This window comes from Branchiostoma belcheri, unplaced genomic scaffold (assembly GCF_001625305.1).
Source record: "Branchiostoma belcheri isolate BF01 breed outbred unplaced genomic scaffold, Haploidv18h27 scaffold39, whole genome shotgun sequence".
Classification (NCBI taxonomy): Eukaryota; Metazoa; Chordata; class Leptocardii; order Amphioxiformes; family Branchiostomatidae; genus Branchiostoma; species Branchiostoma belcheri.
The window spans coordinates 2554051-2618271 of NW_017804009.1; the positions used below are offsets into that span (position 1 = coordinate 2554051).

The window sequence follows — 64221 nt, forward strand, 5'->3', positions numbered from 1 at the left end:
GTGCTTCAAAGTCTTGGGTGTTCTAGACACCCAGTGCACCCAGTGTAGCAGCGATCCTTGCATGCCAACGATGGTACCACAAGCTCTATTCTGCTACAGTAATGCTGTTGAATTCTGGAATAAACGACAGGTGATTGTGATATCGTGTTTAGTGGCCTTAATTCTTGTTCAACAAGGTTTACGATCTTAAAATTCGAAAATGTAGGAATCTTGTTTTTTTGCCCGCCTTGTTATTTTCGTCCCACCGTACTAGCTGTGGAGTATGCGGAAAATGTCAACCATAAACTTAAAAAAAGAACATTTACAAGGAGGGTACGGACAAAAAACATTGCCCAATATGATCTAAACTAGGTCTTCTCCTATTGACCTAACATTATGCTTGGCTTTTACTGAAGAAATGGTAACTAAAATAACTACCAAATGACAAAAACAACTAAATAATAAGAACAAAATTAACAATTGCAAATATTCTGTAACAGATTTTATTAAATATCTCGAGGATCAGGCACAGCATAATCGTATTTGTATTTGAGCTAAACCAAGTACCAATAAAATTAAGTACCAATTACAGGATTTTATAGAAATATTAAAGACATCATCCTTATAAAACTTGGAATCCCAGTCCATTACATTTTTCTTCAAATCATAACCTATTTGCTTTTGTAGCCGTTACCGCTTACAGCTTTACTAGTAGTAGAAGTCAAAGTCTTCTCTTGGATCATCATCGTTTTCCGTCAGATCGTTGCGGTTCGTACCTTCTATTTCTGCCCTGCAGACAGGACATGTTTGAGAAATACGACACCACTCCACGAAGCAGGTTCTGTGACAACAGTGAGAATTGGACGCTGTTGCATTTGGGCAACCTCTCCAAACTTCGACCGATGCGATTAGCTCAAGACAAATCACACAGTTTTCCAATGCGATTGCATCATTATTCCCATTCATAGAGTTGGTAGACATCTGGCTGCCTATTTATGATTTCTATACGTCTTTTCTATATATTCTGCCTTGCCCTGTAATGTTAGAAAGTTTCTCAATTGTTCGGCAAAGTTCGGGGCTTGTAAATGTTTTATGATCTTGTAATGTTAGACGGATTTTGCCTTTCCCTGTAATATTAAAAAGTTTCATTTCTTTTCGGATTTTTCACGATTGCAGATATTGATGTAAATAGCTTACATTTCCTTACATTTACCAGAAATACCGGTCAATTGATCTAAATATGTCGTTACGTTTTTCTAACATCCGATCTACAAAGCAAAAATTACTTAAATGCTCCGTCTGATTATTCTGAAATAATTTTTCACCCTGGGTGTTTTGTATATTTTGAATTTCTTCATTCTCCTGTGTTCTGGTATACAGACTCTACGAGGTCCAACAAATTTGAGGAACAATTCCTCGCATTTGATGACAAGTGCTTCAAAGTCTTGGTTGTTCTAGACACCCAGTGTAGCAGCGATCCTTGCATGCCCACGATGGTACCACAAGCTCTATTCTGCTACAGTAATGCTGTTGAATTCTAGAATAAACGACCTGTTGATTGTGATATCGTGTTTTGTGGCCTTAATTCTTGTTCAACAAGGTTTACGATCTTAAAATTCGAAAATGTAGGAATCTTGTTTTTTTTGCCCGCCTTGTTTTTTTTTCGTCCCACCGTACTAGATGTGGAGTATGCGGAAAATGTCAACCATAAACGTAAAAAAAAGGAACATTGACAAGAAGCGTACGGACGAAAAACATTGCCCAATATGATCTAAACTAGGTCTTCTCCTATTAAATTAACATTATGCTTGGCTTTTACTGAAGAAATGGTAACTAAAATAACTACCAAATGACAAAAACAACCAAATAATAAGAACAAAATTAACAATTGCAAACATTCTGTTACAGATTTTATTGAATATCTCAAGGATCAGGCACAGCATAATCGTATTTGTATTTGAGCTAAACCAAGTACCAATAAAATTAAGTACCAATTACAGGATTTTATAGAAATATTAAAGACATCATCCTTATAAAACTTGGAATCCCAGTCCATTACATTTTTCTTCAAATCATAACATATTTGCTTTTGTAGCCGTTACCGCTTACAGCTTTACTAGTAGTAGAAGTCAAAGTCTTCTCTTGGATCATCATCGTTTTCCGGCAGATCGTTGCGGTTCGTACCTTCTATTTCTGCCCTGCAGACAGGACATGTTTGAGAAATACGACACCACTTCACGAAGCAGGTTCTGTGACAACAGTGAGAATTGGACGCTGTTGCATTTGGGCAACCTCTCCAAACTTCGACCGATGTGATTAGCTCAAAACAAATCACACAGTTTTCCAATGCGATTGCATCATTATTCCCATTCATAGAGTTGGTAGACATCTGGCTGCCTATTTATGATTTCTATACGTCTTTTCTATATATTCTGCCTTGCCCTGTAATGTTAGAAAGTTTCTCAATTGTTCGGCAAAGTTCGGGGCTTGTAAATGTTTTATGATCTTGTAATGTTAGACGGATTTTGCCTTTCCCTGTAATATTAAAAAGATTCATTTCTTTTCTGATTTATCACACCATTTCTTTTCGGATTTTTCACGATTGCAGATATTGATGTAAATAGCTTACATTTCCTTACATTTATCAGAAATACCGGTCAATTGATCTAAATATGTCGTTACGTTTTTCTAACATCCTATCTACAAAGGAAAAATTACTTAAAATCTTCGTCTGATTATTCTGAAATAATTTTTCACCCTGGGTGTTTTGTATATTTTGAATTTCTTCATTCTCCTGTGTTACAGTGGTATACAGACTCTACGAGGTCCAACAAATTTGAGGAACAATTCCTCGCATTTGATGACAAGTGCTTCAAAGTCTTGGTTGTTCTAGACACCCAGTGTAGCAGCGATCCTTGCATGCCCACGATGGTACCACAAGCTCTATTCTGCTACAGTAATGCTGTTGAATTCTAGAATAAACGACCTGTTGATTGTGATATCGTGTTTTGTGGCCCTAATTCTTGTTCAACAAGGTTTACGATCTTAAAATTCGAAAATGTAGAAATCTTTTTTTTTGCCCGCCTTGTTTTTTTTTTTTTCGTCCCACCGTACTAGATGTGGAGTATGCTGAAAATGTCAACCATAAACGTAAAAAAAAGGAACATTGACAAGAAGCGTACGGACGAAAAAAATTGCCCAATATGATCTAAACTAGGTCTTCTCCTATTAAATAAACATTATGCTTGGCTTTTACTGAAGAAATGCTAACTAAAATAACTACCAAATGACAAAAACAACCAAATAATAACAAAAAAATTAACAATTGCAAACATTCTGTTACAGATTTTATTGAATATCTCAAGGTTCAGGCACACTCGTATTTGTATTTGAGTTGAACTAAGTACCAATAAAACTAAGTACCAATTACAGGATTTTATAGAAATATTAAAGACATCATCCTTATAAAACTTGGAATCCCAGTCCATTACAATTTTCTTCAAATCATAACCTTTTTGCTTTTGTAGCCGTTACCGCTTACAGCTTTACTAGTAGTAGAAGTCAAAGTCTTCTCTTGGATCATCATCGTTTTCCGTCAGATCGTTGCGGTTCGTACCTTCTATTTCTGCCCTGCAGACAGGACATGTTTGAGAAATACGACACCACTTCACGAAGCAGGTTCTGTGACAACAGTGAGAATTGGACGCTGTTGCATTTGGGCAACCTCTCCAAACTTCGACCGATGTGATTAGCTCAAGACAAATCACACAGTTTTCCAATGCGATTGCATCATTATTCCCATTCATAGAGATGGTAGACATCTGGCTGCCTATTTATGATATCTATACGTCTTTTCTATATATTCTGCCTTGCCTTGTAATGTTAGAAAGTTTCTCAATTGTTCGGCCAAGTTCGGGGCTTGTGAATGTTTTATAATCTTGTAATGTTAGACGGATTTTGCCTTTCCCTGTAATATTAAAAAAGTTTCATTTCTTTTCGGATTTTTCACGATTGCAGATATTGATGTAAATAGCTTACATTTCCAATATTTACCATAAATACCGGTCAATTGATCTAAATATGTCGTTACGTTTTTCTAACATCCGATCTACAAAGCAAAAATTAATTAAATGCTCCGTCTGATTATTCTCAAATAATGTTTCACCCTGGGTGTTTTGTATATTTTGAATTTCTTCATTCTCCTGTGTTCTGGTATGCAGACTCTACGAGGTCCAACAAATTTGAGGAACAATTCCTCGCATTTGATGACAAGTGCTTCAAAGTCTTGGGTGTTCTAGACACCCAGTGTAGCAGCAATCCTTGCATGCCCACGATGGTACCACAAGCTCTATTCTGCTACAGTAATGCTGTTGAATTCTAGAATAAACGACCTGTTGATTGTGATATCGTGCTTTGTGGCCTTAATTCTTGTTCAAAAAGGTTTAGGATTGAAAATGTAGGAATCTTGTTTTTTTTTGGCAAGCCTTGTTTTTCTTCGTCCCACCGGCGTTCTAGATGTGGAATATGCGGAAAATGTCAACCATACAGTTTACTTGCTGTGGCTTAATGTATAAAGAAAACATTATCATCAAAGTACGGAATTTATGCTTGAAGAAATGTGTATATGACAATTCGTTACTTTTGTTTTTGAGTAAACCACTCAGTTACCTAGTACGTTCTTTGTTTCGGAACAAAAGGGTTCGGTTCAAAAGGACGCATAACTATCTCCTCTCATGTGGTGACTTACACCCAAAACCAACAATATGCATAAACATATATATATTATATGCACATACTATCATGCTTATGACAACGACGCCAGCGGAGCCGCCCGGATTGTACGACCCCTCCGACTTAAATATTACTACTTGGCGACCTGCTTACCTATTGGCCATGAGTCTAGCTTTACTAGCTTCCCATTGGCCGGAAGTACAGCTTGCGTAACACACCTGACTAATCAGGGCGCAGCAGGCCAAGCTTTAATTTTCCTGCCTGTCCGCCATTACACGGGTCCTCGCCAACCGAGCATGTTTTTAGAGGTTTTTGCTTGATGATCGACAAAAAGCAGCAAACTCCAGACCGAATTTCACTTTGAAGGATGTAAGGAACAGTTTTTGTTAATTTGGATTTCATGTTAGTTTGGAAAATGTCCGAAAATGGACGAGAAACTCTGCCGGCGTACGCAAGCACTCATATAAACATGGGGAGGGGGGTTCAGATTGCGACATATTGTGACATATCTTGGCTCAAACTTTTCCGATTTAAATTTGGTTTCTACAAAAGATATGTGTACATAACAGTGCGTTTTTCTACTACTTTCATCTTTGAGGTAACCACTCAACCGGCATTCCGCCACGGACTGACCTCTACATTCTTTGTTTCGGTCGAACAAAAAGGTTCCGCTCAAAAGGACCAATAACTGCATAACCATATATTCATCTTCTGTCATGTGGCGACTTACACCCGAACCAACAATATACATATAACGTTACATATATAATATATACACATACTACCATGATTAGGCCACAGCAAGTAATTTTCATTGATGACATCAGCGCGCGCATTAACTTTCGCCTGATTTAGGGGCAAAAAAAGAATTTTTTGCCTTCTGACAGTGGTCAACATGCCAAAAATCGGCAAATATGCCTGTTGCCATGCCGGAAGGTGGATTGCAGATAAATATGAAGAGAGGAGACAAGAAAATGCTCTGATTTAATGTTTGGTTTCTTACTCTGATTGAGTGATATGTGATGTATAAGTGATGTTCTAACTGAATCAAAACAATTTGTACAATGATTAAGTCAAATTTTAAATGTAGGAATCCTGTTTATTTCGGCATGTCTTGTTTTTTTTAAAGCCAACTCGCATTAGATTTGGAGTCTGTGGAGGATGCCATCCATAAAATTTACCTGCTGTGACCTTACATCGGTGACGCTAGCGGAGCCGCCCGGATTTTACGACCTCTCCGACTTACATATTACTACTTGGCGACCAGCTTTCCCATTGGCCGGTAGTCCAGCTTGCGTCATAAACCCGACCAATCAGGGCACAGCGGGCCAAGCTTTAATTTTCCTGCCTCTCCGCCATTACAATTTACACGGGTCCTCGCCAACCGAGCATGTTTTTAAAGTTTATTGCTTGATAATCGTCAAAAAGCAGCAAACTTCAGACCGAATCTTAGTTGCAAGGAAGTAAGGAACAGTTATCTTTAATATGGATGGCATGTTAGTCGGGAAAATGTCAAAAAATGGACGAGAAACTCTGCCGGCGTACGCAAGCACTCATATAAACATGGGGAGGGGGCCGGGCCTCGTCATGTTCAGATTGCGTCATATTGTGACATATCTCTGCTCAAACTTGTCCGATTTGAATTTGGTTTGTACAAAAGATATGTGTACATAACAGTGCGTTTTTCTACTACTTTCATCTTTGAGGTAACCACTCAACCGGCATTCCGCCACGGACTGACCTCTACATTCTTTGTTTCGGTCGAACAAAAAGGTTCCGCTCAAAAGGACCAATAATTGCATAACCATATATTCATCTTCTCTCATGTGGCGACTGACACCCAAACCAACAATATACATATAACGTTACATATATAACATATACACAACATTATCACGATTAGGCCACAGCAAGTAATTTTTATTGATGACATCAGCGCGCGCATTAACTTTCGCCTGATTCGGGGGAAAAAACATTATTTTGCCTCCTGACAGTGGTCAACATGCCAAAAATGTGCAAAGATGCCTGTTGCCATGTCAGAAGGTGAATGGCAGATAAATATGAAGAGAGGAGACAAGAAAATGCTCTGATTTAATGTTTAGTTTCTTACTTTGATTGAGTGATATGTGATGTATTAGTGATGTTCTAACTGAATCAAAACCATTTGTACAATGATTATGTCAAATTTTAAATGTAGGAACCTTGTTTATTTCGTCACGTTTTTTTTTTTAGCCCACTCGCATTAGATTTGGAGTATGCGGTGGATGCCATCCATAAAATTTACCTGCTGTGGCCTTATGACGGTGTCGCTAGCGGAGCCGCCCGGATTTTACGACCCCTCCGACTTACATATCACTACTTCGCGACCAGCTTTCCCATTGGCCGACAGTCCAGCTTGCGTCATAAACCCGACCAATCAGGGCACAGCAGGCCAAGCTTTAATTTCCCTGCCTCTCCGCCATTACAATTTACACGGGTCCTCGCCAACAGAGCATGTTTTTAAAGTTTTTGCTTGATAATCGTCAAAAAGCAGCAAACTTCAGACCGAATCTCAGTTGTAAGGAGGTAAATTTGGTTTCTACAAAAGATATGTGTACATAACAGTGCGTTTTTCTACTACCTTCATCTTTGAGGTAATTAACCACTCAACCGGCATCCCGCCACGGACTGACCTCTACATTCTTTGTTTCGGTCGAACAAAAAGGTTCCGCTCAAAAGGACGAATAATTGCATAACCATATATTCATCTTCTCTCAAGTGGCGACTTACACCCAAACCAACAATATACATATAACGTTACATATATAACATATACACAAAGTATCATGATTAGGCCATACCCATACACATACCCCCTGTACACCACCAAAAAACAAAACAATGGCATTGCTATTAGAGCTCTACCAGGCAGCCAAAACAAGTCTATGAGCGTCAGGTTTTCAACAAAATAGAAAAAAAATAACTCTCAAGCTGGAAAATGGCAGCATTCATCCACAAATACCAAGGAAAAGGCTGTTTTCATTTGGTTTGGATGCACTCACTGGGTGTCAGACTGGGCCTTCTGGGCAGGCGCCAAATAGTGACCTTTGCCCGACGACAGTCAGGATATATATATATACAAAAATGGTACAATTCTACTAGTAACAACGCAAAACTTTCTATTTACACCGCATTAAAGGCAAATTATGGACAAAAACAATACCTCTCAAGTATACACAATCTAGATATCCGAAAAGCGATCTTCAAAATTAAGAATTAGTTGTCATAAATTATTATTATTGATTAAACATAGAAATTGGTCGATACAAGGAAATACCAAATTACCAATTGAAAGTTTCTGTCCATTTTGTCCAAACATGATTGAAAATGAGCACCATTTTAAAATGGGTTGTACACTATACAATGATAAGCGCCTATTGCATGCTGTTCACCTTTCTTTCCGCTTGTTCAACCGATTCAATACATTAGATCCGATAGATAAATTCAACTACATTCTCAGGGATAACCAATACAGTGTTCAAATAGAAAAATACATTAAAGAATGTTTCTATCTTAGAGACCACATGTTAGAGAATAGTTAAACCTTTGTTGTTACCGCATACATATACTCTTACGTAAGATGACGTTATCCCCACATGTATTTAGTTTTGTTAGATCTTTAGTTAAGTCGTAGAAGACCATACAAAAGTCCCTGTTCCTTTTTGTTGTCTCAATAAAGAATCTGTCTGTCACGAAATGTTTAAAAGACGCGCGGGAATGTCGACCTTTCAAATGCATGGTTACATACACCGATTTGAACCGGTCATGCATTGTGCAGTTACCAATCTACATTTTCTATTACACAGTCACTTGGGTGCTTTGGCCATACTAATCTGGTCAGCACGTACATTTCTTTTGAATTTAAATAGAAAGCAAAAAGCTATTCCTATATTAGGGTGAACAAGAGATAAATTCACAACTATGTTGAAAAGTGGAAGTAAATTACAATCGCACAAATATTGGTTTAAATACTTTTTTTCCATTTTTGGCAAAATAAATGTCACATGATGCCCTTTAAGACCGTGGTTTGCCTAGCGCCAATACAGCTACCAGGTTGACTAGCTACATGTGTTATTCTTTCTATAAATAAGTTATCCCTTGTCCTGCTGGCATTCCTGGCACAATATTTTTCAATAATTTCATGTCTTAATTAGATCATAGACCCCCAGATTTTTTTGCCCTGCAGTGGCATAGTTGCTTCTGCATTCGTTGCGTTTCGCGGATGCGTGCACGAGAAATACCCCCAAATCGTACCTATACAGGGTGTTATATAGATGGTACTGTATGTGCAGAGCAGCAATTGTTGTGCTCCGCAGGACAAGGGTTTTAAAAACCTCTATTTTACTCTAAGTGAGTGTGGTGAGTCGTAATATAGGGTCAATGTATGCATTCATATGTGCATGTGTGTGTGCGTGTGTGTGTGTGTGTGTGTGTGTATGTGTGTCTATGTGCATGTGTGTGTGTGTCTATGTGTGTGTGTGTGTGTGTGTGTGCGTGTGTGTGTGCGTGTGTGTTTGCGTGTGTGTGTGTCTATGTGTGTGTGTGTGTGTGTGTGTGTCTATGTGCATGTGTGTGTGTGTGTCTATGTGTGTGTGTGTGTGTGTGTGTGTCTATGTGTGTGTGTGTGTGTGTGTGTGTGTGTGTGTGTGTGTGTGCGTGTGTGTGTCGTGTGTGTGTGTGTGTGTGTGTGTCTGTAAAGCAAAAGGCCCACACGTCTATAATTTGCATTCTGAATACGGGTATTTATTCTTCACATAACAGAGAAGAGACAATGACATCATATAAAATGTTTGTATCCCATACAGTGCACTTGCATACACCATGGACATGTTTCATGTGAAACAGACACAATGTTAGCCTGGAAAACCAGTTCAATATTACTACCTCATCGACTAGCAATTCGCAATCAAGTTTGATCGTCAGTGATTCCTACTTTGGTATGTATGTAAATCTTACGGGGGTTAAAACTACTGGTAAATTCACTTTTATGTCATCCATATAATCAAATAAACATGGCCTAATGTGACTTGAATTACATAAATATGCCACTAATCTTAATTATTTTAACGTCTGATCTACATTTAGTTTTGATTTTTAAGTAAAAATCAATCACGACTTGTAAGCAAGAATGATTTCCTAGGAAGTAATGTAGGTCTAGGAAGTAATGTAAGTCTTCTATAGGCAAGATTACAGTCAATGTACAAATGTAAATTAAAACACATTCCAAACGTATGTACTTAGTAGTCGGATTGTCCAGAAACAGAGCTTGACAACTAGAAATATCTGTGTTTTTTATTTAAAAAAGACCAATAATTAAACTTTTCGGGTATTTCAGTCGCTACCTATGTCATAGGCATGACCATTTTCCAGTCGAGCATTGGCTATATTGACCGGCACCAAACTTTACCTCCACACATGTTCACTACGATGTGATCAACTACAAACTTTGAGTAAAGTACATATCTAGATCCAAGGGCTACCCCTCCCGCTTCTTACATGGATTTCGTGCCCTTATACTATAGTTTATACATCTCTGTAAACAATACCAACACTTTGTATAAAATACGTTCCATATTTTTAAAGGCATCCAATGCAATTTTACTACGGAGTGGCAAAACTGGATTTTCAAAGTCAAGTTCTGGTCATTCTTTTAATGTTACAGTTAGTAAGTTGAATCAATTCTATCCCATAGCATACTGATATGTGAGGCAAACTGCAATGTTGCTGACGGAAAACAGTTGCTTGTTTTGTATGGTAGACTGGTTCTAGCTATTTATGGGCGGTACCAAAAATCAAGAGACGCCCCACGTAGCTCCATTTCAAACGCTTCAATATAATATGATGACGAAAATGTGCTAAGAAATGGCAGTAAATGCTAGCAGACAGACTCTCTTATCCATAATATTTCTTGTTTTGCTGCCCTGAAATTGCATTGGATGACTTTAACGTCAAAATGGTAAAACATCCTCTGCCTGAGAGGTTTAAGTTGTCCAACAATGACTGTTAACAATTTCATTCAGAGCTACATGTACAATAAACTGTATAAATACGGGGATATGCAGTGGATGAAAGGCAGCTTGAACTATTGTTTTTGCATATTGTCACGAATATAACAAACGTTCTTAAATGTAGTCACATTTCCAAAGATTACATCGAAGCTATATCTGTACATTTCTATATATATTCCTACGTCACATTTCCATCGGAAAGTCTTTCGTTTCCCTTTTGAGATTACTTGCAAATATTTTTTCTACCTCTGGATCTAGCCCTGACGAGTTACTTTGTTTTACATTTGAACTTCCAACGGGTGACCGTCTTTCTATGTTCAAGGATGATTTTTCGGGCTCCTTAGTTTTTTCATCCTCTGGCTTCTTTTCGTCTTCCCTGAATTTCTCCACTTCCTTAAACCTATCTGGAATCTTCATGTTTTCTAGAGGTTCTCTGGGAAGTATGGGCGGTACGTAGGGCTTTGGCGGGTTTAGGTCCTTCTTCTTGTCCTTGCCGGTATCCAAGTCTTTCCATGTCACGTGAACATCACGTGGCGTGCACGTGTTGGAGGATTTCAAGAGTCCGTTGTCAGACGAGGGGTTGTCACTGTTTTTCGATTGGATCATGGCACTCAACGGAGGTTTTCCCTGTCCCGGTCCATTCAGGGCTCCTAAATGAAAAGAAAAATACGACCACAAATATACAGCTGAAGTATATATTTGTCACGTGAAATACATCCAGGTAATAAGATACGCCAAAAACAGTTACTCAAGCAACTGGATATGATTTTGGAAACGGTCGGACGTTTCAGGTAGCATCCACCACCTTTCGTCAGTGACACTAGTGAGGTCTCGAAGATAATAGCTTTTGAACAACAGGAGCTATCTTCTGTTGTTGTTCTGACGCAACAAAAGCTATCTTTATATTTACCAAAGGAAAACATATTGTTTTTGCTACGTTCCCTCTTCTTCATCCATTCCAAACACTGACCTCTGACCTGGCCAATGACGTCTCTCAACATGGTAACTGGCGTTGGGTTACATAATGTTGTAATTTTATAGTGGGAGGGATTTATGCTCCTGTCTGACGATATATATGAATGTATTTGAGTAAGAATTAACAGAGCATACGCGAAGGTAAACATTATGCATTTGCTATGAAAATTTCTATTTGTACATCAACCATGTCTTGAATTTGTTTAAGTTTGTCTTTACATCTTTTTGCATATCAATTGATAGTTCGAGTTCAAAATCCGTATTCTTTTAGACCTTTCTAGTCTCAGTCACTGACGAAAGGTAGTGGATGCTACCTGAAACGTCTGACCGTTTCCAAACTTATACCTAGTTGCTTGAGTAACTGTTTTGGGCGCATAAGCATTTGTATTCTTCTAGAGACGAAGAGTCAGTATCATTAGATGATGTTTTTCAAAGAGACCAGAAACTTACCGAAGGATTCAGTTGATGAGAATCATGTAATTTTACGCTCATAAACATAAACATAAACATGTAAATCGGGTACAAGTCTAATCTTTATTTGTATCTTTATTTACCAGAAACGGGCCATGGCAAAATACATACAAACAGACACAATGATTAAATCAAACGTGGTTGAACACAATCCACAACTGGATCAAAATACTAATCCAGCATGGGTAAATAAATAAACAATATATGGACAGAACCAAAACCCAGTAACAGAACATTAACAAAAACCAAGGCAGTAACGATGTGACTAATAGAAACAGTGTCCGTTATAATGACAATGACAATGAACTTTATTGCATGTTCACGCCCTACACGGGCCAAATGCACTTAAGTTAAATAACTTGGTAACAAGAATAGAAGAAGCAATTGTTACATTCGTATGCTATACATCAAGTATAATCATTGAACCATCACAACAACAATCAATCATTTCCATGTGAAAGATTTGATTTGATATGATTTATTGTAATTGCAACAATGCGAGTGATTTTTTTACACGTGGGACACAGGCAGCTGTTGTTGTGTCCCACACAATGCAGACAATACTCATTTTCACTTGAGTTAAGAAGGGAAAGTCGTGTAAAGTGCCTTTCCCAAGGGCACAAGATCAGTGGCATGTCAGGACTCGAACCCGGGACCTCTTGGTTCCGAGTCAAGCACTCTGCCGTTGCGCCACACGACCCCACGCTTGACTGACATTGTAAAAAGACTTTTTGAGAGGTAGCACACGGTTTTCGTTCTTTGTAGACTCTGAGACACTCCCGTAAGACATTTGAGTATCCACGGGTGACTAAAGCCTCTGTCACACATTCACGACCTTTCCCCGACTTTGTTCCCGAACATCAGCCGACAAGGCAGGACATGACGTTCGGGAGCACTCCGACCAAATTTAGGCTACGCCTTTCTATACGAATCGAAACGAATTTGAGTTAAATTTGCGTCAAATTTGACCCATGGACACGCCCCAAACGCTACCGTATGGTTGGCTGGTGTTCTGCCAACTTACAGCCGAACACCAGCCGACTTTGGTCGAACCTCCCGACCAAACCCCGAATGTTTAAGTTATTATGAAACATTCGACTGACGCTGCCGAATAGTAGTTCAATTCCCCCAAACGCCAGCCAACTTTACGCCGACCTAGCTACTCCTACCCATGGTTGGGGAGCGTTCGGCTAGTGCTCGGGAGGCCAAATTCGTGAATGTGTGACTGAGACTTAACGTACCATACGACCACAACACAAGTGATACACTCAGGATTTCTCCATCTATCCACAAACATATTTGTTGCAGGACAAGAAATACCTCAGACCGATGTCTTTAGCGTTTTTCGGATCCGGTTCGGCGATATCTAGAATGGAATTTGAGATGGAAAAAGTGGCCAATGACATGGTGTCAACTTAAGGTGTCAGTATGGACTATACCATTTTGTACGGACTATACCATTTTGAGATCTGTAAGCCATAGCAATACGTGCTTGGCCTTTTGTCACACTTTTGTTGAAAACAACGGTACAGCAACTGGAGGCAATTGTCACATTTAAGCATTTATAGGTCCATATGTTGTTCTTTCCAAGTTTCTACCGTTCTACTTTGGTTCCTGAAAAATAGTCTTAAAAATGGCTATCTTGGGGGAGGGGGGCGATACCGACTTCCGACGAACTTTGACCCAGTGCTTACGTCACACGTGGGGAAAAGTCACGTGTCTACAGCACTCGGGTCAGAAATCTGACGAAGCCCGACTGATTCGGTTGAAAATTCCGGTGAGTCAATTTTTATTGAATTGGAGAACTGTTCAACTTTTATTATGTATTTTACCAACGCAGATGGACTTTCATGCTAATGGCCATCTGGGTTGCCAACATATAAGTCTATAAGGTCGGCAAATCACTCCAGTTGTTACTACCTTTCAGCTACCTGAGGGGTCTGTTAGAGACTAGTCATTTCTGTCGTCTTTGAGTTTATGCCATGCAAAGATATGAGGACCTACCTGCCATATGCCTCTCTTTGGCAAACATGACGGCCGACTTGAAGCTGGGTTTCTGTCGGTTCATAGACCGGACGTTTTTTTCCGGTTGGAACAGGATGATGTAGACTTTGGGAGCGAAGAGACAGCCCAGGGCCACGAAAGCGCTGATGCTGACAGCTATGCACATCGTAGTCGTTTGGATCTGTGGAGAAGTGAGAAGTGATAAAAGTTGTTGAATGATGATACAGTAGTTTTGTTCATAGTCGCAAGAGGGCACTGTCTTACCAGACACATGAATGTAGCATACAGCCCAATGCATATAACTATGCACATCGTAGTCGTTTGGAAATGTAGAGAAGTGATATATCGACAAAAGTTGGTGCAGGACGGATACTGAACCTATTTCAGGGTCGAAAGAGGGCACTGTCTTACCAAACGTATGTATGTATCAAACATCAGTTATCTAACATTTATCCAAAATGCGTATCGGTACATTGACTCCACATTCAACTCACACTGATTTAATTTCATGGATGACGTTCGTACGCGCATTGACGTTCTAAAAAAACACCTCCAAGAAGGCTCTGTGCGCGTAACTAGTGCGCGCGGGTAAATAAAAAAACACACCAAAAAATGCTGCTAAACCACAGGAATGTAAAGTTGCAAATTTCCCGTTGTACATGACTACTTTTACAAGAAGCCGGCACATGCTGGCATTTTGCAGCATTTATGAGCCTGAGGTTGAGTTCTAGAGTTCTGTGGAGTTTCGGCAGCCTGTGTGCCATCCTCCGTATGGCACCCAGGCTGCTGAGGCTCCACAGAACTCTAGAACTCAATTTCAGACTCATAAATGCTGCAAAATGCCAGCATGTGCCGCAAATTCACAATACCAACTTTATATTCCTGTGGTTTAGCAGCATTTTTTGCTGGATTTTTTTATGCACCCGTATGCACTAGTTTGGAGGTATTCAGAGGATGTCATCCATAGAATTAAGTCAGTGTGGAGTTACAGGACAATAAACGATTCTCCACTACATTCAACTGCGTTACTTTATAAACAACGTGAACAACAGGCACGAGAATTCTATGAAACCAATACCCTGTGATCTGTTTGTGTTCCAAAGTAGATGGGCACAAAGGCTAGCCACACTATACACGTCGTGTACATCGTGAATCCAATGTACTTTGTCTCGTTGAAATTGTCCGGCACCTTCCTCGTCTTGAAGGCATAGATAGTGCAGACGATGATGAGAAGCATGACGTAGACCAGTGACATCATGAGGGATTTGTCCTTGATCTTGCACTTGAGGATGACCTGGTCTTGCCGCCCGAACGGGTACACCAGTTGGGTGTCGGGTGGTTCTACCGCAAGCCAAACCACAACACCCACCGCCTGTACCGATATCAAAGCCGTGCAGATGAGGAGTTGGGAAATAGGACTGATGTAGTTGACCTTCTGTACGTTTGTGGACGTCTGCCGGGTGAAAATGCGGTATATTCTGTTAGTTTTGGTCAGAAGTGCCGTGTAGCAAACTGTGAAGGATAGCCCCAGTCCTAGCCGCACCAGTGCACATGTACCAACGGACGGTTTGGCGATGATGACAAAAGTCATGACGAAACACATGACAAGCCCCCCGAGAAGCATATAACTGAGTTCCCGACTGGATGCCTTCACTAGAGGGGTGTCGTTATACTTCATAAACACCGCTATAACCGCCCCGGTCATCATAATGCCCAGTAGTGCAATAATCATGGGTACGAGCGCCCAGACTTCGTTTGGTTGGAGATATTTCTCCGGGAGGTCATGGCAGGTTTTGAGGTCAAACGTCGGCCAACGGGCGAAGCCGCAGTCCTCGCAGGTGTGTTCGTCTATGAGGTACTGCCTGGGCTGGCAGGGTTTGCAGATCCAGCAGCAGTTGTCCCCTTGTTGGACGATCTTTGCCTCGTTCGGCCGACAGGGGGCGCTGCAGCGAGATTCAGGTAGACTGCCAAGGCGGGAGTTGACTTGGATCTGTGATGGAATGTAGAATAAAAGGTTAATCACTGGTCAGGTGCGATAACCACCGGATAAATCACCGAGTATAATGTTGCGGTCCAAAAAGCCATGGGTTATGGCCTGATAACCCATGGGAAATGGAGCCTTCTGATTGGTCGACGGCAATTGGCTATATGAAAATAATTAGTTAAATGTTACTTAGCTATAGGGAAAAGAATTTGTAATTACCTTGTGTCAAAAGTAGTGGAAGACGAAATACATTTTCTCTCCAACTGCCCTTTAATGATCAGGAAAGTTAAAGAAGCCAAAACTTACCACAACTTCCAAATGTTTACCGACTTAAAGAAAACTACAACCTTGTTAACCTCCAAAACCCTACGAATTGCAGGAAAAGTGCTACGCTTCGTCTTATAATTTTTCCAAAAAAAGAAATCAAACCCCAAAATACATCTATATCGACCTTGATCTGATAGCGTCTTGATCAACAAACTCCGTCAACATAACCCAGTTATTGCCTCCTTGAAAATTGGAGGTATTGTTTTGGTATGTCTGTGTGTGTGTGTGTGTGTGTGTGTGTGTGTGTGTGTTACGCATGACCCTTAAGTCAAGTTGTAATCGATATGGTTGCTTTAAGTCTGTTCCAGAGGAAGAAAGTAATACATCACTTCTACATCTGGTAGCGCTCGATGTTTTACGTGTTTTTCATTACATGACCTCCTTGACAGCTGGTGTTGTTTCCCTTGCACAATAGAGAAAGGCTTGGTGAGTGAGAAGAGGACACAGTCACCTTCATACAAGATCTAAATATTCCATGGAGGTCTGAGATCTTCGAATTCTTGTTTCCTAAGAATTCACAGTGGAACCAAAAGATGCCCCCCCTCATACCTTGGTTTCGTCCAGGTAGAGACTCTCCAACCAATGGCCGACCGGCACGTACTTCCAGTCTCCGTTCACCCGCTGGAAGTTGTAGATATCATACCTCCCCATGCCGTCACCCCTCTCGTCAAATTGGACCTGCCTCTTGGCTACGTCTGTTGGTTGGCAAAGAGCATCATCCATAAGTACAAAATTAGGCCATGTTGATTTGATTATATAGATGACATCATCTGGGAACCCCAAAACTGATGCGAGCGTGCGAATAAAAAACTTGCCTTCATTATGAAATTTACGTGATCACGAAAGTTGAACAAATGACTAAACACACAGAGTATGGTATGGCGAATAATAGACTCTTCATTTTCCTTTCTTTTTGGAATTGATTTTGGCTTTCTACGACGTTAGTATCGTTTTCCAATATTCATTGCGATTTACGGCATATATTTACTCATTTTACAGGTGCTTTGTACGATTCGCAGTATGGTTGAAAACCTTTTTTAATAGCGAAAATTCTTGGATGTCATCCGTATAATCACATCAACATGGCCTTACGAAGGACAGTCATGAAACAAAGTAAATCTTCCAGGCAGTTAGGCCATATTGATTTGATTATATGGATGACATCCGCTTGGAACCCCAAAAGTGATGTGAGCGTGCGAATAAAAAAAGGTTTAGCAAAAAAAAAGTTGCTTTTATTATGAAATCTACGTGGAAATGAAGGTTTAACAAATGACACAGCGTATGGTATGGCAAATAATCTACTCTTAAAATTCACATTTTCATCTTATTTGTTTGATTTTGACATTCTACGACATTGGTATCGTTTTTCGAACTTTTTTTGTAAACCTACGGTATATACTCGCTCAGTTTGCAACTGTTTTGTGCGATTGAATTACAGTATGGTTGAGAACTTTTTTTTTGGAAACGGCCGAAAATCCATGCCCTCACGGATGTCATCCATATAATCAAATCAACATGGCCTTATGATAATTACGAGGGTACATGACTAAATAGCATTGTGTCAACTGTTGGATCATTGTAGTAGTTTGGCAATTATCCGACATAGAAAATCGATTGCAAAACAACACTTCTAATACACAAACCAAACTTAACTACACATGACAGTACAATAGAAATCAGTAAAAGTATAATGTAGCCTCGTACACTTTACAGTATAGGGAGTAAAAAAGGATTGAGGTATTAAAGTCAGCATCAATTTCTACTGCTTTCAACCTGATTTGACAGTAACTGATGCGATGAAGTAAATCGCGTTTGAAAAATGACACCAATCCTAACTGGAATAATTAATTCTTTCAGCACATGTAGAGCTCGTAATTGAGTAGACGTTATAATGGCTTCTGTAAATGAAGCAGGCGTCATTGTAGCAACCTTCGGTGGTGAACCTAAGCGCTCTATGACTGTATTAGTGAACGCGAGGTCTGTACGAGCCACTGGGGCGTGATCGAACGCTGATGAAACTTGAGCTTCTTGACCCTTTTGGCCAGGACTAGATGTGAAGACTGCCGATAGGTTTTACAGGTTTTGACGCAAAACTAGGCGAGTGGGACGCCCCAGAAGAACTAGTAGCACTAGAGGGAGAACTAAAAGTTGTTAAGGAGGGCGCACGTACGTACATGTTTTGCTTTAATGTTTGAACTGACAGCAGCTTAAACAGTTGGAGGAAGTTAAAGTTTCTTTTCCCGCAACAAGTGACGCATAGGGCGGCGCCCAACTCCCTTTCAATTGCCATGGGCCACACACACAACAGTGCAATCCCTACAGCAGGGGGCTAGTCCACTAGAACGGTAGTGGTGTGTGTTTAACTCCCATGCTCTTTTCTGTGTGAGTGCTGAGTAGAGAAGGCAGTATGTAACATCGGCTGGGAATCAAACCCACGACCCACCGAATGCAAGGCGATCATTCTACCCACTTGGTTTTAGTTGTAGGAAGGGTGGATGAAAAAAAAAACAGCAAAACTTTGGACGACGTGGGGTCGTGTGGCGTAACGGCAGAGTTTTGGGCTCGGACCCAAGAGGTCCCGAGTTCGAATCCTACCATGCCACCGATTTCATGCCATTCGCAAAGGCACCTTTCACGATTTTCCTCACCTAACTCAACTGAAAATGAGATATTGTCTAATTGCTCTTTACGTTGGTGGTGGTATAAAAATAAATTGAATACCTGAGTGTACCGTCACCATGTCTTGTAATTGTATCAAATGTTAGAATAAAAAAAGTTGGACAAGCTATATGATAATACCGTTAATGACCATCCTGTTCCTCGATGTACATTGTGTCATAAGGCCTCGATACGCTCACTCGGTGGTTCAATAGGCGGTTATAGGAAATGACCAGGCGGGTTATGAAACCATATACACCTCGGAGGTGGTCGTTAACCCATGATTAATCTATAACCTATACAACATGCCAATCTCGTTTGCGAAAAGTTCAAGAATCTGACTTCTTCTTTTCTTATGATCATTGAAGATTTGGGCTGCTTCGCTAAGAAGGGTTGGCACCAACTGGAGTAAGATCGTAGACAATTTCCTTGTTTCTAGCAAGTACATATTTTATTCCAACATTTATTACAAGACATGGCAACTATACACTCATATATTTCAACTTTTTTTTGCCGCCACCAACGCGGACAAGTACGTGACCGGACAACAGACATACTCATTTTCACTTGAGTAAAGTGAGTAAAGTCGTGTAGTACCTTTCCCAAGGGCACAAGATCGGTGGCATGGCAGGATTCGAACTCGGGACCTCTTTATTCCGAGCATACCACTCTGTTACGCCACAAGACAATTTTGTTGTTTCTGGCAGATACATTTTCCTCTCGTGTTCAGTCAGAAATAACATATCCAGCTGCCGCTAATGTTACTTGCAGCGTTGTGGAACGGTTTCATAGCTGCACATAATCAAATTCCTGATTCCAGCGAGAGGGTTATCACCTCCCTTGATTTAATACATCCACGCTTTATGACCAAATTTTACAGCCAAATTCAATGATAGTACAGATATTACCCCCTAGGTTATATCTTATGCCGCGTTTGCAATGAGTTAATAAAGTTTATGGAAAACTATCTGACATGATTGCGGCATACCATCTTCACGACTCGCTGTGATATCCTGAGATATGGATGTTATGATGATAATAATATCGTGTTAACGTTCTTGCTAAGCAGCGAGGAACTTCAATCAAATGCAGTAACATTCTTCACACTTCGACAGACACTTGGGGAAACGGATCTATATCTGGCTGGCGAATATGGAGCTCCAGTGTATCTATATAAGCTGAGGATATATACGTGTGCTGCCACTGTAGTATCTATGATAAGAGTACATTTATAGTGAGGCAATTGGTGGGTCATGACCCTGGAAGCTTTTAATGCACTGACCTTCTAACCTTTGTCTGGTTTCAGAGTTTATTGTAGCGCAGGACTAACGTATAGAAACGTCATGTAGATAGTGACAATAATTGTGAACTGACGTTTTCGTAGACACATTAGTACATGTCGATTACATCAATTTAATAATATGTACTTTCGAATGAAGTTCTGATGTTACAGTTGCGTTGCACAGTGAAGAGTCACAGTGGGAACACAATTTTAGTCCATAGTTAGTATCGTTCCAAATATATATATTTTTTATTATTTTAGTTTAGTCTGGAGACTTTTGGGCTATAAGGAACAGGTAGAATCCAAATTTTCCTATTTATATTTCACTCATCGAAAAATTGTATTGTTTTCTTCATGTTTTTTTTTTCTTCTTCTCCTGCCATTTCGTCAAATAAATGGATTCAGTTTCTTCATTTTGGGACCAAATGACCTGAAATGTGGTATTTAAGTAGAGTAGGCAAATACCCTCAGGTATTTTTTTTAAATTTTCTATTGAGTTCTTTTCTGTGTTCCACTGACAGTATAGAAGTGATGAGCGTGGAATTCAGCCATCTGGCTGCAATATACTAGTAGTCCCAATATGCTTAGTTTAGGCCACACCGACTTAATTTTATGGATGACATCCACGCGCACAATGATTTTCACCTGTTCTCAAAAAACAAAAGATCACGTCTGGCCTGGCTCTAGGCCTGGGTAGTCCATGGTAGTTAGCGACAATACGGAGCCGATGGTAACCCTGGAGGATGGCACCGATGGCACCAAAGCTCCACGACTCAAGAACTCGTACAGTGCCGATTCATATATTCCGCAAATTCCTGCAAATTCACAATACCAGCTTTGTATTCCTGCGGCTTAGTAGCATTTTTATTTTTGGCCGGAATCTTTTTTATTCGCCCGCACGCACTAGTTTGGGGGTCTTCAGAGGATGTCATCCATAAAATTATTAAAGTCGGTATGGCCTTATGTAATAAACTGAAACTGAGTACTACTTACCCTGGAAGGTAACGTTGAGAATGGCCTTGTATAGCCTCGCTCCGTCAAGGTTTCTCAAACCACTGCACATCCCAGACGGTGTCCCACACACTTCCTTCCTCACGTTGTCCAGTGCGTAGGCTATAGCGTAAACCGCATCTACCACGAACTGAATCTTACTCTCAGGTTCAAACTTCTTGTTCGTCAGTCCAATATCACAAACCGGGAACGAACTGTTCTCTCTTTTAGTGTAAGGAAGGCGACAGAAGAACTTGTCTTCCCAATACTCGTTAAACCAGGGGTTTCTGTTTTTCAGATCAGGAGTCAAGTTTTTGAAGTATTTGTTGAACGCTTTGATCGGTTTGGAACTTAGCTCGATAGTTATGGCGCCTTCTGCGACATCTTCGACGTTCTTGACCGCGGCTTCTTGTTCCCCCCAGCCGTCACTCGCGATCCAAACGAACGGGTCTGTCAGGTTCTTAGCAGCAGACAGTAGCTTCGGTACATCCGATCCCTTGATGAACAACACCACAACTTTAGCATTAGATTTCTCCCGGAGCCTCTCAACGATCAAGTCAAATGTATCATCTTTAGCGCTGTTCGGAATGGTCTCCTCGGCGGCAATGCAGATGTTTCTGGCCAGGGCTTCTTTCTTGAACATGTCGATGCCCATCTCGCCGTAGTCTCCCTCAGACGCCACGGTGGACACGTAGGTCCAGTTGAAGATCTGGATGATCTCGACCATAGCCTTAGCCTGGAAGGTGTCCGGTGGGACGGTTCTGGCGAAGTAGTCGAACCTGGTCTTGTCGCTGAGCTTGGCACTGGTGGAGGCGTAACTCACCTGTGCGAGACGAATTGGGTATAAGAATTTCGTCATTAATTATGTAAATTAGATCCTGATTTGCATATCTAATTCTGTCAAGCATCACTTAGGTTACCTAGCGACAATCCATCACCCAATTCTTGAGTTATCCGACTTTAAATATTATCAAACAAGCGCCACTGCAGTTCCTAAACAAGCTGCCAGGAGGCCCTAACTTCTTCGAGCATAAGAGCTACCTGCCACCCAAAAATCAAGACCCAAGCATGTCCAGATGACTGACGAGATGTCAAAGCCGGAAGTTTCACTGCAGTACCATGATGAGACACCAAGGGGAGCAAGCTCTGATCATTTTGAGCTCTCATAGCTCTACCTACATACCACATATCAAGATAATCCATCTAAACCTGTTCACACACTCACACACACACACTCACACACACACACATACACACACATAGTCACGAAAACATATTAACCTACTTGGCTTAATAAGTTGAGACATGAATTGGTGTCTATCTATGTGTCTAACTATCTATGTAACTATCTGAAATACGAATCTGATCAAAAAGAACTAAGGCCACAGCAAGTAATTTTTATGGATGACATCCGCGCGCGCATTGATTTTCGCCTGATTTTGGAGGAAAAAAAACAAGAAATTTCGTTGCCCTTTGACAGTGGTCGACATTTTCCGAAAATGGACAAAATGGCTTGCCTTGCCATGCTGGAACGTGTATGGCAGATAAACATGAAGAGAGGAGACAAGACAAGGCTCTACTTTATTTATTTTTTACTTTTACTTTGATGCAGCGATGTATTTCATTCCTTTCGTACGTTCCCACGGAATCAAAACCATTTGTATAATGATTGAAAACTTTCTCTTTTCAAAGTTGTTTTAGTGACAAATGGATGTTGTAATAGTTGGCAGTAAAGTTAGCACCATGTAGGTATCATTTCTTGTTTAATAGGGTTTATGATGTCCAAATTTCAAAATATAGGAATTTTGTTTTTTTGGGCCCGCCTTGTTTTCTTTTGCCCTCTCGCATTAGATTTGGAGTCTGCGGAGGATGTCATCCATAAAATTTACTTGCTGTGGCCTAAAGAGTTAAAACATATCAGTCAACCACACTGAACGAAGCTGGCAGCACCTGTGGTATCCTGAAGAGCCGGAGAAGGTTAGCGACCTGGCCGGACACACTGCTGTCCGAGGCGCCGACTACAGCTGTCACGGCCGCCGGCATGTTGGTGATCTTCGCCTGGGAACCATCGTCACAGTAGTACCTGGAAACACATGTAACTGTTTAATGAATGAAAGACATTGATAGTACATTTTTGCTCATCGCGAACTAAGTACAGGTCATGGCAAATAGCGATGGTAGACTAAAATATATCTATAGTAAAAAAACTACATATGTAAAAAAAGTTTTTGGTTTCGACCATACTGTAAATCGTACAAAATAGGTGCAAAATGAACAAATGTCGCTGAATGCCAAAATCAATTCCAAAGGAAAGGAAGAAAATGTGTAGAAATGAAAATGGAGAGTTTGTTATTTGCCATACCATACGCTGTGATTTGTTGAACCTTCTTGACCATTTAGATTTCACAATGAAAGAAGTTTGTTTGGTAAACTTTTTTTCTAATTCCCACGCTCGCAAAAGCTTTGGGGTTCCCAGAGGATGCTATCCATGTAATCAAATCAACATGGCCTCAGAGTAAGAAGAGGACGAAGTTAGTCCCTTTCATATATAGCATGTTTCGTTTGAATTCGCTCAACAATCTTGCGCCAAATCAAACATCCATTTTTCCTGGCTATTTTAAAACTGAAATCTTATTTAGTATGTGAATCCATGTGCGATGGCTATATGTTATTACAAGTAATGTTAGTTATTCAGAGAAAAGATGGTTATACTCAGGAAAACGCATATCTGTTGTCGTTTCCGGATTATAGAACGATAATATATTAAACTTATTGAAAATATATGCCCGAGGGCTAATTTCAGGTACAAACAACATGCATGAAAAAATACAATCATTATGATGTTAAAAACACTACTATAACATTATCCTACATTCTACAAAATTGGTAGTACTAGTTTTGCAGGGTTTGATTTTTTGAGCAGTAGAAGACAAATTTACCCACTCCTTCTATAATACGTGGGATCTTTGAATTTAGAAGTAAAATTGTTTGTAGTAAAAGTGTCTCGTGGTTAAGTAAGGGAGCAATTTTATTGATATCCGTCGATTTCAACCGCTGCACTCCAAAATCCGTCTGTAAAACGGAAGTCAAGAGGGTCCTCGTTGCTCGTTTCATTTCCAATCATGCAATAAATTGAGAATTTGCATGCGCGGTTGCTCGTAAGGCTGACTTTTGCAAAAATTGCCAGTAAAAAGCCAAGCATGCCAAACCGCACCATCTGGCCAGAGATTACTACGGCTTCGGTCTGTGGCTGAGTCATACCATAGAGTTTCGAATCACCTCATTACAAGATAATACCTCGATGCATGGCAAGAGAAATTGAGGTCTGAACTTTCGTCGCTTCGTCACATCAGTACATGATATTACAAAAGCATTTGTCCATGGGAAAAAATCGTTACATTGCGAAACGATGTGTGATGTATACCTTCTGTTGGGGGAACTACAAGGAGGTTATATGTAGGGAAACGACGCGGTATGATCACACAATATACGGGGTTTGATTTCATTGTTAACAACCACTAGGACTGCTTTATGTCCTCTGTATTTACAAGAAGAGCCGAAAGAATATCGTAAAAGTACGGGAATATGGTCATATAACGGAAACCACAGCGATGGAAATATAGAATGGCTATCAAAGCAATGGCCGGGTTAGTGCCGGGCAGGCAGTTTTACAGGTGATTTTTGTATTTCTTGGGAGAATAAACGTTACGTTAATGGCACTGAATATCAATCTTTTAGTTTCATGGCTGGTTGATATATAGTATAGTTGCGTTACATGGATGGCCTACAGTTCAACTTTGCTGCATTTTCCAATACGAATACTTATTTTGTAATACGAATACATATATAAATATATGTATATATATAATATACCAGCATTATAATGCATACTCGTTTTCAACGGAAACTAACATAGTAACTGGTGGACGTACCAACCATTAAATCAGCAAGAAACAGTAGTCATGCCTTCAAATATCTGGGTTATCAACCAGGAATTGAGGTGTTTAAAACACGTTATTTTCCTACAACTATCGTAGACAGGAAGTCGTTGCTGACAAGTTCAGTAGGGGTATTATCATTATCTTTATACGACTCCTACAGTTAAATGTGCAAAGATTGAGTGTAACAAGTCGTTCGCACCGCGTGCCTGCAAAGCTGGCGTGTCACGTATACGTCGAAGGCAGATACAGATCACAACGATAAGCATATATTCTAGGAAATCCATGTGTATGTCTACCAGGAAGATACAGATCACAACGATAAGCATATATTCTAGGAAATCCATGTGTATGTCTACCAAGGAAAGTCAAATCGCAAATCTTATGCATGCAAATCGATATGGTCAGTTCAGTTCAGAAGTTCCACAAGTCATCTACATAGAGTCACCTGGACATTCCGTTTCTCTGGAGTAAGAATAGTAAGAATGCTAGGCACTGAACAAGACTACTTCCTGAGAGGATTGGAAGATGCTATTTTTTACATCAGGACCCATCACCCTTCACTAAACCGCGACGGGGGCCGACATAAACTGGATTTTCAAAGTAAATTTTCTGGTCATTCTTTTAATGCACTAAGTTGACTCAATCCTACCCCATAGAATACTGATATCTGCGAGGCAAAAATGTGATGTTACTGACGGAAGAAAACAGTTGCTTGTTTTGTATCATATGGTTCTAGCTATTTATTGGTGGTACCCAAAATAAAGAGACACCTCACTTCAAGTATTAAACGATGATGACAATCTTATAAGAAATGGTGGTAAATGATAATATCAGACAGATTTCTTAATCCAGAATATTTTTGCCGTCCTGAAGTTGCATTTTATGCCTTTAACATTAAACATATAACTTCCAACACAGATGAACTTTCATGATAGTATAGCCCATTATAGCTGATGGATGGCACATGTGAATGACTGGGTATGTGTATTCCCTTTATATCTTCAGCCACACGGTGTATGGTGAAGATAGCTCTCCGTGAATAGGTTTCCATTTCCTTTCTTCCTCGCCCCAGTTCCCACGACTGGCTGTTATAAACTGGCGCAGTCAGTCCGACTGGGAAATTTCTCTGGGAGGCGTGTGTATAAAGTTGTCTCTTCTGCCTCGATGGCTACATACATCTGTGTAAGGGCGGAGGGGAAAAGATATAACACTTGGCCTACGTGCAATCTCAGCAGGCAATGAATGAGTTCCAAAGGGGGAAACCTCTAACTTTCTCACGTATCCGTCTTCTCTATACATCTTTAGATTCTTTCACAGCGGTTTGTACTAACATTTCCACTGGCACTTCTGTAGCATGATTGTCTGTTTTTGTATAACTGTATAAATTGTAATTTTGTAAATACGTTGTAGATATTGTCTAGTGATTCTCTTAAGTATTGTATGTATATATATTGTATATACATTTGTGAACGAATACCAGGAAGACTAGCGGTGGATTCTTTGGCCAACCGCTATAGCTAGTGGTCAAATAAAGTTTCAAAGCTTCTCTGAAGCACCAGTCACACATTAACGAACTTCCCTCGAATCTGTTCCCGAAAACTACTTCGAATGACGTTCGGGAGAACTCTGATGAACAGATTTAGGTCACACCTTCCTTTCTGTTCGAATCGACACGAATTTGAGTTAAGTTTGAGTCAGATTTGACCCCTAAGCACGCCGAGACTCCTGAATGTTGGCTGACTTAAATACAGCCGAATTTAACGCAGTCAACCATGCTCAAACCATCCGACTAACCTCCAAAACCGGCCAGCCCCCGAATGTTGGCTGGCGCAGCCGAAGAGTAGTAGCCTGGGTACCATCCGGATTTTCGCTACGTTTTTCGAGCGTTGCGTAGCGAAAATCCGGATGGTACCCAGGCTAGAAGAGTGGCCGAATTCACCAAACACCAGCCGACTTTGCGCCGATCGACTCCTAACCATATGCATGGTTGGGGGGGGGTGTTCGGTAGGCCAGAATCGTGTTTGTATGACAGGGTCTTGACATTTCTGCCTTCTTGCACACCCTGTCAGCGATGTTGCAATAAGATTTGTAATAAACTGTTCAAACTGCCAACGTCTTTGTCGTCTACTGCCAACGTTGTCGTCTACTGCGACGTACTGTACTATAATCTACACAAGATCACGTCTACTTGTTGACACTGAATTATGACCTGCAATTTAATAGTACGTCAATGCTTCACGTACGTCAGACCAACTGCGAAATACAAAACTTTTCTGTCGTCAGAAGCTGCCTGGGTGTGACCAGTGTCATTTTGTAGTGTGAATGACCAGTGTCCATTCATTTGTTTTATTTTATTTTACCAGTAAATCACACCCAGGTCTGTAGGCTGTTTTTCATATGTCCCTGCCCGTACTCAAGTAATAAGAAAGATTATATTAACAGTGACATCAAAGAAAAACGTCGTTAACTTATCGGTTGACCGAATCGTTAACTTATCGGTTGACCGAAAATTTGGGCAAGTCCCAATTCCGTGTTGAAAGTTAAAGCTTAGTCTTTATTTCATAGTCGTTAACTTATGTTCAGAACAAAGCGGAATACAGTTTTCAGAAGCTGCTGTGGTGGTAGGTTGCCTTTGTTCCACAATACTAACTCTTGAATCTGTAGATTGCCCCTAAAAGACATTACCGTTGCTTGTAGTGTGGGGTCCCATTTTGAGAGCTGGTTTGAAATGGCCAAGTGGGTAGAGTGCTCGCCTTGCATTCGGTAGGTCGTGAGTTCGATCCCCGGCCTAGTCATACCAAAGGTGTCTCGGTAGCACTCAACATTTGGGAAAGAGTATGGGAGTTAAACACACACACCACTGCCAGTGGACTAGCCCCCTGCTGTAGTGATTGCACTACTGTGTGGCCCAGGGTAATTGAAAACGGAGATGGGCGCCGCCCTATGCGCCACTTAATGCGGGAATGCTCTTCAACTTTAACTTTTTCAGCAGTACCTTTTCGTACCTGGTGTTGCTTTGTAGTATGGTAAGAGTGACTAGGGTAGCTAGTTTATAGTGTAGGTGACCAGTGTCTTTTTTAATGTACTATATGAGTGACTAATGTCGTATTGTAGTTTAAACGCAAAACGGCAAGGCAGCCCCTACATACAGATCAACTGCTATCCATCTTACCATGTTCTTCTTATTGTACATATAGCTACAGCCCATTGGGTTCAAGAAATGAAAACCAATCCAAAATGCCTCAACACAATGGAGCATGCAATTTCCTCCCGACACCAAGGTGTGCGTGTACGTGCATGGATTTCTCTTGGTACATACAGTTCAGAATATACCGTGTCTACCAGCAGGCTCAAATATTTGGCTGGCAAACGTCGAGTAATTGAATGCACGATCACGAATCAGTCGAGAGTTTCAATGTTCGTGCATATACATGTATGATAGAAAGGCCATTATAAAAGACCAGCCAAGTGGTAAATCGGTCAAAGTCAAATACATACGTCTTTCAGGAAATAAGATGTATGAAGCTAGTTTCACTTTGCAACGTTCAGGGAATTTCAAACTTTTCCAAGCAGTTCGTTGTACGTATTATTAAATCAATATGCCAAAAAGCAGTTACTCAAGCAACTGGATATGATTTTGATGACGTTTTCAAAATCATATCCAGTTGCTTGAGTAACTGCTTTTTGGCGTATTGTATTACCTGGATGTCTAACCTTCATCGACGTAAATCAATTTATTTCACAATCAAGTGCAAGTAAGAAAGAGTATGTTGTACCTCGCAGAAATAAGCCTAATTGCATGGACTTAGCACAAGGTTTTTAAAATCTAAAGTTAAAAACATTACATTTCTAGAATACCAATAGAATATATGCTACGCAAATGTAGTATGAACTTTACTATAAGTCCAGCGGCATAGCTGGAAATATCATGAAAGTCCATATCTTTGTTTTTAGTTACATGTATGAGGGTAAAACTTTTGTTCCAACACAAAAGGCAAATGTTCTCACATGGAACTTTCAACCAGTCACTCTGGTCTTCTTCAGTAGACTGACCCAGTGAGACTTGTCACGTGGCTTCTCTGAAGCACTGAAGGCTGAGTTCTGCCAACTCAGAAATGTCACAAAACATCTATATCGAGTCACCCGAATACTTGTTTTCATTGGAAACTGTAAGAATACTGTACACTGGCACTGGACTAAAATACAACCGCGACGGGGGACGACATCGTTTACAAGATACCTTTGACCTAGTGTTGACGTCACACTTTAGAGACGCCACGTGACACGTCACTGGGTCAGTCTTCTGAGGAAGACCAGAGTGACCGGTTGAAAGCTCTAGGTGAGAACATTTCCCTTTTGAGTTGGAACAAAAGTTGTACTTTTTTTTAACTTTGTCAAGGCCGGATTTGTTGTGACTGATGTATTTACATTAGCTACTAAATTATCTTAAGTTACTGCTGCACTATCGGTGTTTTAGATGAGATAACGATTTGTACATTGAAAACGTGCATATCTACCGCTGCATCTGCATCTACAAGGTCGGTCGTTAGAGCATGTCTAAAGTACCAGCACTCATGTGGAAACTCTTCATAACTATGCATGATTACGCTCCTGTATCTTGTTGAATACCATCTCACTTTATGGGCACTTTTGCATTCCGCTTTTATGTGTGTAATGATGACTGGTGAATGTCAAAGGGATGCAAAAACTCCAAGATGAGGGCTTAAACTAGCTAGTTAAGTACATCGGCTCTTGAGTGAAAATTGTGCAGCAAATGTGTCGTTTTAGAAATTTTGGCTTTTGATGAAAACTGTTCGGGAACGATGAGGCCATGTTGATTTGATTATATGGATGACATCCACGCGCGCATGAATTTTCGTACGTTTGAATTAGCAAAGTTTTGGACCATACTTTAAATCCTACAAGGCAGCTGCAAAATAAGAAAATATATGCTGTAAACTAAAAAAAAGAATTAAAAACGATACTAATGTCCTAGGCTGCCAAAGGAAAAGAAGAAAATGAACATGAATAGTCTATTATTCGCCATATTATACTCTGTTTGTTTTGTCACTTGTTCAACCTTCATGACCACGTAGATTTCATAATGATGGCAACGTTTTGGCCAAATTTTTTTATTCGCACGCTCGCATCAGTTTCGGGGTTCCCAGAGGATGTCATCCATATACACTGCACGAAATGGCCTCGGATCCTAGCAGATGCGTACCGGGATTTGTCCGTATTTTTCGCAGATACAAGCGGATACTGACGGATCAGAATGGAATCCGCCAGAAAATCCGAAAAATCGGTTACTGCAATCCGGAACCTATTCCGTACAAATCCGAAAAACGGGATCCTTGTAGTAAATATTCCACACGGAATACGTTCGGATTTTGCCAGGATACGCACAGAAAAGAATTTGGATCTTGGCAGATGCGTACCGGGATTTTCCGGAATTGCTGACAGATACAAGCGGATACTGACGGATCAGAATGGAATCCGCCAGAAAATCCGAAACATCGGTTACTGCTATCCGGAACCTATTCCGTACAAATCCGAAAAACGGGATTCTTATAGTATATATCCCACACAGAAGACGCTCGGATTTGCCCGGGATTCGTACAGAAATGACCCCTGACAAATGCGTACCTCAGGATTTGAACTTTAATACCTTTACCATATTCCCATTCAGGATACATTCGGATACGTACTGGCTTAATAGGAGCTCCTGCAACTAAATAGTTTATCATCAATACACAGTTTTGCCTGAAACATATCGTGTTCAATTACCACTCCTAAGTGCTTATATTTGGGGTACATAGTTACCACTTACAAAAACTGTAACAAACATTTCTGTCCAACGTTAACCCCTAACAGTGAGCTATGCCTTTACACTTGAGGTCATAGTAAACAAACAAAAACTGTAATAAACATTTCTGTCCAACGTTACACCCTAACAGTAAGCTATGCCTTTACACTTGAGGTCATAGTAAACAAACAAAAACTGTAATAAACATTTCTGTCCAACGTTACACCCTAACAGTAAGCTATGCCTTTACACTTGAGGTCATAGTAAACAAACAAAAGCTGTAATAAACATTTCTGCCCAAAGTTACCCTAAAATAGTGTGCTATGCCTTTACACTTGGGGTACATATCCATACACAAATCATAGTGAACTAACAAAAACTGTAACAAACATTTCTGTCCACTGAAAAGTTACCCCCAAAGAGTGAACATGGGGTACATATTCGTACACAAATCATGGAAAACAGAGTTTCACTGGCCTCAGAAAATTCACCAGAAATAATACTAAATCTAAGTTAACATTTAGAAATCCATTCATTTAACTCTAAGATGGGATTTTTAGACTTCGAAGTGGCAGAAGGGTCACTGGGCCAGGTACCCTCTTTGTTCACTGCCGTTTTACCTGTTCACTTTAGTATGAAGTTTCATATTGTGGGTCCAGCTCACTTTTGTATGTTGTAGATTTGGGCAGCCAAAGAATGGCCTTAGTAAAAAAAAAGATTTCCATTTCATCATAAACTGACTCGTCTGGTGACATGTACTCCGGACTCAGTATGCGCTGCAGCTTGACTTGAGCCGCTTATATTACTGTATGGTTTCTTCACCTTCAAGGCGATGAACCAGTTTCTGTTGGCAAAAAAGGCCATTGATCATTTAATACATCATAAGACAGACTAGCAAAACCTTGTCACATACATCCTGGAGGTATAAAAAGGTAAAAGAATACACAGGTGACAAAACGTGTCCCATGCCTTTATAACGTCTTCGGGATGAGGAGGCTCCGCCCGTAGTACTCCCTGCTATTTGCAAATTACATTTGTCAGAAAACAGCTTGGGCATCTTCAATGGACAAAAAGTAACATATAACTTGATCAAAATTTCCACCAGACATAAAATAAAGGAATTGACAAATCGACTATACCTAAATACAATGAAAATACTGAACACTTTTTTTAAACTGCTCCCTATTTTTGTCAAGACGAGATTGGCCCGGCACCAATGCCTATAATTTCACCGTTAGAAAGTATGAACAAGTTGCTACCCTACAAAGACAAGCCCCTAAAAGCCTTTCATCTATAAGGGGGCAGGTTAGTTAGAGACATTTTATAAGGTTTCTGGCAGCGACATATCAATAACCAAATAGGTACGATAACTGAACTTACCAAACGCTCGATGTGTTGGATCAAGTGTGCAGGGCCGCCGTGCAAGGGGGAGGGGGCGCCGAAGTTTGCTACCAACGTCACTATTCTGTGCGTTTGAATTGACATCACATCCCCCTCCTGTCCAAACACTCTCAATCCTGTCCAAACTCGACGGCCGATCATGGTAGACTAGTTATGTCATCATGGTCTCACGAAAAAAAGCGATACAAACGCCTGATTTCTCTCTAGTATTCCCCTGCTTCGAACGGTTTTCATTCTAACCGCCAACACGGTACGCATGCGTACGCTAGCTGGCCAATCAGAGGTATCATTTAGACTTTGCTTCTTTTCATTGCCTTCCTCAAGAAAGTTACATGTACGTGTTAGGTACCCGATTTATAAGGGATGCAGATTGTATAATATAACTCGGAAAGATAGTATTATTATTAATTACCCATGCTATATAAGTTTGGTAAATTCCAGATTTCGTGCAAGCGAGATCAGAAAAATTCCTCTTCTGGTATCTTTTTCGGATCTGCGGATTCGTAATCCATATGAGTTCATATGAATGCCAAGTGGGATCTGTTGGGATCTGTGGAAGCGAATCTGCATCTGGTACTAGTATCTTTTTCGGATCTGTGAAACTTGGAATCCATGCGAATCCATAGTAAGAGTCAGTCAAGTGCGAAATTCACAAAAATCTCTGCGTTTCTGGTATCTCTTTCGGTTCTGTGGAAGATAGATCCGCAAAATCACGCTTCTGGTATCGTTTTCGGATCTGCAGAACCGTGATCCGTAAAATCCCGCTTCCGGTATCTTTTTTCGGATCTACGGAACCGTGATCCGTAAAATTCTGCTTTTGGTACCTTTATCGGATCTGTGGGACCAGGAATCCATAGCAGTACGAAATTCTGAGATCCGCAAAATCCCGTTGCTGCAAATTACTTTCGGATTTGTGGAAGCTTCTGGTATCTTGTTCAGATCTGCGGAAGTGAGATCCGCGAAATCCCGCTTCTGTTATTTTGTTCGGAATCTGCGGGAGAGTCCAAAGCAGCAGTGCCCTGTGGGTTATTTTAGAATCCGTTAAATGCCCGGCAGGCGGATTTGCTGAAATCTGTGGTAGTACATATGACGCCATGATGGGTATTTATTGTATCTGTCAGGATCCGAGGCAACTCCAGACTCCCCCAAAAACCGAACTTATAACATATCCGAGAAAGAAGGTTCCTTGCGAATATCAAATTTGTATCTGTGATTTCTTAAAGATCCGGACGTATACGGTGCCGGAATTGTCGGATCTGCAGTGCTACTTCGTATTCGAGCAAGAATTGCGGATTTCTCCGGATTTGCCACGTATCCGTCATGATGCACGATTTCGGATCTTCAGGATTTGCTATAATCCGAGGCCATTTCGTGCAGTGATAATCAATTTGAAATCAACATGGTCTGACTGTTGAAGCTGGTTGAGTTCTATGACTTGAGTACTTTTCTGAGGAGCGTTTAGGTTGTATGTACAGAATGATGAAAACATCAAGGTTCTATATACGTGGTTGGTTTGCTGATTCGTTTTCATATCAGTATGATAGAGTGCAGTTGCATAACCCCGCTTATACCATTCCTCGCGCGACTGCACTACGAGTGACATTACTTCACATTTGCTGACGTGAGGCCAACACACTTGCCACGGTCCTCATTTTTTTTCACAACAGGTCCTTGCGACACCTCGCCCACAAGTGCAAGGAGAGGCATAGGCCATGTAGATCTTATTATATGGATGACATCCTCTGGGAACCCAAAATTGATGAGAGCATGCAAATAACAAAAGTTTGTCCGAGAAAAAGTTGACTTCACTATAAATCTTACGTGGTTGAACAAATGACTGAACACACAGAGTACGATATGGCAAATAATAGACTCTTCGTTTTCATTTCTTCACATTTTCCTCTTTTCATTATGTTTACCTAAGGAAAAAATATTATGTTCGCTCAGTTTCTTCTTCTTCTCCAAACAGTGACCAATGACCTGACCAATGACAAGATTTGTTGACATCTGTCACCATGTTGCATTTTCATGGTCTGCTCTGCTCTTGTCACCATAAACTAGTAGTACATGTATGTGAATGTGCTTGAGTAAGAATTAACAGAGCAGACCGTGTCCGAAAGTAAACATTATGCATTTGCTTTGTAAATGTTATTTCTCTAGTTTTGGAAGTGATTTTGGCATTGTACGACATTAGTATCGTTTTCAACTATTTTTCGCAATTAACGGCATATATTTTCTCATTTTGCAGCTGCTTTGTAAGCTTTACAGTGAACACTTTTTGGCCGAAAATTCATGCCCGTGGAGATGTCATCCATATAATTATGTAGCACATATTGTATGTAAACTTTGTTAAGCATAAAATACGCCCTACGCTCTGCATAAGAAGCATGGGAGACCTTTCCTTTTTCCTTTCCTTTTGTTAAGCCCGGATGTGCTATATCTGATGTATTTGCATTCGGTACTGGATTTTGTGAGTTTGTTTGTGTTTTAGATAAGATAACGACATTGAAAATGTGCATATCTACCGCCACATCTACTTCTACAATGTCGGTCGGTAGAGCATATCTACAGTACCGGCACTCATGTGGAGCTCACACTTCTGTATCTTGTTAAATATTATCTCAATTTATGGGTACTTTTGCTTACTGCGTTTATGTGTCTAATAACAACCGCGACGGGGGCCGACATCGTCTACCAGATACCTTTGACCTAGTGTTTGAGCCACACTTCAGAGAAGCCACGTGACACGTCAGTCTACTGAGAAAGACCAGAGTGAATTGTCGAAAGCTTTAGTTGATAACATTTACCTTTTGTGTTGGAAAAAATGTTTTATCTTTAAATATGTGCACTTCGTCAGGACCGGATGTGTTGTACGTGATGTATTTGCATTCGTTACTGGATTTTCTTAAGTTACTGCTGCACTATCGGTGTTTTAGATAAGACAGCAACATACACATTGAAAACTTGCATATCTACCGCTACATCTGCTTCTACAAGGTCGGTCGCTAGAGCATATCTACAGTACCGGCACTCATGTGGAGCTCTACACTTCTGTATCTTGTTGAATACCTTCTCACTTTATGGGCACATTTGCATACTGCGTTTATGTGTCTAATGACAAGCGCGACGGGGGCCGACATCATCTACCAGATACCTTTGACCTAGTGTTGACGCCACACTTCGGAGAAGCCACGTGACACGTCACTGGGTCAATCTACTGAGGAAGACCAGAGTGACTGGTTGAAAGCTCTAGGTGAGAACATTTCTATTTTCGTTTTATCTTTAAATATGTGAACTTTGTCAAGGCTGGATGTGTTGTACGTGATGTATATGCATTCGTTACTAGATGTTCTTAAGTTACTGCTGCACTATCGGTGTTTAAGATAAGATAACAACATACACGTTGAAAACGTGCATATCTACCTCTACATCTGCTTCTACAAGGTCGGTCGCTAGAGCATATCTACAGTACCAGCACTCATGCGGAGCTCTACACTTCTGTATCTTGTTGAATACCATCTCACTTTATGGGCACTTTTGCATACTGCTTTTATGTGTCTAATGACGACTGGTGAATGTCAAAGAGATATGAAGAAACTCCAAGATGAGGGCTTAAACTAGCTGGGTAATTACATCAGCTCTTGGGTGCAAATAGTGATGTATGTAGAATGAGGCAAAACAAGTTAAGTGTGACACAATTATTATGTTCACCTTCGCAGAAGGAAAGCATATTGTTTTTGCTCTGTTTCGTCTTCCTCTTTTTCTTCCCCAAGCAAATAAGGTCAATGACCTGGACCAGACCTCTGTCACCGTGGTAACTGGTGCTGTAGCAGACACCGTATCCTATGGTGTTGTGTAGCATGGCAGAGCTGGAGGGGCTACTCACCATATATTATGAATGTGTATGAGTAACAAACAAAACAGTAGTTCGTTAGGCAAGGCCATGTAAAGGTAAACATTATGCATTTGCTTTGTTACTGAACAGTTTTCACAAAAGTCAAAATGGCTGAAGAGGCACATTTGCACTATTTATAAGTTAAAATGAGTTACATTTGATATCATTCAACTACATTTATCTGAACCAAGAATCAGTGCCTTTGTGGTATTTTTGGTTCTTACATTTTGTTGTAGCATGACTGAACGTGTCTTTGATTTTTATGTAGTTTATTGTTTGCCATGTTTCTCTTTACTTGAATTATTTCATATTTCTTGAATAAAAATATAGAAAAAACAATAGAAATAATAGTGTCAGCCGTACTCACCCGTTGTAGATATCGATGTTCGTGAGCGAGTTTCTGACGAACTCCAGAGACTGTTCCAGTGCGTACGTGTCTCTAGCGCACGTGTCTAGTATGTGTGCTCCCAGTGTGATGCCTGGTAACAGAGACGTATTGCTGCAGAAACAAAGACAGTGTTTTAGTTCTTTGTTATACCATTTTTACCTCCATGAAATATGGCGCGTCTGTGTGTGTGTGTGTTCGTGTGTGTGTGTGTAGCCTATCCCTCTGGAATAGGCTACAGGAATAGGTTCAGTTGACCATATCTATTACAGCCTGACCTATTTCAGGCCAAAGGTGCTACTGTGTGTTTGAAAACAAAAAGCTGTGTTATTTTGTTCTGTACTGTAGTGTAGTGTACTGTGTAAAAACATTTACAAAAACTCATATATTTCATGGAGGTATGAGATCTCCGAATTCTTGTTTTATTCAGGGAAGACAATCAATACCTACAACAGATGACAGGAAAAACAGTTCGCATGTTAAATGCTTCCTCAACACAAAGGCTTCTATAGGCAGCCCACGGCATATCAGATTATGTACTTTTCTAGGGGCCCTGATTTATAAGTAACTTTTGTCATTTTCCTAGTTCATTTCGCCACTAAAGCTGGGTCGTATCGAGTACTGTTCTGTCTGTGAAAGCGTTTCAAGCTGTGATTGCGACCTCAATAACCCGCAGAAGGCATTGCCACAACCCATTCATGCCAGCACTGTAGGTACTTGTTTGACAACAACCCAGTTTCTACAGTTTCTTCCAGTGATGCTGTACACAATTTGTTTTGTTGCCGCCACTTGTACATTATTAAATAAGAATATTTGACTACACATCAAAACACATAAATAAGATAAAAAATTTGATCCTTGTGTACTCTTTGTTTTGAAATAAATTTTAACATCGTTATATGATTACTACGAACAAACAAAAAAACAAATCAACTTACATGATAATAATATAAGTGATGTTGTAAACAACTTATTTTGTTGCCGCCACTTGTATATTATGAAAAAAAGAATATTTGACTAGACATTAAAACTTAGGAATAACTAAGATTGAAAAGTTGATCCTTGTGTACTCTTTGTCTTGAAATAAATGTCAACATCGTACTATGATTACTACCAACACAAATCAACTTGATACATGATAATTATCTTTATAGTATGTGGGTCTCAGATTCGCAACCTGTTATCCACCTTTAACAAATCCACGCGAAGGCCACCGTGCCAACTGTGACCCTCACTCAGGTGTAGGGACTGACACGATCATCCTACTCGGAAAATCTGTATCTGTATATCTGTACATGAATCTGTATCTGTGCATGAATATATATCTGTACATGAATCTGTGTCTGATTGCAAATAAAGATATCGAGTGATTGCCATAGAGAGATGTTTCCATTGAGCAGAAGGTGCTGAAGTTCTTTCAGTTTTTTTCTCCCCTTTTGGTTATATTGATTGCACTCCGATTTGTGGCTTTGTAGCGTGTGTCACTGTAGACAATCAAACTCACATTACAGTGATTGCCACATCCATTTTACATCATGGTAACATGAGTGTGCCATGGAGCCATACCGAACAACTGAAGCAAACGAGCCATTCAGTCGTCACCTGCTGTCAGAGATGTACAACAGATTAGTGCTGCATATTTCATATGCCAGTACATATGCCAGCTTGCAATCTGTTTAAAAAATATTAATTTCTTAACCAAGAACTCATGTATATGGACCACTATCTGTAGATGCACTGACTGTTAAACTATATAACGATGTCTGTTTTAAATTCTTTATGGATATCATTTACGTTGTTAGTTACGCTTTCTTTCATTTGTAATCGTTTACATATATTTAATGATCTGAATTTTAGCTTAGTATTATGTAGGTCACTTTAGTTATTAGTTACAGTTTTGTTACATTTGTAATTTTTTCTATGTTTTTATCACTTGCATATTTTTGTTATTACTTAGGCATTAGTTACATTTGTTTCATTTGTAATTGTTTCCATATTCTTATTATTTTTATATTTTAATCATTTGCCTAGAGTGGTCAGTCTTTGAGTATATTGTTCCTGTTGCCAGTTCCTCTCAGATTATTCTGTAAGCTTAATAAATAAATAAATATGGATTAAAAGGGTAGTTCGTAAGTTGCACGGTCATATATTGTCTAGTTGGACCAATATGGTAAGTCGGTGGCAAGATTCCAGCTATATGAGCCACACTATGCCTCCAAGACAATTTATGATAGAACCACGATTGCTGTGTATTAAATCACGCATATTATATTAATCGACATTTGCCAGCAATGCAATATTACCATCTGAATTTATGGATAGACCAAAGTGTGAAACGTTGAGATATGAAGACATACATGTATGTGTATTTTCTTGTCATGCTTATAGCAATGTTTGTCAATTTATTATGTTTACCTTCGCAAAAGGAAATCATATTATTTTTGCTCTGTTTCTTTTTCTGATCCAAAAAACACAAGGTCAATACCCTGGACCAGACGGCTGTAACCATGGTAACTGGTGATGTAGCAGACATCGTGTGGTGTTGGATTACATTAGAGTTAGACTGGTGTCACCATATATGGGAATGTCTTTCAGTAAGGATAAACTGAGCAGTAGTTTGTTAGGCTACACTATGTGAAGGTAAGCCTTATGCATTTGCTTTGAAAATGTTACCTTTCTTGTTGCTGTTTTTATTTTTTTTATGCGGCCGAACCAGCACAAATAATGCTGCTGCCAATGAATATACAAGCTTCGAGGAGAAACACAATATTTATGTGGAGAATGAATTTATTATATTCACCGATATTCATGCCCATGGGGCTAAATGCATACATCAGAATGTGATGTTACACGTACATCATTCTGAGTAACATGATACATAAGATACAAGGATAACAGAATAACAGAATGACGTAACGTCTTAACAACTACTAGTCAGAGAATAAACTAAACTAAGCCTTAAGGATTTCTTCTCTCTTTTTAAAGCAATTGGAGATAAACTCACAAAGTTTTTCTATTGTATGGTCATTACTGGTGGACATGAGATGACTGAATACCTCTTTCTTTGTTCTACATTTATACAGTTTGTCTAAGTGGATTGTTCTAAATAGTGTGTCACGTTCAATATCAAACAATTTACAATCAAGTACAAAAGATGAGAAAGATAAAAAGACATACATTATTGATGAGTGTCTGAAATATCCTGCTAGTTTACATCAGATACATAATACACATTACATAGTTAAACAATAGCTTTGTTTTTATATTAAAAGTAATAACAACATTTAACAACTGAGCTACAATGTATTAATAAAAGATTTCAGACATGACACATAGTGTTTGAACCATGTTGTATTAACCATGATTTTATCTTACGTTTACTCCAGGCCAAATGGTCTCTTAGCCTTGATGTTTCATTGCTCAAACTGGAATGTGTAAATCCCTTACAGTGAAAAGCAAAAACACCATTAAACAACAGCTATCATATATCAATAAAAGATATTCAGGACATGGAACGTTGCGTTTAAACTATGTCTATTAAACCCTGATTTTACTTCAAAGTTAATGGTACTGTATGTTAGTTTAAATGTTTCATCGCTCAAATTGGCTTGTGTATATCACTTGATGTAAAAAGCAATATAACGACATTAAACAACAACTATTAATTTTAAAAAATTAAGACATGGAACATTTTTACTGTTTAAGCCATGTTTAAACCATGGTTTTACTTCAGGCCCAATGGTATGTTAGTTTTGATGTTTCATTGCCCAAACTGGTGGATTTCACTTGTTGACGTTCCCTGAGCCTGTAAGATGATACATGTTTCAATTACTGTCTTGACGCATCTCATCAATTTGTACGGCGTAAGATAGATGGAGACCTTGACTTCACCATTTTAATTGTATTAGAGGGACTTCCAAAGGTGGCAGACCGGTTTTTCAGAACATGACATAGATAGATGTTGCGAAGCGCCTGGTATTTCTATATCACGTAGGGGATGAGTACAACCGCTTGATAGGTATTAGCTTGGGAATTTGACATGTAAGAAAGAACCCTGCTACAATACGTAAAAATGTATACTGTGTCGTGGAAGCTTCATTTTTAATTGTCATCAAAATAGGTGTATCTTCATGTTTACCTTCACAGAAGGAAACATTGTTTTTCTCCGTGTCTTCATTCTTTCGTTACAAATAAATAGTTAATGACCTGAACCAGACGGCTGTCACCATGGTAACTGTGATGTTAGAATACATTATGTAGCAAGTGGCAGGACTGAGTTGGAGGGGCTGGTCTCCATATATGCATAAATGAGTTTGAGTAAGAATAAACAGAGCAGTTGTTTGTTTGTTTGTTTGTTTATTGAGATCTCCATTAGTATGGTAAACTCCATACTATTCTTCCTGGAGTCCAGCAACATAAATATGCTAGACCATATGGAGGTAATCATTGTGCATTTGCTTCGCAAATTTAGCCTTCTTGTTTGTTTGTTTGTTTTTTTTCACTAACAATGCCTGGAATTCCTCTTCTTCGGCTCCTTTTACTAGACTTGTCAAATGTACTTTTTTATTGACACACATTTAATGAGCCGTGCAATTAGGCCAGAACCTCGCGAACTGGAAAAAACGGTGTAGCAGAAACTGGGTCGTTTTCAAACTAGTACCTACAGTGCTGGCATAAATGAGTTGTGGAAATGCCTTGTGCAGGTTATTGAGTTGTTTATTGCAAGTTCATGCCCGAGGGCTAATTGCAAACAGACGTTGACAAAAACAATGACTACAGAATGTAGTGATATGAAACTATATGCTAACATGAAGTTTTGCGTATACGATCTACTTATTCAATCTACTATCTCTACTTATATCTAATAACGTAGGTATACAGGATAAACAGTGAATAACTGCTCTTCTATTCTATTCTATTCTATTCTATTCTATTCTATTCTACTATTCTTACCATGCTATTAGGGGGTTTGACTTCTTCTCAGGAGGCAGTGGGAGATGAATTGTCCAACTCTTTGAAAAATAAATGGGTTGGGAGACTTTATTAAGGTCGCAATCACAGCTTGAAATGCTTTCACAGACAGAACACTCGATACGACCCAGCTTTACTGGCGAAATGAACTAGGAAAATGACAAAAGTTACTTATAAATCAGGGCCCCTAGAACTGTACATAATCTGATATGCCATGGGCGGCCTATAGAAGCCTTTGTGTTGAGGAAACATTTAACCTGCCAACTGTCAATACACAAGATCTAAACATCGATTGTAATTGTTTTCTTCCACCCCTGTGGGTACAAATGGACAAAGCCTGAGTAATCTTTAACAAAACATGTTCAATAAAGGCTCTGTTTGGTATTCTAGTCGTTGATATACAGGCAGAAGCAGAGAGGGTTACATTGTGCTAGCACTGGCTCTAATCGTGTATATTCTTAAAGGAATCCAGCACAGCAAAATTGGATTTTCAAAGTCAATTTTTGGGTCATTCTTTTAATGTAGTAAGTTGGATCAAGCCTATGGCATAGCATATTGATATTTCTGAGGCAAAAAAATGCGATGTCACTGGTGGAAAAACTGTTGCTTGATTTGTATCGTAGGCTGGTCCTAGCTATTTATGGGTGGTATTTATGGGTGGTACCAAAAGAATGAAGAGACGATGCAACTGATTTCGGGACTATTATAGTATAAAAGTATGTAAATGTGTTAAGGAATGGCAGTACATGTCAATATGAGAGAGATTTTCTAATCCAGAATATTTTTTTTGCTTTGTTGCCCTGAAATTGCATTTGACACTCAGCACCTACGCAAGAAGCCATCTCATTAGAAGAATACGCTCAATTCACAATCAGAAGTCTTTTAGTTCGTTAGACAGAGCTACATTTGCTTGCTTACATGCACGGCGCATACCAACCGCAAGCAAAGTGCGTATGACTATATGAGGTCAATCTATAGTTACTGCTCCCAGATTCAGAAACACAGATGGGAATAAGATAAACAGTTGAGCTGTCTTTGCAGGCATCAGTTTTGTCCGAGGGATTTTATGACAAAACTGGGGCATGTTCTCTCATGTAAAATGCAACAGCCACGGTGGGTTGTCATTCATTGCACTACAGGGCAGGGGTATTATATTGTAACATTCACACATGCTGTAAGTCTTCAAGATACATGTATGTAATGTGATTTTGTGACGTCCTGATACAGCCACGCTTTTTATTATTATTATTATTATTATTATTATTTATTATTATTTATTATTATTATTATTATTATTATTATTATTATTATTATTATTATTATTATTATTATTATTATTATTATTATTATTATTATTATTATTATTATTATTATTATTATTATTATTATTATTATTTAGCATTAACAGCACATGCTATGGGTGTTCGAGGAAATGTTCGTCTTGCCGAAAGAAGACAAGCATATCAGTATGTTCTTAAAATTTATGTGGCTCCAATATAAGAAAAATGACAACATGATGCCTGGCATATATAATAGTGTATTTAAGATCGATTAGGTTAAAGAAAGAGGCCGTACTTACCTATTAATCTCCTTAATGGCGTAAAGCATTGCCTCCAGTCTCTGAATCCCGCGATCGGAGTTTAGTTTACCGCAAGGCTTGCCTCCCTGTCCCTTGTTGTGCACGGGAAACAGCCCGCCGATGGTCAGGTCTCCCTTCAGCTCGGCATACGTGCTATCCGGGTCGCCTTTACCGGGAAGGATCGCCCGGTGGTAGCGGAAGAGTCCCACGGACCCCGCGCCGAGAACCGAGAGCAAGAACACGATCAGTACGAGCTGCCTCTCCATCGTAACACCTTCGAGAACCTACCGGGAACAGGCGAACGTGTCGAAGGCGTGTTTCCCCTCTGTTCACCGGGGGTGGTACGAGTGATCCCTCACAGAAATACCTAATTAATCCGCCTGGTGGAATAGCACGGAGTCGGGACTAACAGTCACGTTTTTGGCAGCTGCCGCCCAGATCCGATCATTCAGACGGAGGTTCTGATCAGAAAAGGTCAATAATTATGTCTACTCGGAGAAACCTGTCTCTCCGCAATGGCTCTGATAGAGCCTACTGAACTGAGTCTACCGGCAGTAGGAAGTGAGATACACGCATAGATGAGGACAGATGACACGGTGCGTAGATAAAAATAGCCTATTTTACGTTCATATCAAAAATTCGTACGGTAGCGACTGCAGCAACACGCATAGCCTTTCTCCCAGTGTGAACATTAATCACATCGGCTGTGACGGTCGGTAACTTGCTAACTTGTCAGTTGTGAATATTGGAGGCTAAAACTTCAGTGTCGTCTTGAAGTTCAAGTAGCGGCTTCCTGTAGATCTGTTTATCTCAACATTTCCTGAATTTTACGAACTCTCAATCCAGTTGTAAACATGGCTGGCTAAAACTCCAATGTCATCTTGAAGTCCAAGTAGCGGCTTCTTGTAGATCTGTTTTTCTCAGGATTTCCTAAATTTTACAATTTCTCAGTTCCTGGTGGTTGTTGTTTTAGGCAGATGGTCTTGAAGGCGAATGTCGTATTGAAGTCCAAGAAGCGGCGTTTTGTAGAGCTGTTCATCCCAACATTTCTCGAATTTTACGTGCTCATAAATCCAAATGTCGGTAGCTGTTTTCGGCAGATGGGCTTGAATGCGAATGTCGTCTTGAAGTCCGGCAGTAGCGGCTTCTTGCTTCTGTTCATTTCAACATTTACTGAATTTTACCAGCTCGCAAATCCAAATGCCGGTTGATGTTCTATCCAAATGGGCTTGAATGAGAATGTCGTATTGAAGTACAAGTAGTGGCGTTTTGTAGATCAGTTTATCCCAAAATTTCTTGGATTTTACAAAAGCTTTCAGTCCATGGCGTTTTCAAAGGCGAATGTCGTCTTGCTCAGGAATCTACAAGCTCTCAAATCTATGGCGGTTGTTGATTTCGGTAGATGACCGGGAAGTCGATTCAGAACCCCACGGCGTTCCCCTCGCATTGCACCGTCTGCTTTCCCTCAAGAGGTTACCGCTACAGTCGCTCCGTCCGCAACTGATCACAATCTGTAGATACAGATGAAAGGGACATTAAGGTCTTGCGCTGCTGTATTACAGCCTCTAAGTAAATTTGGTCTGTGCCAAAGATAAGACGTGCAGAATTATCAATATTAGGCCACACCAAGTCATTTTTATGGATGACGTCTTCTGGAGAGACCCTAAATCTAACCCTAGAGCGAGAAAAAAAAGAAGGGCAAAAAAAAGATGCCTAGATTTGAAATATACGAAGGGATGACAAATGTTAGACATAAATTGAATGAGAGAACACAGACTGACAACCAACAAATCTTTTTTTTTTCGTCATAAAAACTGCAATAAGATCAATGGATCAGCAGTTGTTGTTCTCTCCTGTTTCTTGTGCCCATATTTCGCGTTACGGGTTTTACGTTAATCTTGCGATTTGCGGCACTCTCGTGACTCTTTGGTCATAGTTACAGGAAGCGGAATTTCGTAGTTTTTTTCGGTGAACAGGACAATATCAATGCGCGCGCGGACGTCATCCATTAAAATTACTTGTTGTGGCCTTAGGAAACGGATGTGGAGTGGGTTAAGATTAGGGTAGAGTGGGGCGAACTAATCTTGCTTATCTTATACAGTCCCAACCGTGGCGTATTTGACATCATTGTCTCGTCAAAATTTTAGCCATACACTTGGTCACATCGTTCTTTACGGGGATAGCTCATTGTTTGGATCGTTATCATGGGGATAGATTTATGTTATGGCTTAACCTAAAAGCGACATTTGTATCAAAGATTCGATCTATGACCCTACAATAGTATGTCACTTGGTGTGGGCGGGGCTAACTCTGAACCTTCTAACTATGTCAGGCCATGTTGATTTGATTATATGGATGACATCCGCAGGTGCATGGATTTTTTATCCATTTCCAAAAAAAATCGTGCAAAGCAGCTGCAAAATGAGCAAATGTATGCCGAGATATCGGAAAACAATACTAATGTCGTAGAATGCCAAAATCAATGCCAAAGTGAAGAAAATGAAGAGTCAATCATTAGACATACTTTGGTTTTCACTGTAAATCGTACAAAGCAGTTGCGAAATGAGAAAACATATGATGTAAATTGCAAAGTAAATATTGGAAAACGATACTAATGTCGTAGAATGCCAAAATCAATTCCAAAATGAAAAGAGGAAAATGTGAAGAAAATGAAGAGTCTATTACTAGTATCCACACTCTGTGTGTTTAGTCATTTGTTTAACCTTCATGGCCACGTAGATTTCATAATGAATGCACCTTTTTGCCAAACTTTTTTTAATTCGCACGCTCGCATCAGTTTTGGGGTTCGAAGAGGATGTCATCCATATAATCCAATCATCAACATGGCCTTACCACGAAGCTGCAACCAGAACATTATACAAAATAAACCTAATGCTATCCTTTATGGCACTGGATACTCGTATCTAAGCCTATCTGTAGGAGATGTGTGTAACGGCGTTACATGTTCCAATTTGGACCTTGACCTTCCTCAAGACCAAAAGCTGGGGCCATCTCCAATACTACTTAGGCCACAGCAAGTAAATTTTATTGATGACATCCTCTGCAGATTCCAAATCTAATGCGAGCGGGCAAAAACAAGGTTCCTACAATTTAAACTTTTGACTCAATCATTGTACAACTGGTTTTGATTCAGTAGGAACATCACACATACACAGTCACCATCACATAAAACTGCATCAAAGTAAGAAACAAAACATTAAATCAGAGCCTTTTCTTCTCTTCATAGTTATCTACCAACCACATTCCGGCATGGCAACAGACATCTTTGCCCATTTTCGGAATCTTGAACACTGTCAGAAGGCAACAAAATTTCTTTTTTTTTTCAAAATCAGGTGAAAAGTAATTTGCGCGCTGATGTTATCCATAAAAATTACTTGTTGTGGCCTTATCGATGGTTCTTCCCATGCACACAGACCGACGTCCCATCCTAGTACGTTTGTTCGCTAATCAGTCTGTTTCCTCCTTACAATTCTCTACACGAATTCCGTGTACAAAACCGCTGGAGGTCTGACTGAAGTCACACGAGGACGAAGTCAATACATTAGAGCTAAGCGTCAATGTTCCCCAAGGCAGCGTTAACTAAGTTATCCTCACTCCTCCTGCCACCCGGGCTTGGGTATAGTTCTTTGTGCATTGCTTGTTGTGATGTGCTAATGTCACGGAAATGAAAAAAATTATCACTAGGTAGGTTTAAACAATGTTTTTCAACAAAAATTGATTGGAATGTGATTGTAATTTACTCCAAGTTTTCAACATATTTGTGTGATTATCTCACACTTTAATATGGCATTAGTTTTGCTAGTGTAACGGAAATGAAAAGAAACCTACAATGGGTTGCACAAAGTTGCCCATGGCATTTTCCTGGAACGTAATGGGTGCACTGGTATAATTGAGTAAGGACGATGAGTGCGATAACCATTAGTTTGTTTGTTTATTATATTCAAACAAACAAACTAATGGTTAACGCACTCATCGTCCTTACTCAATTACACCAGTGCACCCATTGCGTTCCAGGAAAATGCCATGGGCAACTTTGTTGAGCCAAAGCGACCCCCAATACTTCCTCCGTTGACCGCTTATGCTTTGAGTTTGAATGAAAAAAAGAATTGTTCAAACAAACAAACTAATGGTTATCGCGCTCTTCGTCCGTTCTCAATAATACCAGTGCAACCGTTGCGTTCCAGGAAAATGCCATGGACAACTTTGTTGAGCCAAACCGACCCAAAAACCTTCCTCCGTTGACCTCTTATGCTTTGCGTTTTCATGTATAAAGAATGTTTCAAACTAACAAACTCAACTAATAGCTATTGCACTCTTCGTCCTTTCTGAATTATACCCGCGCACCCGTTGCGTTCCAGGAAAATGCCATGGACAACTTTGTTGAGCCAAAGCGACCCCCAAAACTTTCTCCGATGACCTCTTATGCTTTGAGTTTTCCTGAATAAAGAATGGTTCAAACAAACAAATGGTTATCGCGCTCTTCGTTCTTTCTCAATTACACCAGTGCACCCGTTGCGTTCCAGGAAAATGCCATGGACAACTTTGTTGAGCCAAAGCGACCCCAAAAACTTTCTCCGTTGACCTCTAATGCCATTTAAACTTTTCTGAATAAAAATGGTTCAAACTAATAGCTGTAGCACTCTTCGTCCTTTCTGAATTATACCAGTGCACCCGTTGCGTTCCAGGAAAATGCTATGGTCATGACGAATGCGGTATCATGAGGCGTACTATTCCCAATAACTGCAATCAAGAGCTCTGCTTGAAAATCCCTGCGAAATTGTAGCGTCAATCCGTCATGTTTTCAGTTGACATATAAATTGCAGGATGCTGCTATAAGGTTTGAGTGTCTCCATTGCGCCAGAAACGTCGGGGGGAAATAGCTGTCCGACTAAACCCTTCATTTTCTCTGAATGCTGCCTGCCTGGTGGTTTTGATTCAGTGCTCTTACAATGTGTAGAATTAGTGTGGCAGAACAATGCACTGTTATAGCTGATGATGAGACGTAGGGGAGAAACATGACTACATGTAGTGGTGGAAAGGTAATCAATACTAGCTTGTATGCCAAACCAAAAGTACTTTGTGCCATAGATATGTATATTTGTAATTCCTAATTTTTTCCTTGGACTGTTATGTTCACTGTTTTCACTGTCACTTCTGTACCGAAAACTTGTCATTACAGTTAACATATAATTCCTGGACATTCCTTTTCCTGCACCTGTCGCCACCGTGAATATATAGTTCCGTGAACATGTCTTTTTTTCTCAGACCGTGAACTTTTGCTACCGTGAACATAAAGTGACTTAGTATATCAGGCCATGTTGATTTGATGATATGGATGACATAGGCGCGCGCATGAATTTTCATCCGTTTCCAAAAAATAAGTTTTCGAATATGATGTAAATCGTAAAAGCAGCTGCAAAATCTGCAAATGTTTGCCGTATATTGCAACAAAAAAATATTGGAAAATTGGTAATGACATACAATTACATGGTCAATGAGACAAATCCAAAAACAAAGATCCAGTACAATACATTTACAACATATTTATTTCATGGAGGTATGAGATCTCCGAATTCTTGTTTCAAAAGAGTCAAGTCGAGACATGAATGTTGAACTTTTAAAAAATCAACTACAATATCCCCGCCATTTTATACATCATTGATAGGTGTATATAAAGACATAATATTTTTACGTCCTAAATCTAATATTGGCATGCTTGAATGATCTAATGTTACCACCTTCCCCGACGTACACAGCTTAATTGTGCCGCTTAAGTGAACACCTAAGTAATATACACAGCACACGTTACAGTGATGTAGCTCACTGAGTTAGAAGCAATGTTTCACACCATTCAGCCGTAATATTCTATATCTAGCTGCCACAATATATCAACTGAAGTCATGTCCATACACTTAGGTTGATATAAGATGAGCTCAAGCATCCCAGAGATAAAATGCGAGCCTTCAGATAGTTTTCCTGATACCATATTAGGCCATGTTGGTTTGATTATATGGATACCATCCTCGCGTGCATGAATTTTCGTCCATTTCCAAAAAAAAAGTTTTTGACCGCACTGTAAATCGTACAAAGCAGCTGCAAATTGAGCAAATATGTGCCATAAATTGCAACAAGACTGGCAATGAAAACAAGCATACATTGCCATAGCGACGGTGGTTGCTGTTAGGGTTAATGTTTGCATGGCACTGCCATCATTTCATGATTTTGAGGAAGACTTGTTTCTGTTAAGTCTAGATAGATACAGTGTATTCCTCCCCTGAGTGTATAGCGAACGTGCCCCAGGGTCACAGAAAGTAGGGCCATCCGGGGCAGAGAGGTCTTCTCAAGGGTTTCCAGGAATGTGGGCATAGATGCGGGTCAGAGACATGCCTGTGGACACTCCGCATGCCTGTGGACAAAATGCCTGTACCATTCCTAGAATTCTTTCAAACTGCACACAATACTGTACCATTAGGCTCCTCCCTGAGACGTCGCCAAAAACCAAAAGAATGGAAAACGATACTAATGTCGCAGAATGCCAAAATCAATTCCAAAAGGAAAATAAGAAAATGTGAAGAAATGAAAATGAAGAGTCTAATATTATTCGCCATACCATACTCGTGTGTTTAGTCATTCGTTCAACCTTCAGGACCACGTAGATAGATTCAACAATGAAGGCAACTTTTTTGGTATATGTTTAAAGTTAAAACACAAAGAAATTTTCTCATCTAGACCTTTAGACCAGTCACTCTGGTCTTCCTCAGTAGACTGACCGAGTGTCACGTGGCTTCTTTGAAGTGTGACGTCAGCACTTGGTCAAAGGTATCTATAGCTAGTAGACGATGTCGGCCCCCGTCGCGGTTGAGTGAAGGGTGAGGTGCTCTGATGCTGTACTTTTTTTATTCGCACGCTCCCATCAGTTTTTGGGGTTCCCATAGGATGACATCCATGTAATCACAACGTGGCCTTGTATCTCTCCGTTCTTTTATGAGTGTGAACACGTCCATGTTGATAGTTGTCCAGTGACCGTGGGTGATAGATGAATGGATGAAGAGATTACAGCTGAAAGACTTAACCTTCGCGGAAGTGAGTTCTTGTTATCGTTCTCCCCAGAGAGGGTATTAGCGATTCCCCCGATTCTCTGCAGTCTGATTTAGTACTTTTACCGGAAGGTTGATCCTCCGTGTACTCTACGTAATGGGATTGTTCGTCTTTCATCTGGTAACTTCAGCTTTAGAAGGGATGGTGTACAGAAAGTGCGAAATGGAACGAAATGGAACGAAAGGAAACAAAACACGTATTAGCGATCCCCCCGATTCTCTGCAGTGTGATTGAGTACTTTTATAATTACCGGACGGTTGATCCTCCGTGTACTCTACGTAATGGGATTGTTCGTCTTTCATCTGGTAACTTCAGCTTGAGAAGGAATGCTATACAGAAGGTGCGAAATGCAACGAAATGGTACAAAGGAAAAGAAAATACATGTATTAGCGAACCCCCAGTTTCTCTGCCGTCTGATTTAGTACTTTAACCGGAAGGTTGATCCTCCGTGTACTCTACGTAATGGGATTGTTCGTCTTTCATCTGGTAACTTCAGCTTGAGAAGGAATGCTATACAGAAAGTGCGAAATGGTAAGAAATGGAACGAAAGAAAACAAAATATATGTATTAGCTTTCCTTAGTACTTTTACCGGAAGGTCGATCCTCCGTGTACTCTACGTAATGGGATTGTTCGTCTTTCATCTAGTAACTGCAGCTTGGGAAGGAATGCTATACAGAAAGTGCGAAATGGTAAGAAATGGAAGGAAAGAAAACAAAATATATGTATTAGCTTTCCTTAGTACTTTTACCGGAAGGTTGATCCTCCGTGTACTCTACGTAATGGGATTGTTCGTCTTTCATCTGACAACTTCAGCTTGAGAAGGGAAGCTGAACAGAAAGTGCGAAATGGTAAGAAATTGAACGAAAGAAAACAAAATATATGTATTAGCTTTCCTTAGTACTTTTACCGGAAGGTCGATCCTCCGTGTACTCTACGTAATGGGATTGTTCGTCTTTCATCTAGTAACTTCAGCTTGAGAAGGAATGCTGAACAGAAAGTGCGAAATTGTAAGAAATGGAACGAAGGGAAACAAAATATATGTATTAGCGTTCCCCCGATTCTCTGCAGTCTGATTGAGTACTTTTATAATTACCGGAAGGTTGATCCTCCGTGTACTCTACGTAATGGGATTGTTTATCTTTCATCTGACAACTTCAGCTTGAGAAGGGAAGCTGAACAGAAAGTGCGAAATGGTAAGAAATGGAACGAAAGAAAACAAAATATATGTATTAGCTTTCCTTAGTACTTTTACCGGAAGGTTGATCCTCCTTGTACTCTACGTAATGGGATTGTTCGTCTTTCATCTGGTGATGCTGTACAGAAAGTGAGAAATGAAACGAAAGAAAACAAAATAAGCAGATATCTGTGTACTCTACGTAATGGAATTATTCTTCAAAGTTTCAACTGGTAACTTCAGCTTGGAAATGATGAGAAGAGACGCTGTACAGAAAGTGTGAAATGTAACCAATTTGAACGAAATTATATTTTTTTGTTTCGTTCGATTTTATACATTTCGCACTTTCTGAGGTCCCAGACGGGATGTAGAGAAAATCTATTCTACAACCGTTAGCAGCTGTGGTGAAATTGTTTGCTCTCTGGGTAGCATACAAAAACGTCTTTTAAAAAGGAACTGCTGTCATGTGAACTTGATTCATTTCGAAAAGTGGTTTACTCGTCTACGATGCGTCTTTTCAACAGAATGAAGTTTAAAGCAGGGACTCAAGAGCTTTATGAAAACCTATTTCTGGTCTGGCCGTAATAAAATCTCTCTAAAGGCATGTGCAACGTTACAAGACAAATATGTATGCAACAGCGTTACGGACTGCAAAGAAGCTATTTACATGAGGGCCCATCACCCTTCACTCAACCGCGACGGGGGCCGACATCGTCTACCAATATTGTGGATTGTTCATTCCTTGACAAAGACTGAAATTAAAATTTGGGTGAGTCCAATTTCTTGTGTTGGACATTACAGTTTAAACTTGCTGCATAAAAACTGCCTAATACTTTTGAAACAGACAGGTTGCGACATCTACTGTAGTAAATGGAAAAGCTTGAACATTCCTGAGGCAGTATTAGTATATAAGAGGTTAACGCAGACAAAAACACGATCGAAAACCTGACAAAGGAACTTTTAAGTTGTAAACCTGTAAACACTACGAGCGTCATGGGAGTATGTAACCTTGAATCGACTGACACCAACTCAGAAATCACTCGAGGGAAATTTTCTCACGGAAGTAGCGGGTTTGCAGTAAAACATCGTAACCTCCTAGTGAACCTTGTAGTTCCAACGACTTTGTTCTTTAAATTTATTACGTTGTGTGTTACATATGTATCACCCTCTGTATTTCCTTTACATTGGATTCGTTTTTGGCGACGTCTCAGGGAGTAGCCTAATGGTACAGTATTGTGTGCAGTTCGCAAGAATTCTAGGAATTGTACAGTTTTTTTGTCTACAGCCAGGCATGGAATGTCCACAGGAATGTCTCCCAGCTCTGCTTTTACATATTCCTGGAAACCCTTGGGAAAGCCTGTCTGCCCCGGATGCCCTACATGTACTTTCCGTGACCCCGGGGCTCGTCCACTATACACTCAGGAGAGGGGAGGGTACCAAGGCTTCCTCAAAATAATGAAATCATGGCAGTGCCATGCAAACAATAACCCTAACAGCAACCACCGTCACCATGGCAATGTATGTTTTCATTGCCAGTCTTGTTGTTAATTTATCCTCTCACCATTTGTAAGTGTAAAAAAGTCCTAGCTACTTGACTGCATTACCACTTTATGCCGTACTATCTTCTTTATTGTGTGACAAAAAACCTTTGTATTTGCCCCCCCCCCGCGGCAGATGAAGGGCACTGATTTATATAGCTCATCTTTTTGTATCTCCTATCACAAGACTTTATCCATGGACATGTGTAAGGCCACACTGACTTAATTTTACGGATGACATCCTCTGAAAACCATTAAACTAGTAGGTGCTGGCAAATAAAAGAAATTCCAGCCCAAAAAATGCTGCCAAACCACAGGAATACGAAGCTGGAATTGTGAATTTGCGGTAGTACACAGCGATTTTTCAGCACAGGCTGGACATTTGAATCGAAATGATTTCTTGAGTTTCGTGGAGCTTCGGCAGCCTGGGTGCCATCCTCCGTAGTTACCGCCGGCTCCCTATTGTCACTAGCTACCATGGACTACAGAGGATGGCACCCAGGCCAGAGCCTTGGAGGATTTGATTTTTCAGAACAGGTGAAAATCAATGCGCGCGCGGATGTCATCCATAAAAATGACTTGGTGTGGCCTAACCCTTATCTCTTGTAGTCGGAGAAGATGTGTCAGGTGTTACAAGTTCTCCGCACGCCGAGAATAATTGGTCGAGTTGCCGCAGGGTGGTCATGATACGGATCCGTCTATACGGGAGGAATATGTTTCTTCTGATACGGGTCATAGAAATATGGAACCTCTTGTCTTTCCCCCAGGCAATAGATACATCTGTTTAACGTATTTGCGTTGCTCCGTGTTCCGATACCATTTAAAGAACTACGATGAAGGCCCTAGCATGTGTTTGTATTTTATGTAAGCATTGTAATCTAAATAGGATAGAGGATGAGGAACACTTTGTATTAGAATGTAGTTTATACAACGAAGATAGAGCTGAGCTTTATAAACTATCGCAATGTATGTTTCCCCCATTTCATACATCTTAGCAACACAGATAAGTTCATATTTCTAATGGCTTTAGACAAACCTTCGATCATAAAACACATCTGTACCTATATCTACATCATTACTAAGAAGCGAGAAGAAGCCAAATTATCGTAATTATTATAGACTATATGTCCATAGTACATAGAATTAACACTAGCTTGTACATTGTATATATGATGGCCCGCCTCAGCAGTACCTGACATGCGGTGGAGCGGTAGGTGTCTTTTTTGTGACCTGTACTTTTCGAACACAATGCACGTACAATATCGCCAAAAAGCAGCTACTCAAGCAACTGGATATGATTTTGGAAACGGCCAAACGTTTCAGCTAGTATCCACTAGCTTTCGTCAGTGATGTGAGAGACCAGTGGAGAAATGCAGGTTTATAAGCACAAACTATTGATTGATATGCAAATAAATGACACGTACAATATCTTTCTGTAAACTCGACAAGATTTTAGCGAAAATTCCCAGGTAACATACGCCAAAAAAGTTACTCAAGCAACTAGATATGGTTTTGGAAACGGACGTTTCAGGTAGCATCCACTACCTTTTGTCAGTGGCACTGTACTGGTGAGATCTCAAAATCAACAGGTTTATAACCATAACTATTGATTGATATGCAAATAAAGTGAAGACAATTTTTTGATAGTCCAATAGAGAACAGAAGTTGGTCAAAAAAGTAAAGACAAGGTTGATTTGAGTAGAATAGGCGCAAGTTCTCTTATAGAGGCCCTATCCTCTGGAACCGTCTGCCACTTGCTCTAAATAAATATAAAGACCTGTCCGTCCATGTCCACTTTTAAAATAAAACGTAGAAATTGGCCTGACCACTGACCCCTCCATACCAACAAACTGGACTGGACAATGAATTTGTATTTTTTTGTTATTATGATTATTTCTAACTACTATTGGCTAGTTACTGTTTTTTCTCTATTATTATGTCATAATTATTCATTGTATCCTAATTTCATTGTTTGTATGTGTTGTATTATGTTTACTTGTGTACTCCTGTTTAAATAGGATGGAAATAGATAAATAAATAAAATAGTCAGGACCTGAATATATATTTCTTCATTTTCTTGATATCATTTTCTTTACTGTCCCATGGGTGCTTCTTGATGCATCCCACCACTAGTACTGCATTGTGATGTAGACAAACTTTTGACTATATAGTCACCAGGCCATACTGTATCACTGATCTTGGACACAGAACGGGATTACTTTGAGAGGGGGGTGAAAGAAGCTATCTACATCAGGACTCACCAACCTTCACAACCGTGACGGGGGGCGGTACCGACTTCCGACGATCTTTGACCCAGTGCTGACGTCACGCGTAGCTAAAAGTCACGTGTCCACAGCACTTGGGTCATAAACCTGATGAAGACTGAGCGATTCAGTCGAAAATTTCTGGTGAGTTAATGTCGTTTTTGAGTTGGAGAACAGTTTGATTTTCTTCATGTATTTTACCAACTCAGATGAACTTTCATGGTAGTAAACTTCAGACTACATGCATCAAACTGTAGGAAAGAGCGCCCCACCCACTTTCGGATTCACCTTTATTAATGGGTGTAAACCTTAGAGAACGGCAATTTTACGGCCCAGTGCCTCTCTGTCTACGACACTTTAACATTCAGACCGTCTGCTGCACATTCAGTGTACGTTTAAGGTCAGAGTACTTCTTCGGAATTAGGTGCCAACTGCGGCAGTACATGTAAACAGACTTGAACTTCGAGTTATATGCCGCCTCACACACCGGCGTTATTCACTCCCCAGCTATAAACGAGCTTGAAAATGTCATTGAAAGGACACTGATGAAAAGCTAATGTCTTGTGGCATTTCCCGGCTAATGGGGAGATCTCCATCTTGGCGCCCGTGAAACCATTGATTCGGTGATGGTCTGTGGGATTAGCCTTCCGCGCACGCCAAATAGAAGTGACCTTGCTCCAACAGCACACTAGTTTCAGAACTAAAACATGTTTTATGTGCAACTGTCGTGCTATAAAGCTCTATGTATTCCTATGTATGCAAAAGACGGGGTATAGAAGTCACACGTTTACGGTTTGAAAAGAATATTGCTTTGGTGATCTTCTGTGGGATTAGCCTTCCGCTTACGCCAAATAGAATTGACCTTGCACCAACAGCACCCTAGTTTCTGAACTAAAACATTAATTTTATGTGCAACTGTCGTTCAATAAAGTTCTATGTATTCCTATGTATTTAAAATGTTGCTGCAATAGCAAAAGACAGGGTATATAAGTAGGAATTTTACTGTTTGAAAAAATGGCAGTCTTCTAGTTTCAATGTAGAGTGTGACAATGATTCGGTGATGGTCTGTGTATGCGTACGCCAAATAGAAATGACCTTGCTCCACCACCACCCTAATTTGAAGACTAGATATTTACTGCAGTAGCAAAAGACGAGCTAAAAAGTAGCAATTTTACGGTTTGAAAAAAATGGCAGTCTTTTGGTTTCAATGTAGAGTGTGACAATGATTGGGTGATGGTCTATCTGGCATTAGCCTTCCCTGCAAGCAAAATTGAACTGACCTTGCTCCAACACCACCCTAGATTCAGAACTAAAACATGTTTTATGTGCAATTGTCGTGCCATAAACTTCTATGTATTCCTATATATTTAAAATGTTGCTGCAATAGCAAAAGACGGGGTATAGAAATCGCAAGTTTACGGTTTGAAAAGAATTTAATTGCTTCGGTGATGGTCTGTGGAATTAGCCTTCCTCGTACGCCAAATAGAAGTAACCTTGTTCCAACACCACCCTAGTTTCAAGACTAAAAGATATTTACTGCAGTAGCAAAAGAAGAGCTAAACAAGTAGCAATTTTACGGTTTGAAAAAAATGGCGGTCTTCTAGTGCCAATGTAGAGTGTGACAATGATTCGGTGATGGTCTATCTGGGATCAGCACGGCGGTCTGTCACTACAGTATTCTTTCCCATTGCTAGGCGCGTTCTAAAAGGTATCAGGTTACAAGACGCTATTTTGGCCTATTTTGGACTACCAGTAAAACACTTGAAAATAAACAAAAAGGATTTAATGGTAAATTTCGTCAAATTAAAATGAAATTATTGCCTTAACATCCTTTTAATATTAGCTGTTTATGTTAAATCATTGATTTTTCAAAATTTCGCTCCGAAAGACGATTTTTTTCGGGTTTCCGACGACAAGTCATGCCATGTTTTTAGGCAAACATCGTTTTAACCTGGCTACGTATATCACCCCAGATCCCCGATTTTTATATTTTTCGACGACTAGGAATAAGATCAAAAATCGTGTTTTAGGGATTTTTTAATTTCTGATTTGAAGTCTAGTTTTTGTCGACATATTGGTGAAAAAATGATATTTTTTTACATTTTTCGCGCTAAATTACCCATAACTCAAAATTGAGGCCATTTTTCAAAAATCCCTAAAACACGATTTTCGGGACAACCGTAACGGTCATTTTGAGCTGTGAATGGGGTATGTTCGACTCGCCATTCTTGCAGGTTAAAACGAGTTTTGCAGACATGTCATGTCGACCAAAAGTCTGCATTGTGTTATTCATACTGGTGTAAAGAATCATTACAGTATTCAAGGTCACCCAAGGATACGACAGTAGCTTCGCTACATGTTACAGATCCACAAAAAAATGATAGCGGACATGTACTGTCCTGGAAACTGTTTGTATCTATAGAAAAGTGTTATTTTTTAACTGTTGCAAGGCACGGAGGCAGAAAGGCTTGTTTTGCCGCTTTACTTTAAATGACCGCAGGTGACCCCGAAATAGAACGTGGGTTCGATTCGAATTGCCCAGATCGAACACGATCGAACACAGTTCGGGTTCTATGACATGTGGGAACTTTGCAGCCCAGATTTTACCACCGTGCAGCTTTCCACGTACTCCAAATTGAAGTGACCTTGCTCCAACACCACACTAGATTCAAGACTAGAAACGTATTTACTACTTGATCACTGCAACTGCCTAAACTGCCGTCAAATGAGAACGCATGTGGACGTCGACACAAAACTGTCAACAATAATCACACATATAGTAAAACTCCCTCCACAAAAGGATAAAATTTTCCCCTCACTGAAAGCCAATAAAATGTCGAATTCTTACAGTCTACAAAGGCCATGTTGATTTGATTACATGGATGACATCCTCTGGGAAACCCAAAACTGATGCAAGCGTGCAAATAAAAAAGGTTGGCAAAAAAGAGTTGCCTTCATGGAATTATAAAATTTCCGTGGTCATGAAGGTTGGACAAATGACTGAACACATAGAGTATGGTGTGGCGAATAATAGACTCTTTATTTCTTCACATTTTCTTCTTTTCCCTTGGAACTAATTTTGACATTCTATGACATTAGTGTGGTTTTCCAATAATTTTTTTTTGCAATTTACGGCATATATTTGTTCATTTCGCAGCTGCATTGTACGATTTACAGTATAGTTTAAAACATTTTGTTGGAAACAGACGAAAATCCATGTGCCTGCTGATGCCATCCATATAATTGAATCAACATGGCCTTAGTTTCAAGTTTCATCTCTCAATTTGGTTCGGTCTGACAGCTTGATCGAGGTTGTGTTCCTCTGGAGAGCTCGAAACGCACTGAAAAATCACCACGAACATATAACCACACTTCCCCTAACGAGACGTCAAAAACAAGACTTTTTCTTTAGCTCCATGGGAGTTCAAGAAACACAGGAAGTTACAAACAAATGAAGGATGGCGATAAAATTGGAATTTGTTGGGGATTTTCAGCATGGGTACGGTTGATCAAAAAGCGCCGCTGGGGTGCTTGCTATAAGATTAGATGTAGGAGCCGGATATGAAAAGAAAGCCCCAAGGACTGTTAGATCTGATTTACCAGCAATATCTCACCTTGGCGATACCACGTGCCTAATTTATCACCACGGTTTCTATACAGGCCATGAAAAATGTCATATCTTTTTATGGAAATAAAAATTACTTGGTACACTTTCATCTGATGATGTTCCAATGCTTGTCGTGAGTTATGACTGAGTGTTGACCTTTCATAAACAAACTATGCGCGTATTTGTAAAACGTCCGACGTAAAAAAGGAGAGCTGCAATGATTTATGATAAGGTGGTTTTGTGGTTTGGGTTGCTGGCTCAGATTCCGAAAGTTCTGGGTTCGAATCCCTTGCAGGCCCCATTGTTGTGTCCGTGGGAAAGGTACTTAATCCTCACTTGACCCAGGTAAAAATGAGTACCTAACTTCAGTTAGGGACGTCGTCTCAGCTAGGACGTAATGCCTGAGGTCCAGTGTTTGAGGAGAGCCACACCTTGAGCACGTTAAAGATCCCACCACAACTATAGAAAAGAGTAGGGGTCCTTCCCGGTGTGAGTGGTTCAAATCTTACAGTCTGGTCTCATGGTTGACATCTCGAGAAGGTGATAGTCACCTGTTATGTCAATCCTTCCACAAATGTGGTAAATCTTCATAAATCATAAAAGTGTGGTATTGTGCCACAGATATGAGTCATGTTCACACACTATTGGTAAACTGTACCCCATCTAGTACATTGAGAGTCATTTGCAAAAAAGTTGTGAATGCATGAGCTAGGCAATCCATCAATGACACTCTACCAATAAGGTGATACATTGTGCCGATGAATGCATCTGAAGGTGTTGCCTATGAAAAATCTATAGATTGATCTTTGCTAACGTGTTTGCCAACACTTTTTGTGATTTTTGTGACATTTTTTGTGTCATTTTTGTCACTTAACATACAGTTTATTAAAGATGTTTTGATAGTCGATGATAATAATAACACCCAGATGTTTTACATTCTTAATGTTGTAACCAGGGGATCTTTATCGAACATGTTTCACCCTCAGGCAAGAACAGGGGATATGTAATTAGAGAATCCAGCTCGTCCTGATTAGCCTGTAATATGAGGTTCGTGTTGATTGTGTTAACTGTTATCAGCGTGTGGCGAACTGATAAGTCATGGAAAATTACAGCTCGAGGCAGCAATATGAGAAGGTGCTGTGCAGGTACGTGAGTTGCTAGAGTTTGGATGTATTTTCCATTTTGAGTTTGAGTTTTATTCAGATCTACACTTCTACAGATCCACACTAGATCTTAGGGACCAAACCATCAGAGCATTTTAAAGAACTAGACATTTTAAGTAACAGTAATAAAACCATCTTCAACATCAGTATAATACAATTATAGAAATAGAATGGCAATGGAATAGCTCATAACATTCACTTATTGCTCCATGTACAAACATTTTTGTCCTATTAATATTACAGTTTTTGTAATATGTAAACATGTCAGTCCAATTAATCTTTAAAGTATATGGTCACTTCATTATTTAATTACTATGTAAATTCGTGCTTTGTCCTATGTAATATGTATTGTCTTATGTGTGTCAGCAGCGGCATGAATATAATTCTAAAACTTGAGTGTGCCGTCACCATGTTTTGTCAATAAATTTTGCAATTAAAAATGACAATTAGTGAGCAACGTAAAACAAGCTGGAACAGATTTTAAACGAAATATAGAAACTAGAAAAGTAACATTTGCAAAGCGTATGGACTGCTCTGTTAATTCTTACTCAAACACATTCACATATATGGTAACAGGAGTGTAAATCCCTCCTACAATAAAATTGCAACATTATGTAACTCAACACCAGTTACCATGGTGAGAGACAGTCTGGTTCAGTCAGTTCAGAGGTCACTGTTTGGAGGAGAAGAAGAAACGTAGCAAAAATAATATGTTTTTCTTCGATAAACATAAAAACGGACGCCAAAATACGATAATTGGCGAGCAGAGACACTATACAATTACATACACCCTTCAACGTCATCATTCTCATTACTTGAGATGATCACAGTAGGTGGCGTAAAGTACTACTAGCGTACGGCAGAATAATAAGGCACGTTGCTGGTGATATGCCAAAGGCTACATCATCTACATGATAAAATAGCAAGCAAGCAGTTTGATGGTATTGATCCGATCGTATGTCAGCAGATTCCTGGCCTTGTTTCAAGAAATGAAGACCGCAAATCTGCCACGAATGAAAGAAAACAGGCTGAACGCGTCCTATAAGTCACCATAAACGTACAACTGGAGAAAAGAATATATATATCATATATTGTGGATCATGACTATTTGTTACAGTACTGTTTTGAATAGAATAATGGAATAGAATAGAACATTATTGCACGACAATTGCACATGGTACAATGTATGGCAAACTACATAAAGAAATTAACAATAAAATAAATGTGTTGAATGAGACGTAATGTCGAATGAAACCTAACATATCTTAATTACTCAAACAATAAGGGCTAGCACAAGTCTTTGATAAAGTGTTACAATCGAGTGGGCTAATCACAAGTTTCGGTATCTTTTTAATAACAAGGCAGTCCTTTATATATCTACCTATTTTGCGTTGTGGGAACCATTACACGTTCCTGTTGACTCTTGAAATCTTTGAATGAATGGTTCATTCGGAACATATATGCAGTATATAATTGTATATAACAGATAATTGTCACAGAGCAATTGCCCTTGCCATCGAGAAGGAAATAAAGTAGAGCATATTTTTTGTTTATTTAACCAGGAAATGTTGGGTATACCTCCGACATAAAATGACTCCAATAACATTATGACAAATATAATAAGAAGTCAACTAAACAAATTTCAACCAAAAAAATAATAACCTTTAACCGTGAACAAAAAGACATCATAAATAACAAATGACACGATGAAAGTAAAATAACGCAGCAATATATATAGCAATAATGTATGATCATCAAGACAACAAATAATAATGATAGATAGATAGTTTGGTAGATAGATAGATAGATAATCATCTCTAATATCTATGCACATAGTGATACATTTGTATATTTAATACCGTGTTACGAACTCCTTGCATTTAGAGTGTCACAACAACAGTATCTTGTGATGCATTTTAGTTTTACAAACAAAATGAACAAAAAATTATAACAAACATATTGCAGCACCACAAATACAATACTTAAAATCAGGGCACAGAAGTTTCGACAGAACTTTGAATAATAACCCCCCATTGCCCGTTCACGTTCACACAATCATATCATTCATCCTGTTAGAATAAGTAACAATTACCTATTACACTTACCTAACTAGAAAATATTTATCAAATTCCCCCACTTACCCCTATGTATATGTAGTTTATGTTGCCCTCATGCAATATTCAATTCCAGTTTGTAAATTTAGGACACAAAAGATGTGAGACTGATAACTTTGAAGACTAATACAACTGTACTGTCACAGTAACAAACTTATATTGCTTGTACACCTTGGGGTATATTTGCTTCAAAGCTGCAAAACATATGGCTAAGTTTAATTATCAAACCTGTAGAATACCTTAGGGAAATGGCTGATATACGAGGTATGTTTTGTAATGATTTGATTATCTTGGCAGCATCCACGGTTGGGTTTCTTTAGGCTGTGTATGATCTGAATGTGTTGTATGTGGCCATTTTCGCAAGCATCAGCCTCACTATGTTTATTCTGTCTAATATTCCACGACCCTTTGAACTATGAGTAGCGAGTAACAATCTTGATTTTTCATCATGAAAATTACCCATTCCCAAGAGAATCTAGAAACAGCGGCAATGAGGGCTTAATTCGTCGTAGACACCATTTTTACTAAGACACCATTTATACTAAGACACTAGAAATCCATAAATCTAACGACCTTAAACTTAAACCATTCTATAGAAATGGTACTGAACAGGATTGGGGAGAATCTTGCCAATTAGCATTGTTGGAAACTCACCGTATAGACTATTTATACTAAGACACTAGAAATCCATAAATCTAACGACCGTAAACTTAAACCATTTGATCAAAATAGTACTGAACAGGATTGGCCAATTAGTAGTGTTGGAAACTCATCATATAGTCTACTTATACTAGCTAAGACACTAGAAGAAATCAATAAATCTAATAACCTTAAACTTAGACCATTTGCTCAAAATGGTACTGAACAGAATTGGGGACTCTTGCCAATTAGCATTGTTGGAAACTCACCGTATAGACTATTTATACTAAGACACTAGAAATCCATAAATCTAACGACCGTAAACTTAAACCATTTGATCAAAACGGTACTGAACAGGATTGGGGGGGACTCTTGCCTATCAGTAGTCTTGGAAACTCATCGTATATACTATTTATACTAAGACACTAGAAATCCATAAATCTAACGACCTTAACCTTAAACCATTTGATCAAAATGGTACTGAACAGGATGGGGGGGTGTCAATTAGTACCGTTGGAAACCCATCGTACAGACTATTTATACTAAGACACTAGAAATCCATAAATCTAACGACCTTAAGCTTAGACCATTTGATCAAAATGGTACTGAACAGGATTGGGGGGCTTTTGTCAATTAGTAGCGTTGGAAACTCATCGTATATACTATTTATACTAAGACACTAGAAATCCATAACTCTAACGACCTTAACCTTAAACCATTTGGTCAAAATGCCACTGAACAGGATTGGGAGACTCTTGCCTTTTAGTAGTCTTGGAAACTCATCGTACAGACTATTTATACTAAGACACTAACAAATCCATAACTCTAACGATCTTAAACGTAAAGCATTTGATCGAAATGCCACTGAACAGGATTGGGGGGCTTTTGTCAATTAGTAGCGTTGGAAACCCATCGTATATACTATTTATACTAAGACACTAGAAATCCATGAATCTAACGACCTTAAACTTAAACCATTTTATCAAAATGCCACTGAACAGGATTGGGGGGGGGAGACTCTTGCCAATTAGTAGTCTTGGAAACTCAAACGTATAGACTTATTTATACTAAGACACTAGAAATCCATAACTCTAACGACCTTAACCTTAAACCATTTGGTCAAAATGCCACTGAACAGGATTGGGAGACTCTTGCCTTTTAGTAGTCTTGGAAACT

The 64221-nt window shown here is 39.7% G+C and overlaps 1 protein-coding gene across 2 annotated transcripts; it reads right to left on the reverse strand.

Moving 5' to 3' along the window:
- Positions 1 to 10656: 10656 nt before the first annotated feature.
- LOC109476804 (metabotropic glutamate receptor 3-like) lies at positions 10657 to 44244 on the reverse strand. 2 transcript variants are annotated; one of them, XM_019777827.1, is made up of 9 exons: positions 43427 to 44244; positions 36859 to 36990; positions 23399 to 23531; positions 21452 to 22271; positions 17068 to 17213; positions 15286 to 16197; positions 14208 to 14388; positions 13524 to 13569; positions 11238 to 11407 (listed from the first exon to the last, which is right to left on the reverse strand). In XM_019777827.1, the coding sequence occupies exons 1-9, from the start codon at positions 43690 to 43692 to the stop codon at positions 11341 to 11343; spliced, it is 2703 nt and encodes a 900-aa protein (XP_019633386.1). In that variant the 5' UTR covers positions 43693 to 44244; the 3' UTR covers positions 11238 to 11340. The 2 variants fall into 2 exon arrangements, with proteins under 2 accessions (XP_019633385.1, XP_019633386.1); XM_019777826.1 differs by lacking the exon at positions 13524 to 13569 and having other exon boundaries at positions 10657 to 11407.
- Positions 44245 to 64221: the final 19977 nt, after the last annotated feature.

Coding starts and splice junctions, on each gene's coding strand:
- LOC109476804 (XM_019777826.1), bottom strand. CDS start 43,692: ATGGAGAGGCAGCTCGTACTGATCGTGTTCTTGCTCTCGGTTCTCGGC. Junction 36,991..43,426: donor GCCATTAAGGAGATTAATAG/GTAAGTACGGCC, acceptor TTGTTTCTGCAG/CAATACGTCTCTGTTACCAG. Junction 14,389..15,285: donor GAACACAAACAGATCACAGG/GTATTGGTTTCA, acceptor ACTTCTCCACAG/ATCCAAACGACTACGATGTG.